The 72,089-nt window shown below is 39.1% G+C and overlaps 2 protein-coding genes across 8 annotated transcripts; one reads left to right on the top strand and one right to left on the bottom strand.

The window, feature by feature from the left end:
• Positions 1-4,820: 4,820 nt before the first annotated feature.
• Positions 4,821-18,170, top strand: elapor2a (endosome-lysosome associated apoptosis and autophagy regulator family member 2a). 2 transcript variants are annotated; one of them, XM_007545673.2, is made up of 22 exons: positions 4,822-5,101; positions 7,016-7,136; positions 8,779-8,968; positions 9,056-9,203; positions 9,341-9,430; positions 9,952-10,057; positions 10,192-10,344; positions 11,510-11,598; positions 11,690-11,870; positions 11,966-12,094; positions 13,352-13,442; positions 13,522-13,624; positions 13,726-13,863; positions 14,172-14,435; positions 14,536-14,709; positions 14,810-14,996; positions 15,506-15,602; positions 15,708-15,809; positions 15,939-16,065; positions 16,225-16,403; positions 17,211-17,379; positions 17,476-18,170. In XM_007545673.2, exons 1-22 carry the CDS (start codon positions 5,006-5,008, stop codon positions 17,542-17,544), a joined length of 3,003 nt encoding a protein of 1,000 aa, XP_007545735.1. In that variant the 5' UTR covers positions 4,822-5,005; the 3' UTR covers positions 17,545-18,170. The 2 variants fall into 2 exon arrangements, with proteins under 2 accessions (XP_016523654.1, XP_007545735.1); XM_016668168.1 differs by having other exon boundaries at positions 4,821-5,101; positions 8,779-9,203.
• A 6,560-nt stretch (positions 18,171-24,730) lies between these two features.
• grm3 (glutamate receptor, metabotropic 3) lies at positions 24,731-67,346 on the bottom strand. 6 transcript variants are annotated; one of them, XM_016668166.1, is made up of 15 exons: positions 67,151-67,346; positions 64,273-64,358; positions 62,857-62,917; positions 52,203-52,315; positions 48,161-48,723; positions 46,296-46,439; positions 42,142-42,411; positions 41,149-41,749; positions 32,984-33,226; positions 32,690-32,879; positions 31,582-31,891; positions 31,271-31,464; positions 31,026-31,158; positions 27,906-28,083; positions 24,731-26,028 (listed from the first exon to the last, which is right to left on the bottom strand). In XM_016668166.1, the coding sequence occupies exons 5-15, from the start codon at positions 48,470-48,472 to the stop codon at positions 25,952-25,954; spliced, it is 2,652 nt and encodes an 883-aa protein (XP_016523652.1). In that variant the 5' UTR covers positions 48,473-48,723; positions 52,203-52,315; positions 62,857-62,917; positions 64,273-64,358; positions 67,151-67,346; the 3' UTR covers positions 24,731-25,951. The 6 variants fall into 6 exon arrangements, with proteins under 6 accessions (XP_016523652.1, XP_007545733.1, XP_016523651.1 ...); XM_007545671.2 differs by having other exon boundaries at positions 52,203-52,259; XM_016668165.1 differs by lacking the exon at positions 64,273-64,358.
• Between the last annotated feature and the right edge of the window lie 4,743 nt (positions 67,347-72,089).

Raw genomic sequence — 72,089 nt, 5'->3', positions numbered from 1 at the left:
CACAGGAGACTGGGGCAGAGGTTAATATATCTGTAGAACAAATAATATCGCATATATTGATACCTAGGTGTTAAAATTAAAAATCAGTGATTCTTGAGAATAGGGACAAAATGGGTTTTAATTTTCCCATAATTTTTTGTTGTTGTTATTTCTCAACCTTATGTATGCAAATATGACAAATAATGTTTAGGAAATGTAAAGATGCTAAGGTGCAGGCTCCCAGTTGCAACATTTTTTAAAAAAATTATATTTTTAATCGACCTGACCTAGTACGTTGTCATCACAATCTGACAAAAATAAATTAAAAATAATTTTTAATGACCCTATTAGTGATATTTTTACTCATTTTACAGACAATGCTTCTCAAGAAACAAAAGAAATATTATTTAAAACCAAAAACAACAAAAAGGCCATCTGACGGAGTTGACAGTGAATGACGGAATTGACACAGAACTGAAGGTGGTGACAAACTAGTGAATAAAATGAAAAACTTGGTACATGTGAAGTAATGCAATTCATGTAAAATACATTAAAATGAATTAATTGCACATTTAAGTGAGATTTGACAACAATTTCACTGAAAGAGTCAGAAAAACTCTGATGGAGTTGAAATCTGACGGAGTTGAAAAAAAAAGCCAAACTACTTCAATTTATATGATGTTATTCTGAAGGAGGTCATATTGTAGCTCGTCAGGTCCATGAAATCTTTACAGTTTACCAAAATTAAGCTTTTATTTCACAAAATTTCATCAAAGTTTTGTAAATTATCAGTTATGGAGTTGACACATCATGGTTGTGACAAGCAATTTAGGAATAACACAGAAGAAAAAACTAAAGAATAACATAAGCTAACCAGAGCTAACTAGCCCCCTTAGCAAAGGAAGAGAAAGGACGACGTCATGGGGTCCTCAGAAGTTCTGGTGCCCCCCAATAATGCCTGATTTTTTTTTTTTTTACATTCTTTTCATTTCTGACGGTGTTGACAAAAACTAGGGACAAATTTCAGTGGAGTTGGAAAATATATAAAAATGATTTTTAATTCAATTTATTGATACCTCTATAATTATTTATATGACTACTTATACTTAATTGTCATAATATATAATTTTAGTATTTCTTTAATTGTGTTAAACTATTATAATGTATTGAGTTCTGCTCCTGGACAAGGGCTTTTACAGGCATCATCCACCAACTACAATGTTTAAAATATAAAAATATTCAGCAAATACCAAGAAAATATACATTGTTGTGCTCACATGACCCAGGTAAGTTGAGTCAGATATTTGAAAAAAATATATTTTGTGTATATTTTATTCAAATTTTGTGCTTTATCCATAGGACCTGTTTTGTCCATATTCTCAAGAATCACTGAAATACATAATCTGGATCTAAATATGATGGTTTTTGTGCTTTAAGGTTCTTATGAATTCATATTATGTAAATGTTTGTTTAGAAGTTTTGCCATTTTTTTTATTCTAAATTTGCTTTTCATACTTATTTTCCATGGAATGTGAGATAATGACAACATAGTAATAGCAGCCGCAAACAAACACATGCATACAAAAAACAGATGTTAGGAGAGATTATGGTACTCAGATCATGTTGAATATGGACTCAGAACATATTTCAGTGAGATCTTGTCTACAGCCACTGAACTCTCTAACCACAGAATGGAAACTCTAAGTTTCACAGTTTCACTCTTGTGAAAAAATGGCTGACTTTGATTCTGTCAGTTAGACTTCCACAGAAAGCATGAAGTCTCCAACTTTATATAGAGTTTAAATGCCATCTTGTGGTTACATGTGGTGTTGCAGTAAGCAAAAGCTACACACAGAATATGAAACACAAATATAATCATAAAAAGTACGATTTATTTAACTGGGGCTCGATTTTTACATAATGTTTAGGAACTTAACTTGTTATTTTTTGCTAAGGCAACTAAAAGTTTATGACTTTCTTACCTGTGGCCATCTGATAATTATGGAGGGTCTTGGGATATGAGAGTATCTGTGCTCCAGTTCTGGACTTCGCTCCAACACCAGCTCATCTTCTGAGCTCTCAGAGAGGTTAGTGCCCACTGGAGGAGACTCAAAATATGAATCTTCACCTTTATCCTGCAAGTAGCAGCCAGAGTTTGACTTGGTTGCATTGAGGTTCCTGCTTCTTCTAGAGTTAGAGGACATACAAGTGAAAGTCCTCTGAAGCTGTTTATGCTGCTCTTCCTGTGTGCTGCTGAGTGTGGTTTCTGCTGGTTGAGATGTGACCGGGTTGGCTGCTGAAAGTCCATTATTGTTTCTGTTGTTCACGGAGCCATTTGACTCAGCAGACAGTGCTGAATCAGTGTTAACATCAGAAGAGTTACCAAAACAGTGGCCTAAAGATGAGCAGGGAAGTCCGTGCATGCTTGCAGAATGAGAAATGACCACGAGAGACAAAAAGGTAAGTCTTACTTTCACTGACATGAGGTGGATACAAGAGACATTGGATGTTGAGGCACAGTTAGTTATCCAGGAATAGCTTCTGTCAAATAAGGAAAACCTGAAACCTTCATGTGAGGATTAAAAAATACATAGTAAGTTTGTAGAGTCCATCAAATATCTATTTCAATAAAGACTCACTTGTAGCCTTAATATCCTCAGAAACATATGGTTACCCTGGTGTCCAGACACATCCATAGTCCAGTCTTATCCTTGTGTTAAGAAATCGTCTCACCTCTTGTACCCTCCTCTTTTCCGTCCTGCCTTGACTACCTGAATACATTTGAATTTCTTTAGGCTTTTATGTGTTAGCTGCTGGGTGTCTCATTACCCTGATGGGTAGTTCCTGGGCTGCTGTGAGCTTGAAAGCTGGGGTGGGCCCACATGGTTCCAGGCTTAGACTCTGGTTACCATCTGATTCAGGGTCAGTTACTAATACAGTTGCCCTACACTCCACCAGCCTTAATTAATGAGCTCATCTGATCACAGAGCTGTGGCCTGGGCTGTAGAGGCTATGGGAGAGTTACAGATGGTTGAATATGAGAGCTCAGGTTACAGCCAAATGCTGTAAGTGATAGCCCTGAGATGATAAAGAGAAAGGAGGAATGAGGCAGAACGACAGGGGCAGATAGGCAGACTGGCATCACTCCTCACAGAAAAGAGTGAGAGAGGGTGAACTCGTCTGCCATTGGGTGACTGCTACTTAAATATTCATACAAATGCTCTGCATCGATTGTTTATCAAGCCTGGTTTACTGGTATATATCTATTTTTTATAAGATATATGACTAAGTATAATAATGGCTCAATACAAAACATTTCACTTTTACTTTAGATACAGTGACTTGCAAACCAATTTTTTCATATTTATAACATTACAAGGATTTTAAAAAAAAAGTCAAGAAATGTGGCATGCATTTTATATTATGCCCCTCTTTAGTCTAATACCCCTAAATAAAATTAAGTGTAACCAACTACCTTCTGAGGTCAGTTAATTAGTAAATAGAGTTCACTGGGGCAGCTGTTGCTCAGACATTTACTAGAGAACAGTGGTAAACAGTAAAGTAAAGAAGAAACAACAGGCAGGTCAGCAGTAAAGATTTGGAGACGCATACAACAGGGCTAGTTTACAAACCAATATTCAAAGCTTCGAACATCACATGAAGCCTTCATTTGAACATGAGAAGGGTATGACTCAACAACAAAACCTACCAAAAAATGGTTGTTCACATGACCTGACAGGTTGGGCAAAGAGAACACTATTCAGAGAAGCAGCCAAAAGACAGATGGAGAGACACAGCTCATGTGGCAGAGAGTGTAAACAAGGCAACATACACGTCACTAATCTGTTCTGGCAAAAACAAAGTTAACACCAAAAAAAGACTGTTTGCCACAATTCCTCCAGGGAACACGTGGAAGAATGCGCTCTGGAATGGGCAGAACGGGCATCCATTGCAGAGTTGCAAGATTGAGAAAATGAACACCAAACAGATAGTTATACATAATGGTGCTTATGTGATGGCCTGGGATGTTCTGATGCTTTAGGAATTTGTTGGCATTCTGTAATTGTTAGAACTATGGATGAGCTCACTTAGGTTTTGAAGCAAGGCAATGATCCAAAGCCCATAATCAAGTCTGCATCTGAATGGATAAAAATAATAATAATAATAACTCAACAGATACACAATCACTCTTTCTGAAAAGATGGCATTTTCAAGAAGTATTGTAATATCACAAACGAGCCTCATCTGAACACATTCTAATTTCTTGAGCTGTGCGGTGAGCTGTGTGAGCTCTACTACTTACTGAACGGCTGGCGTGAAGTCTAATCGCCCTCTGGTGCCCATTTTTATGAACTACATCACATAAGAATTTGATACTAGAAGTCCGACGCTCCTACGAGCGTTCTATTTAGATTCCAAAATCGTACAGTTTTTTTTCAGTATTAGAGATGGCCAAGTTAAATGTGTTACGTTTTTGAGCGTTTATCTTTCCACTGCAGAGTCACAGACCAACTATCCAAAACAACCCAAAGCGCTCACAATGTGAAAATGCAGATTCATTAAGTCAACACAAACGCGCCTCGTACAACATCTTCCTTTCAAAATACATTATCACAATTTTGGTTCTTCAGGAAAATTGTGGAGTCAACATCAACATCAATGTTTGTAAGGTTAGTGATACTTCAAATTGGCAGGTCAGTATGGTATTAGTTTGCAAAATAAGAGTAATCCTTGTTGTGCGCACTTATCCGGCTTTTATTTTGACATACGAGCGGAAGTGGTGTTCTGCAGAGCCCTGCTCGGATCAGATGAGAGCCAGCCCCTGGAGCGCACACAATCTGAGGATAATCGCAGGTGGAGAGGCCGGGCTGACAATCTGCCATCTAGACAGGCGACAGAAGCAGGTGTCGAGGGGTGGCTGAGCAAGCATTTACCCCTCTGATTTCTTTTATAAGCAGTCCTACTGGATCGAGATCGTTGTTTTCATTTCAAAAATTAAATTTGATGCTTCTCTCCATGATCCACAATGCGGTCCTCGGCTCGGTTCGTCGCCCGATGCGCTCTCATCCTCTACACACTCTTCTTCATTGACGGATCCAAAGGACAGCGGCAGTGTACTGAGGTGAGGAAAACAGCGGTTGTCTTCTGGGCATTTATAGTGATGCCAAACCTGGCATTTAAAAATGAAGACGCGCTGACTGGTGGCTAAACAAATCAAGTGATGAGCGAAAACGATTAATACGATGATGACATATTTCCGGGTTGGTTTATGGTGATGTGTTTAAGATAAGACCCTTGCTGTCGATTTACACCAGATGGCCGGGGAACCGTGCCACTTTGATTGCAGTGGTTTTGTTCAACATAGCATGCATCTACTTTGAGGTCTGGGGTGTGTTGAACTTCACCAATAAGAGCTGTTCAGGCTGTTATCAGTTTCCTGCATGGACTGGCCTTTCCTTCCCTGTGCCTCTGGTTTCCCTCAACACCTCCTCAGAGGAGGCTGGCAGCACGGACACACATAAGCGCACCAGATAGGGGCAACATTCTTCTAAATTATTGGCTCAAATGTTGCTCCTCCAACAGAGGAGATGAACCTTTGCTCTATGGCCTTTAATTCTCTAAAGTGACCTTGATTTTTGAAGGATGATGTAGATTATATCACTATCCAAATGTCTTTTTGAAAAGAAAACACTTTGAACTTCCATGAATTTCCCATAATTCTTTTTTTTAAATTTATTTTTATTTTTATTTTTTTTACAAAATACAAGGCTAAAGGCTAAAATCAGAAGAACAAAAACTAGCATGGGAGCTTGTTTCTGGGAGGATAGATTTTCTCTTAATGAAATCATCATTTATAATAAAATAGAATAAAAAGAAACACTGACTATGATGTATTGTTTCATATGGGACAAACTTAATCTGAAGTAAGCTTGATTAATTTATACAAAATTCTAGCTAGTTGTTAGGGGTGCACTGATTTATCAGCCAGCCGATTTATTTGTGTCGATTTTCTTGATTTAGAGAGATCAGTGATTGGCCAATTTATACATGTGAAGCCAGTCTTATCCACCGATCTTATCTACATTGGTAAAGGTCTAAAATAAACCTCTGCTCTCTTGTGAGAACTGTTTGACTGATAGATCGGCCTACCAGGTCATGTCTGCATCTTTACAGTTAGCAATATTTACCCCTCCATTGCCAGTTCAGCGGCTTTCTGGCTATATTGATCAACATTTCAGACAAAAAAAATTGGTATTGGATAAAATTGGAATCGGCAGGTTAGGCTTCTTAAAAGATTGGTAATCGGCGATTGACCAGAAAACTGCAATTGATGCACCCCGAGTTGTTTTTGTTGTTGTTTTTTTTAAAGAGAAAAACTTCTAAATCTGTGATTATTTACAACTACTGACAGTAAAAAGAGAAGATTAGGGTTCACAGTAGCACAAGTCATTAGAATGCAACTATGATCCTGATTTACTTTTTTTTTTTTTATCTTTCTTGGTATCTTGCCTCAGATATGTGCTACATTTCCTTTATTGTCAATGTAATTTGACTTTAGTGCTGTTCACGGCACCAAAGCTATTCCCAGCTTTATCTGCTGTGGTGAATTATAATAGTAGGCCTCCCTTCTTTGTTCTTGCAAAGACAGAACAGTTCCTGGTAAAATGCCGTTGTCCCCACTGCCGTCTGCATGGAGATAGTATGTTATGTGTCCCAGCCTGAGGAGGGGTCAGAGCTGGACAGATAGCAGCCAGAGCAGGCACTCATGTCTTGTTAGGGTTCTTCTAAGCCAAGTGGACATGGAAAGTGATATCAGTGTTTGTTGCGACTGCAGCAGCACTCTCTTGCCGGATATTTACAGTGAGGTGACTCAGCGCTCTCCTTTGGGTGTGAATACCTCCCCCCCGACCACCACCACCACCTCACAGTGATGACCTGCCTTGGCCCCCGATTGGTTCTTTGTTTGATGTTGTGTTGTGTGATCTCTTATGCAGATGCTTTCTGGTTTTTTTTTTTGGTTTTTTTTTCTTTACAGACTGACTATTATTATGAGTACACAGAGTGTGACAGCACAGGATCTCGGTGGAGAGTGGCCATCCCGCAGAATCCCGGGTTCTGCACCGGACTACCACAACCCGTGAGGGGCACAGAGTGCAGTAAGTTGGGATCACGTGGCGTGTATGCTAACACTTGTTTTTGACTATATTTTAGTATGAGGTTGATTAGGGAGTCCACAGTTTTATCAATTTATCATCCCTCATCTTTACTGCATAAAGTGTAACACAGTAGCTCTGTTGCATTTGCCAGAAAAATAACTATATTATTTGTGCTTTGTATGTTACTATGTGGCCAGATTGTGTCTTTATAGAAGAACGCCTGGCCTCCAGCAAGTTAGTATTGTTACTATTTAGTATCTATTTATGGCGCCATCTCAGGTTTTGATGATAAGCTAATCAAACTAAGATCATGTTACCTTTGTGTGAGAGTAATTATATGTAATGCAAGTTATCAGTGCTAATGTTTTAGCAGCATCTGTTTATCCGTCCATTGTCTATACCAGCTTATTGTTGTTGTAGGTTGATGGGGAGCTGGTGCCTTTCTCCAGTGGTTATTGGCAGGTTAAGGTCAAGGTTATGTCATAATGTTGCAATTTAACGCAAGACATGTTACAATTAACTCGGGCAACTGGCTACGGAGTAACATATTACTCTGTGTTTGACGCTAAAGCATATGTTTGTATTTGTGTAGCAGAGATAAAAGCTGGGTTGTTTCATAACAGAAACATTACATTTAATTTTTTCAACGAAATGGTTAAAGATAGCTCCATGTTACAGACAGAAGTGTAAGAAATGTTACAACTTTTCTCAATCTGCCCTGACATTTAAGAAAGTCTGAAATCCTTTTTGTTGGGACGTTGCCCTCGTGACAAGCGTTTGACAGTGGAACCAGGAAGCCTGGATTTAGCTATGCAATGAATGTGGATGTTGAGCAGGGTAGTAATGCAGGCATTGTCTTAGATACATCTACAACCTGTTTATCCTGTGTTGTTGCATAACTTAACTACTGTCTTGATAATTATCTCAAACATAATCTTGTGTAACGTTGCACTGACAAATGCCAGATAAGGAGAGATGAACCTTGTTAGTTCTTTTTCTTCATGCTGCACAAAATGGAAGCTAACAAAATTTTCTAAGAGATGCCTTTATGGTGTCAGATGTTTCTGCAGTGCAGGAAGGCTCTTACTTTTAGTTTTGTTTTGTTTTTGTTTCCTTCTCCCTTCTCCAGCTGTCTATTAATTTTACTTAGAGATAAACCGTCTCTTGTGTTCACAGCAGTTCATAGGATCCACATGAGCTGGCATAATTCTCACCCGGTAATGTCATCAGATTGATTAAGTGGAAACATGCCGCCTATAAGCCTTTTCACTCACTCTTGCTAGTCGGAGGCATATCTTTCTCACACTTCCCCGAAAACGCTGTTGGCTTCCATTGTTTTGTCAGTAAGCCAGATCAGGTATGAGGAAAAGCTGACACTGTCAAACAAACCCAGGCACCACGACTTGATGGCTCTGGGGAAAATAGCACAGAGACAGACACGGTGTGTAACAGGATGTAAGGATTAAGTTCCTCCATCGCTGCAGTGCAGCAGTGATTTGCACCACTGTTTGTCTGTCAGCTTTAGTCTGTCTCAGGGTATCTGAATGTAACATAGTTTAGGGGAAAAAGGCTGAGAAATGGTTTATTTATTGAACATTTCTTCCTCGTCGTCTCATTTCGTGTCCCTTTTTGTGTTCCCCAGCCTTCTCATGCAGAGCTGGGGAGTTCCTGGAGATGTCTGCTCAGGAGTGCACCCAGTGCGCGGCAGGAAGCTACTCCCTCGGCAGCGGTATCCGCTTTGACCAATGGGATACCATGCCTGCTGGATTCAGGAGCGTGGCAACTTCTCTGGGGAACGATCCCAAAAGAGATGCCCAACCTACCTGCAACAGGTTACTAAGTAAAACAAAAAAACAAAACAAAAAAACTGCATCGCAACCTACACCGCACTTTTACTCACATTGTTCTTTTACTTACAGTTCTTCCTGGGTGCCTCAAGGAAACTATCTTGAATCCAACAGGGACGAGTGTACAGTTTCTCTTATTTATGCTGTTCACTTGAAAAAGCAGGGCTATGTCAGCTTTGAGTATCAGTATCCTGATAAAAGTCTGCTGTTTGAATTCTTTGTGAGTAACCCACAAGCTCTTTCTTTTAGTACAAGCGTGTCTCAATCTTATTGGTATTAATTATGCAAGACGTTTTGCTAATAACAGAACCAGAGTATTATCTACTGATTTTTCTTTTTTTGTGTGTGTGTGTGCAGATTCAGAATGACCAGTGTCAGGAGATGGATCAATCAAGTAATACAAAGTGGCTCCAGCTCACCAATCATGGAGAATGGGGAACCCACACGGTAGGTGTTTTTGGCCGCTTGCCCGGCTCTTCTAAAATAAATGCTCTGAGTAGCAAACCGTGGGTGGATACAAGCAGGAAGCCTCCTGGTACACAGGAGGATACTAAAGTTACAAAAGGCTGTTTGCAGTATTTTTCCACACAGATTATAAAACCAGATAATTCATTTGGGTTGATCATAGTGCTTAGTTCAAATTGTGGAGTGTGAGCAAAAGCATTTTAAACCTGTTTCAAATGTATCTGTTGAACTAGTGGTTTTTTTTTTTTGGTTTTTTTTTTTGGAATGTGGTGTTAGGCATTCATTACGAGAAGATTGTGTGGCAGCATAGCATGTCATTTACAGTGCTTCTACTAATTTGTCAACACTTTCGAACCATTTGAATTGATACCACAAGTATTGCATGAAAAAGTCAATCTATTTCAGCAATTTAACCATCCTTGTTAAGAAAACCTAAAGTGTTTGCTCTAAACACAGACTTTGTTTATGGCAAGCTGATGATGCATACATAACATGTATTCTAGGTGAACTTGAAATCTGGCACCAACATCTTGTACTGGAGGACAGGAGGTGTTGTTATGAGGTCCAGTGTTGTGAAGCCTGTCCTGCTGAAAAACATTCAAATTGAAGGTCAGAGAAGAGTGATAATGTCCGTGTCGGTTGCACTTTGGTTGTGTAGAAAAAGTCAATTAAATTAAATTATAGAAACAAATCCAATATTACCTTTTTTCCCCCCAACCTGTCGTTTTTTTTTTATCCAAAAGGTGTTGCATACACATCGGAGTGTTTTCCTTGTAAGCCAGGGAGCTTCAGTCGCATTCCGGGCTCCTCAACATGTGAATCCTGTCCTCGGGACACCTACTCTGGCCACGGAGCCAGTTCATGCACCCCATGCAACACTACCACTGAGTATGCAGGTATGGCATGCTAGGCACACACAAATCTTTCAGTATTTGACAATCACTGCACTGTTATGATGAACAGAAAACGACTGAAGATGCATTTTGACTGTGACACATTTTTTTTAGTTCTTATTTTCCCTGAATTTTTATCTTCACTGGCCATTTTTTTTCCACTGCAGACCAGGGCCATTAGATCATCAAATGCAGCTGTGTTGAGTTGACTTAGAGCATTTGCCAGTGCAAGTTACTGAAATCTCTAGATTGAAAGCCAGGATTTTAAACAATAAATCTACAACCATGATTCTGTCACAGCAATTACACTTTGTATCCACATTGTAAGGTTCTTGGAAACTGTAAGCATTGTGCTTCAGAATGTAAAGTGCTTAAAAACCTAAGATATAATTTTGACTGAGGGATTTGCTTCACAAAACGACTCAACATAATTGAGTTTTTATATTGTACAGTGCATCTGAAAAGTATTCACATTGCTTCACTTTTTCCATATTATGTCATTGCCTTAATCCATAACCAAGTTTTTTTTTCTTTCTTTTTTTTATTTTTATTAAATAGAAAACTAAGAAATCACCTTTATTAAGGTATTTACTGCCTTTGCCATGAAGTTCAGCATTTTTCAGCAGGACAATGAGCCGAATTGCGTCGCCGAGGTCTCAAAGGAGTGACTTGGTCCTGAACTGGCCACGTCAGAGTTTAGCCTCGAGTCCAATTGAACATTTCTGAAGCGATCTGAAAACTGCCGCACAGACGTCTCTCATCCAACCTCATGGAGCTTGAGCAGTATTGCACAGAAAAATGGGTGAAACTTCCTAAACATAGTTGTGCTGAGCTCGTGCCACCGTATGCCAAAAGTGGATCAACAGAGTATTAAGCAAAGGCAGCGAATACTTATGTAAATGTAATTTCTTGGTTTTCTATTCTTAACAAATGTGTAAAACATAGAAACATTATTCCACATTGTCATAATGGGCTTTTTATTGTAGAATTTTGAGGATAGAGATTAATCAGTTCATTATCAATCTAATTTTAAAAAATAAATCAAATTTTATTTGGCAGGAATTTATGTCAAACTATTCTGTACTTATAATATCCTTGTAGAAAATTTTTTCTCAGTTTTTCCCCATTCTAATGCTTCTGCTTTGGATAATCATATTTTACCTGACAGAGGAAGGATCGTCTGAGTGCAAGAACAGACCTCCATGTTCCAAAAAGGACTATTTCCAGATTCACACACCATGTGACCACGAAGGCAAGGTGAGGGACAAGATGACACCTGTCAAAACATGCTGAGTGGGCGTGTTACGTTATCTCACTTTGAGATCTTTGTCACTTTACGTAACGTTAGACACAGGTCATATATAAGTGGATTGAGCCCAAGATCTGTCTAGAGGGCATCTCTGGAGCAGAAGCGCTGCCCGAGAGTGGCGAACAGGAGGAATGCCCCCCCTGTAACCCTGGTTTCTATAACAACGACACGGCCACTTGCTCCCCCTGTCCAGCCGGGACGTACTCTGACGGACTGAAACGTAAAACCTTGTGTATTTTTTTTATTTATTTTTTTCCCACCGTCATCCTGTGCGTGTCATCTTAGCTGTACTTTTTAACATTGTTCGTTTTCCAGCGTGCAGTCGGTGTCCAGCTGGTACTGAGCCCATCCTGGGTTACGAGTATAAATGGTGGAATGTTCTTCCGTCTAACATGAAGACCTCCTGTTTCAACGTGGGCAACACTAAATGTGACCATATGAATGGTGGGTGGTCTAACACGCTGTCTTTAATCTAGTGTTTTGTGTTTAAAAAGACTCCGCCCCTTCTATGGTTTGAGCCTCTGAATTTATTTAGGTTAGTAGAATTTGGTAGTTTATTGTTTTGGTACAAGCTTATAAGTTTAATTGCTCTACAAATGGCTAAATATTCCTTTATTTCTTCAGATTTGCCTTCTATTGATCCAAATTTTCTAGAATTTCTCTTAAAATAGTCCTTTTTTTAAGATCTACTTGATCTTGAAATGGCAGCTTTTTTGTGATTTGGCTTGTATGTTTGTTTTTTGTTTTTTTGTTGCCACCTCAGACATCTCTGGTGTGAAGCAGAGCAGAATCAGCTGATTCAGCTGCTGGACAATGTGAAAGAAAAGCAACATTACCCGTCCCATGGTGTCCTGGTTTTGGATTTTCTTACAAACTAATTAAGTCTATCATCTCTGGGTTTTTACATGGCCGAACAATGCCAGTGAATAAAACCTGCAACTTTTAGGAATATTTAAAGAAAAAGAAAAAATCATAATAATTATATGTCCAATACAAATATCAAACTTGCTGTGGTCTTTTAAGGTTTCCCATTGTAGTCAACTTAGTTTTTTTTAAATTTATTTCATTTACCATTTTAACATTTGTGTTTTTTATTGGGATGCTGGTCATTTCAACCTTTGGACATTTCATACTTTTCCTGTTTTGGTGATTTCCTGTTGTGCTTTGCAGGTTATAGAAAAGGAGCTAACTCCGACACGTGTGCTTCATAACAATTAATGATTCTTTACAGATCATTGTGTTGAGGTCATTTGATAGATCTTGGGTCCTAGTATGTTTTATAAGAGCCAGCTGGACAAAGTAGGGAAGTCCAGCTAAACGGAAATGCTGTACTTTTAAAATCTTCAGAAAATAATGCACAATTTAACTACAGGTGAGATTTTAGCAACTTTTTGATACTTGATCTCAATAGTTAATCAACAATGCTTAACTGATAAGAGAAATAAGCTATGTCTTTTTTACTATTATTTCTTTGTCCACGTTTTTATTTGTGTTTTGTCACAAAAACACTCACAAAATGATTTCATGGTCAGGTACAGGGACAGGAACGAAACAATGTCACAACCTTTAAAAGAATCTCAAGACAGCCAAGTGACCATTTCAAGCCAAACCCTTTTGAAAAATGACAAGCGTCTACATTCTTGCAGCTGTTTATTTAAAACCAGATAAGATAAACTAATGTCTTGTTGATGACTATTTCAGGTTGGGAAGCAGCAAGAGATCATATTCACAGTGGAGCCGGCAGCTCTGATAATGATTATCTCATCCTTAACATCCATGTTCCCGGCTTCAAGTGAGTGCAGTCATATTGTGTTGTCCCAAAGCTCTCCGTTGTGACCGATTCCACCTGTTTCCGTTTCGTTGACCATCAGGCTCCCTACATCAGAGTCGAGCCAGTCAGTGACAGAATTTGGTCGCATCACATTTGAGTTTGAAACTTCGTGCATGTCAGACTGTGAGTTCTACTTCATGATGGTGAGAGCACCTCCCAACACAGCTTCACTGCTCTGTAAATGCATAAATTTATGCTTGCAGAGTAATTTTTTATTTATTTTTTTTTAATGTTCACTTTTAAGGATATCAACAGGGAGAGTACTACGGTTGTGCAGTCGTGGGAGAAAACACAAAAAAGACAAACCTACACACACACCATGTCAAAAAATGCAGCGGTTTCCTACACGTGGGCTTTCCAGAGGACAAACCAACCTTCAGATGTAAGTACGAATACACAGCTTTATACTCAGGTCACCGATATGGATAATATTACTGGTTTACAATTAAAGTCCTCTTTTTTTCATGATATATTCAAGACACCACATATGGAGGGAGATTAAGGAGGGAGATTGTCATCACATACTTTTATTTCTAAAGATATACCCTGGTTTCCACAAAAATCTATGAAGAAAGATATTACATTTATGGGTCTCAACAACAACAACAATAATAATAATAATTAATAATACAGGTTTGTCTCACAACTAAGGTTCAATGGAGGACCTCTGACACTGTTTTGCTCCCTCAGGTACGTCGGTATGTCAATGATGTGGCGCGCATCTTCTCCATCACTGTGACTAACGCGGTTGATGGCGTGTCCTCCAGCTGCAGGGCTTGTGCCCTCAGCACCCAGCCCTCCAGCTCAGCATGTGTGCCCTGCCCACCTGGACATTACATAGACACACTCACCAGCAAGTGCTTAGAGTGTCCTCGCAACAGTTACCTCGAGCCGCACGCAACGCCGGGTTCTGACGCCTGCAAAGCCTGTGGGCCAGCGAGCCGCAGCGATAAGGTTTGTAAGCGGTGCAGATTTATGGATCATGCTGTTTCCCTATTTTAGGACGCCAGAGGGGGAAAAAACTAACCATAAAAACCGTGTCTGTGCTTCCCAGGACCACAGGCTGTGTTACAGCGACTGCCACTTTACCCACACAGAGGGCAATGTCACGCTAAGCTTTGACTTCAGTCCCCTTGGCTCAGCAGGATCGCTCATGAATGGTCCAAAGTTTACCTCCAAGGGAACCAAGTATTTTCACATGTTCAACATTAGTCTGTGCGGAGGACAGGTGTGCACAGAAAAGCCCCCGCAAAGTGTAAATAAACGCAATCAGTTAAAGGTTTTTGTTCACAGATGGATTCCTTTTGCCCTTTCCTCTTGTTTTTAAGGATCGCATGGCGGTGTGCACAGACAACACCACTGACGTGTCGGCTTCCAGCTCCCAGAGTGAGAAAGCCGAGGGATCCAGCGCTGTGAAGACCTTCATCTGTCAGTCAACGATAATCCCAGCAAGCAGACAAGGATTCCACGCGGCGCTCTCTTCGCAGTCCATTAACCTGGCTGACACCTTTCTTGGTAAGTGAACATTGAATTACTTAGTGTGAAAACCAGCGGCAGTCAGAATAAATAGAATTGCTGTTTTTTCTTTGTTTTTTTTTTTCCTTCTGCCCTTTTTTCCCCCCCTTTAAAAGCCAACAGAAATGCATTTGCATATAGGCCCCTATACAAATGAAAGTGTAATGAAAACTCAATCTGCACATAATGTCAATCCACCTGTTGTCTGTACTTGTTTATCCATGTCATGGAGCCACTGGTGTGTATCGACAGCAGTCATTTGGTGAGAGGCGGCGTTCACCCTGGTCACCAGTCAGTCACAGGGCAACGCAGAAACGCAGGACAATCAACCATTCTCACACATCCACTAATATCTAAGACAAATGTAGCGTAACTAATTAACCTAATATACCTGGAGAGAACCCACACATTCACAGGAACATCATAGAAACTCCATGCAGAAAGACACCATGACCTGCTGCCTGCAGGGCTAAATGTATGTTGTAGTTGTTGTTGTTTTTTTTGCCCAGGTGCAACTGTAGATGATAATCTTGAAGGAATAAAAGCAAGACCAGACTTGTTTCCTCAGAAGTCTAAGAAAGTGCCTGATATTAACTTCTTCTTCAGGTATTTTTGTCATATCAGATGTTTTTTTTGTTTTGTTTTTTTTTTTTCTCCGAAAACTCAATATATATAAAGTATGCTTCTTCTGTATTATTTTTTTCTCCTAAGATCTTTTGAGGGAACTTCGTCTTGTGAATCAGGTCGGAGCACAGTGGTGACTCTTCGCTGTAATCCCGATATGAGCACTAAAGGAGTGCTGTCTGTTCCGAGGTATTGCTTTTCTCTGCTGCTGCAGTTTATTTCCAGCAATACCTCTGACCTTTATCATTGCTGTTAAGGTCACAGACTGAAGAGTAATGCTGCTGGAGAAGTAACATGGTCTTCTTTTGGCCATTTCAGCCGGTGCCCTGAAGGAACATGCGATGGCTGCACCTTTCATTTCTTTTGGGAGAGTTCAGGGGCTTGTCCTACATGCACAATGAGAGACTATCATCTGATAGAGGGAGTCTGCAAAGGAGGACAACAGGTGTGTGTGCATGTGTGTGTCTTTAGTCAGACAAATTCAACTTTAGATGCTAAAGAATGTACATCAGAAAAATGAAACAGAGTTTTAATCCAAGCCTGTGCATTTTAGGGTCCTGTCCTGGCTTTCCGTAATTCTTTAAATATATTTGTTCTTCCTCAGGACATGCTGTATGTGTGGACTGAGCCGAAGCTGTGTATAGGTGGCGTAACCTTGCCTGATAAGAAAACTGTGCCATGTCAGGGTATGGAGTTCTGGGTTCATCTTGGTGCGGGGACGGGGATTTTTACTGCCGTGTTGCTCGTCTGCCTCACTTGCTACTTTTGGAAGAAGAATAAACGGTACCTGTCAACGTTCCCTCAAGATTCTTTCGATCTTTATTTTCCTGTATTTTCTTCCCTTTTGTTCATTATTCATCATCCTTGTTCGTTGCGGTTCCCTCATGTTCTTTTTTTTTTTCCTAAATTGACTTCACTCAACTGTTTTCTTTCCCTTAGATTGTCTTTAACTTAGATTGTCATATAACTTGAATGGACAGGAAGTCCAACAGAATGATTTGATCTTTTCTTTTTATCTTTTTATTACTTTCTTTTTATTTTTTTCTCACTGTTTAAACTTATGTAAAGCACTTTGAAATGCCTTGCTGCTGAAATGTGCTATACAAATAAAATTTGATTGATTGATTTCTTTCCCTTTTTTGCTTTTCTTTTATCAATTTCTGTTTTAATGTTTCATCTTTCTTATATCTTATATTTTTGCCTTTCGTCTTGCTATTTTTCCATTTTCCTCTTTTTGTTCTTTCTGCTTACCTTTCCTTCATAATCCATTTGTCCTTTGACATTTTCCTATTGTTTTTTTTTTCCATTTTCATTTCCTTTTTCTTTTAAAGATCTTCTAATTTCTGCTTACTCTTGTTTCCTACTTTCTTTTCGTCTCTCTTCCTTCGACTCATCTTCCTTCCCTTTGTTTCCTTGTCATTTAGTTTTCATGTTTATTTTTCATCGTGCTTTCATTAATCATTTCTGTGCTTTTTGCTCCTTCTTGTTTCTTTTTTTCCTTTTGTTCCTCATTTCCCTGTTGTCACATTAGCTGCTCATTTTGGACACACTTGCTTATCTGATATTTATTCTCTTGCTTGTCTCTGGAAGGTTGGAGTACAAGTACTCCCGGCTGGTTATGTCTGCCAACAAGGAGTGTGAAATGCCGGTCGCTGACAGCTGTGCTGTGATGGAGGGAGAGAATGAAGGAGACATGGAGGATGAAATTGTGTATACCAAACCTTCACTGTTCGGCAAACTCAAAGCGATAGCGTCCAAGGTGAGAGTCGCAGCACCGTCACACACAGAGAGCTGTCTCGCCGTGATAAAAGCTTTCAGACAGCTGCAGAATAAACACTTTTGCTTCTGCTTTCAGGGAAACGGAGAGCGTTATGAAAATGTGCAGCTGAACTCGTCCCACTCAAAGGCATTGGTCTGGAGTTAGAGCTGTGTGAGCAGAAGCTGTAATGAGGGAAAACACTTTTCACTGGGTGGTCTGCTTTAAAACTGTCCCTGTTATAAGCTTTGGTACCTGGAACACAACCTGTGTGTACAAATGCACAGATGGGAAAAAAAAAATACATTCTTCATGTAAAGCCAGGTTAAAAAAAAAGTCACACCATCATGGCGGCCTTATTGCTTGGTACAACAGAGCCATAGTACTGTGACACAGGTGTGTGAAGACACTTCTAGCATTTTCTGGCTCAAACTTTAGTTGGAAAATGTGTTTTGGAGAGCTCAGGGTAATACGAGGACCTATGAGAGTTCTTGTTCAGTTTTGTGTACATTTATTTAATTGTTTGTAATGTTTTTTTTGTTTTTTTATTGTGGAGATCCTGATGTCAAGACACACAATGACTGTTGGTGTCTTTCCATATCACATAGATGGACTCTCGCATCAGTTTGCTTTGGTCTAGAATAATGACTCTCACTTTTGTTTGTTTGGTTTATTGATTATTTTGCTTTGTTGAAGACGTTGTAGTAGAGAGATAAGACAAAGGACTGAAAATGAACATGCTATATAAAGCTGTTGAGATTGTGCTTCAAATAAAAGACATATTTATGTAGAAATTGACTCCGTGTCATTTAATTACCAAGTTTCAAAGTCGTTTTATGACCTCGGCTACAGAGAAGTCTGTCAGACAATGGTGTGTGTGTTTTAACTGAATAGTGAATCAGCTGTGAAGTTACATTGGTAAGCAATTTGTTCCAAATGAGGTGATCAATATTCCATTGATTTAAAATGTGGTAGGCCTTTCCTTTGAGTGGAAGGAACTGTGACGATGTAATCCACAGTGGGACTGCGGGGGAAAGAAAAGCTGAACTGGTTACTTCACAGAATGATAAATGTAAATGTTTTTTTGTTTGTTTTGGTTTTTTTTGGTGGAGGGGGTTAAGAAGATTTTAATCTGGTGGATTAGGAAAAGTACAGGGCATTCAAAATCTAAGAATCAGTTATACAGAACTGACTGCAGGACTAATATTGTTAGCTAAAATTGCCCAGAAGAACTAAGTGGCAAAATAATGAGAGAACAAAACCTTCAGCACTTTCTTTAAATTCAAAACCTTACATTTCCTTTATATTTGGTAACACTTTATGAATTGTCTTTGCGTGCAGGGATAAAGCATGACCCGTACATTGAGGCCTTAGTTCTTGATGCAACTGTCACAGGTTCAAGTCCTAGCCTGATGACCATAGTTGTTGTCTTCCTCCTCTCTCATTACCCACTTCTCTCTCTAAGCATTCTCAAATAAAGGCCACTAGAGCCAATAAAATCTTTAGAAAGATAGCTGGTATCCTTCCTCAAGCTTCTCACAAAAATTGGTTGGAGTTTTGCCCATTTCTTCTGAAAAATTTGGTGTATCTGAGTCAGTCTTTTCCTTATTTAATTAAGAGGTAACAAAGGTCAGTATGGCCAAGCATTTATATTTTTGCTTCATAAAACCACAGATTTCACAAAAAATCATGTGTTGTGTCTTTGTGCACACTAATCTGAATTAGTATTTATTTATTTATTTTAAATCATGCAACACTTTTTGTTGTTCTATCACATAAGATCCCAGTAAAAATTCATAAAATGCAGAAAGGTTTTCCAGTGGCTTGAGAAACATCTTTGTTTTGCACTGCCTCCCTTTTTTTTTTGTTATGCAGCTGGGACCAGTGAAGGCACAAGAATGGTGTAGTGATCCAAGCCAACCAGCAGAGGGAGCTCACTACAAAGCTAAATGGACAGACTCCTCACCCTCGTCTGCTTATGTGAACTTTAACAATTATGATGCAACCCTAAAGGATTATTGAGGAAAGGACTATAATTAAACCAATATAAAAATACACAAATAAAAACACTCTACTTTTTCCCTAAAATTACTTGTTTTAATATAAAAATCAGATTTTGCAAAAACTGGACAGAAAAAAAAAACATCTTCAGCTTCATCTTGTATTCCACTTCTTCTTCTTCCTCTTCTTTTTTTTTAAACTACTGTCATCCTTTCTAACAAACTGATATTCAATACTGGCCTGCATTTTCCAAAACTGGGGAGCTCTCCAGTAGATGGTTTAATTGGAGTGCCATTACTTGTGGGAACAGATGAAGCTGAGTGTTAGAGACGTTTTTAAACATTTGCCAGCAAACTCTGTGAATAGAGCCTATGTGTGTTTGTGTGTGTAGGTGATGGTGTTGCTGATGAGACAAATCTACCTACACATTTCTCAGCATTCAGAAAGGTGGCTGACCACAACACTGCAGAGAGAGGGATGAAGAGGCAACAGCAGATGTTTGCTTCATGGTATTTATTATAATGTCATCACAGCCTCTTTATTGCACATTTCATAAACGCAGGATCTATTGCTTTGTGACCAGCCAGTTTCAGAGTTCAGATCGGCATCCGCTTCATTTTGTCTCCTGAGATCCCTTCTTGTTTCAAAGCCCAGAGGCCAGGGACACATTCTGTTATATAGAGGGGGGCTACAGCATGGAGACCTTTGTAAAACACATGACAGTTGGCAAGGTCTGAATAGAGGAACAGTGTCCTTAATAGATGGCTGCTTGAAAAGGATATTCATGAGGAAAACCAATTAAAGAAGTCTCCAGATTAATTTATCGGGGAGATGAAATGATCATTTCCGCAAGGTAATGAGTACTGAAGCAATGCTATTTCTTTGCATCTGAGTTTTCAATTTTAACTTCCCAACATTCATTTCCCAGATCCTTTTGTCCGTCATCCCCTGTATCGCTTTTCTAACCTCGCCGAAGCAGCCTCCACGACATGTGCTTCAGAAGAGCGCTCCAGTTCAAGTGTGAGCCACCAGTCTGTCGCTCTGGCTCTGGTGGTCCTGGCTGAGACCGAATCAGTCACAAGTTTCACACACGGAGCGGCGACTTGGCTGCACAAAAGGTGGTGAGGGAAAGGTTGAAGGGTGAGGCGGACTGTGAGCGAGAGGGTCAGAGAAGAGTGTGAGACTGTTGTCTTGGACTGGTCTCTGGACTAAATGAGTGGAGAATCAGGGTTAAGTGCTCTGTTTGTGTGCCCATTAAAAAGCCGTGAGTACAGGGCCTTACTTAGCCCGATCTCATTGGGCTCTGCCAACTTGGATCAGAACCGCCGAGCCATTTTTTTTTTTTTTTAGATATCTCTCTTCCTTCTGTTCCTCTTTACTCAGCCACTCATCACCCTTTCTCCCAGCCCTGCTGACAACTAAGACATTCCAGCATTGAATGTGTTGGTTGTGGTTGCCCATAACAACCTGTCATGTGGTGTGTATCTTGTGAGAGCAGGACCACAGAGTGAATGGCTAAACCTTCTTCTAACAAACACTGTGAATCTCCGAGATGCTTTGAGCTTCCATAGAGGCGCTGCTGACTTCTGGGCTGTGGGAGTGCTTTACATAATCCAGCAGCGGCAGCAGCATCCCTCTCCTCTGCCACATCGCTCTCTCCCGCTGCACTCTGCACCTAACAAACACACCCCAATGTAGGTCGCCTCCTCCTGACACATCCTTTGAAATTTCTTTCCATTTATCATTCAGTGTAGTAGTCGCAGGAGGCAGTGCAAACATGCTGACCAGTCAAAAGATGGAATCTCTAAAAGTTCTCCCCACATCTACGTCGTATGTTGTTGTTTTTTTCTTTTCTTTTCGTCGACGTTAATCTTGACAAAACAGCTTTTAAAAAGTGATTCTGATCACATTCTGTTGAAAACATCAAATGTAACAGTCACACTTTATTTTAGACAGCATATTATATGTAAACATTTAAGATCAGTTAATAAATTACTACTATCCCTAAATCCAACAAATATTTTCAGGAAAATCAAACGACTGAAATAAAATTTGTAATAAATTACTCCACTATCTTCAGCTATTTAAGTTTCCTCCTAAGGACCTAATACATATTTTTGATTGAATTTATTCAACAATCTTATTAATAGCAACAGAGAGGCCACAGTCTTTCTTGCCACATTTGCATCTGCATGAATGACCTCATCTTTTTTTTTATGCTATGTTATGGATATCTGTTCTACTCTTAACATCTTTTGTTAGCAGCGATCAGCCAGCAGCTGACAGAATGTGCTCTGTTTCCTCTCCTGAGCCTCAGTGGGACTGCCACAGCCAGCTGCTCCACTGTGCTTCCCAACGTAAACACATTTTAACACAAGCTTGTAAACCGTACACTTCAACAAGTCAAATACTCACTGAATTCCTCCTAATGATGTACCCTATCTGTCTACCCCTCACCTCGCTTTCCTTACCTGAAACTACTGTGTTAAAAGTGTTAAAAGCGGAGGGGGGGGGGTAGGGGGGGTGGAATGGGAGTGAATATACATTTTTGAAATATTCCTGTTTTTCTTTATGTCAGACTGGAGAAAGCCAGTTTAAGTTTGTGTTTTGTCGGAGTTACTGGTCCATTACATTAGGCAAACAATCAATGGCACTGGGCTTCACAGAAAACAAAGTTGTTGCCTGAGAGGCATGGTCTTCATACCGAGGCCACTTTTTTTTTTCTCTTTTCTTTTTTTTTTTTTTTTTACATTTACCAAACAAAGACTTGGAGCTAGTAGTGTAAAACTGATCTCTAACAACATCAATCTATCAAACACACATTAAGGCACATAGCCATATTCAAAATATCACCACAGATGGTATCTATGGGGTATGAATCTTAAGCTACTATTCCCCTATAGGTGGAAAAATTCAATGTGTGTTCAGCAAAATGCACCCTTTTACTTTGTTGATTTTTTTTTTTTTTTTTTTTTACAAATTAAGAACGCGATGTTCATACAGTGGTTTGCAAAAGTATTCTTGTGACTTTACAAACGTAATATATACCTTATTGGGTTTTTATGTAATAGAGCAACATAAAAATATATGTTATTATGAAATGGAAGAATAAAGATATGAGGTTTTAAAAAGGTTTTAGAGTGGACATACTTTTCTTTGTTTAACAAGTTAAGATAGACCAGGGGTCCCCAAACTTTTTCCTGTGAGGGCCACATAACTTTTCCGTTCTCTGGTGGGGGGCCGGAGTCAGTTTGTAACAGAAAAAGTGTGACGATTGCAGGAGTGCCTAAATGTAAAAATTTATTGTTTTCCAGAAAGCACAATCAAGTAACCCTCTCTTCTTCACAGAAAAAATCTAGGAAGGATTATAGTCCATATTTTCCGAACTATGAGCCGCACCGAATTATAAGCCGCAACCCCAAAGTTTTTTTTAAAAAAGAAGAGTAAACATACACATATAAGCCGCAGATACCTCTGCTGCTCCCGGTTTTCCACAGCGATGCGGGGGCGGGGGGCGGACACCCAAAATTTGAGTAACAACAGGTCAATTGAATATCACATTTATTACGGTTGTAAAAGAAAAAGTTGCCAAGATTAGATTTAACTGAATTGATTACGGTAGTTTCCGAATAGTAACTAACAGTAAAAGTGCTGATCCTTTGTGTCTGCTACTAGCATGTGCTGAATGAAAATGGGCGCCTTCTTCTTCTTCTTCTTCTTCTTTTTCTTCAGATTTCAACAGCAGCTTGCGTCCATTATTGTTGGACTACTGCCATCTATTGGATCCTAATATCTATACCTCAAATTCTCACAATGATCCCAGTATTTTTTTTTAAAAGAAAAATCTTCTTTTTCCCCTCAATGCTATTTAACTGATCAACATTCTCAAATTTCAATTCCCCATTAAAACATAATTCCGTTTTAATGGGCGCTTTCTTCTTTTATTTCCAATTTTGACTTTCAATGATTCACTTCCTGCTAAAGAGCCCCTGGTGATTGAAGAAAAATCCACATATAAGTGGCTTATAGTCCGGAAAATACGGTATATGAAAAAAAAATCTGAATGCTCTCTGGTATTGTTCATGGGGCCGGACCAAATGTGGAGGCGGGCCGGATCCGGCCCGCAGGCCGTAGTTTGGGGACCACTGGGATAGACCAACGAGCTGTACGAAACGCGTTCCTTGCACAAAATCATTCGCAGATAATGACAGTTTATCTTCTCAGTTCTGTCTATTTTGATCTCTGTTCACAGCTGTTTTAGGGTCTTCTCTCACTTTAAATACAAATAAGGTGCTGCTGGCTGCACTCCTTAGTACGTTTACACTCACACTTTGTACACACAAAAATGGCTGAAAGCAGATGCGCAATCGTACATCTATGACCCCCCCCAATCAGAATTCGAAGCGGAGACTCCAGCATAACCATCAAGGATGAACCATTTCTAGAGGGTATGTCAACAACAAAACACCTGTCTTGTCCAGCAGCCATTGTGCAACACACACAGCGGTAAAACCAGCTGACCAAACATGCTGGAGCTCCATTTAGTTTGCTTTGTAACGGCGCAGTGCTCACTTATTGTTACTCAATAATCGGGAGTTTTTTGAAACAGCACATTTTCCAGACATCAAGAAACATTAACTTAAAGTTAATTGAAAACAGCTGGGTGTTGTTGTTTTTTTTAAGAATTTTGACTCAGATATAAGCACAAAAACATGTGAATTTTGCATAATAGGTCCCCTTTGAAAATAAAAATCTGAAAAGTGTGGCATACACATACAGCCAGTCATTTTAAAATTACAGTGAAAATTCAGTGTTATGATTAGTAACTTTAGCCCTGTTCAAAGAAGCTATTAGTGACAGTGGAAGAGCTCCAGATATGTGTTGTTCGGGTCCGAGGATCTTTAGAGGAGAGGGGAGATAACAGTTACTTATCCAGCTGTTACTTATCGTAAGTAAAAGTAAGCACTGTTGGGGAAAGCGAGTCAATTTAATGGGAAGATGAATGCAGGTGATTTAACTGGAATCTTGAATAAAAACTTGTTAGAGACTTCAAAACACTTTAGACTTAGTTTGAGCTTCATCCTCAAGCAGACAGCAACACTAAACATATAGCTAGAGCTACAATGACAGTCAGAAGACTTGACAATTGCAGTTTACTGATGACACCCATTCAGTCTGACTCAATTTGAGCTGCATTGCAAAGAGTAATGAGCAACAATTTTAGTTTCCAAATGAGCAAGGCTGGTAAAGATATACCCCAAAGAATTTGATTGATGGAGCCGTGAATACAACTAAACGTAGATCTACAAGTACTCAGCAGAAAATGCATGCAACACCTCTTAAAGGATTTTTACTTGTAAAGTGCCAAAACCTAGCATAATTTCCTTTCACTGCACAACTTTCTGTTGCTCTATCCCATAAAGTCCCACTAAAATACACTGAAGTCTGTGGTTGTAACAGGACAAAATGTGAAAAGGTTCATGGGATCTGAATTCTTTTGCAAGGCACTTCAATTACTGGGTGAAAAACTGATTTATTTTTGTTCTTTGGGGCTTACATAAAGCATTAGCAGTACTGTCTTTTCAGTGCAGCTATTCATTATTATTAGTAATACATCACAGCAATCTTTAAAAGACGCAGCAGTTTAGGAGTGGGAGTGAAAAAGCGATGCTTTGCTGAACACACGTCTGGAATTATGGCCATTTAGATAAAGGGATTCCATAATTAGAAAATAGGAACATTTGTATCAAAAGCAAAACGTGTTTTTCTGCCAAAACAGCCACAGAAGGATTTTTTTTTTTTTTTACAAAGATCCAGAATACAACAAACATCTATCAAGATGCAAAATGATATATTCTCTAACAGAAATATATCACTAAATTTAATGAATCTCTCTTTTTTCTCTCTCTCCTTTCTTTCCCTTTCAATTTCCTTTCTGGCTGTTCTAGTTTGTCCAGTTTTAACTTTTTTTTTGTTTTTCCACATTCATTCTAGTGTCACAAGACCTTTAACATTGTGCTGTTTGAACCGTCAGTAGTATAATATACAAATGTACAGATCCACATTAGAAATGCATACACAGGTAGTTATTACAATGATGTACTACAAAAAAGCATGAGAATCAAAAGTCTGTGGGTATTGCAGTGAGGCAAGCAGAGCCACAAATGTGCATCCAGATGGAAGGACTCAGTCCCCCTACCATGTTTAAGCTCATGTCTATTTACATTGAAACAAAGCTATCAAAAACAAAGGTTCCAAAAAATTCCTCCTAAAAACAGGTTTTTTTTTGTTCTTTTGTTTCTCTACGTACAACAATGTTGATTCCATGTATATACATCCCTAGAAAATAATTTAATTATAGTTACACACTTTCTACATTTGTGAAACAATACAGTTCTAGTCCACAAGGAAGGCGTTTGCTTGTATTCAGTATGTGTGGTTGTGTTTGTTTGTTTGTGCGTGTGTAAAAGAGTGTTTGTGTGAAAAAGGGGGGGTAAAACAGAGCCGGGGTGAAAAATGTTCGTTATTTGGCTAACAGTCGCAGGGGCGGGTTTAGAGAGCAGACTGGATGCTGTCACAGAGAGGAAGTGGTCGAGTCAACTATTTCTCTCCCATTGCACACTGTTGGGACGAAGTGGGCGCTGACAGAAGCTACGAACAAGAAGGAACAAGTTGATTAAAACACAAAGATTGATAATTAATAAGTAAAGAAAACATTTCACTGGATAGGAAAATGTTGTTTTTCGATTCATACTCCTATTTTGATCTGTTGGATTCATGTCCTTGTCTTCTTATAATAATAAAAGAATAATTTAAAGAATTATTATTTTATATTTGAGTGATTAAAGAAAACAGAACCAGTACTGTACATCAAAGTTTAGTGCTTGCTTCCAGCATACTTATTCCACGATGCACCTTATATGGATCAGTAGACCAATTTTGTTGTGCTACTACACTGTAGGTGGGTAAATGGCAATAAAGAGTTATCTTATCTTGTACTACTTCTCATTCATTGCCCTCCTACCTGGACAAATCACTATATAGATTTTGGCCTTATAAATTAACATACAACTGCTCTAAAAAATGTAATGTTTCCCTTGGGTTTTGACTCCACTCTTGGCTGCCTTGTACTTGGTTTCTTATTTTTACTTTTCTTTTTCAATCAACTTTTGACACAAAAATGAAAACAGCTCCTTGGGCTTCAAACTTGAACAACATTCAAAATGTAAAATTTCTACAAACACGCTGAATTTCTCATGAAAGCTTCTGATCGTATTCATGTCTCATAATCACTCTGCAGTTTTGAGGAAGAAAATGCATCTACCTCAAGCGCCTTTTTAATAAACTACTCAGGTTTGTTGGCACCATCCTCACTATAGGCCTTGTTGTTTTATTCCTGCCTGTTTGATCAGCTGTACTTCGTTCTGTGAGTTCTGTCTGCAGTGCGTGTCAAACTGATTGACAAAGAAACTAGGACAAACACCCATCGGAAAAAAAAAAAAGTGAACTGCTTCTGAGACCAGAACCAATCAATTTAAGCGCCACTTCCATCCTGAGGTACATCAAGTGCGCAAAAGGCGCAATCTCTCCTCTCTTTTCTAATGTCCTACACATCAGCACTGTTTGTTCCCTGTGGCCACATGAGAAAACGCTGCCACTTTAATCTTTTTACTTCTCGTGTGAACAAAAGAAAATAGTAAAAATGTTTGTGAAAACCATTTATTCCCTTCTGTGTTTTAAATCACGTTGGCAAAACTTGATATTTCCCAATTTAACAGAAATTGGTGATCAATATTTCTGTTTTAACAGAAGGCTTTGATCAAATTAAGACAGTTGTAAACCCACACCCACATGATGTATTTTTGTTCTGAAAGGAACAGTCAAAAAATTTAAATGCACCTGTCATTGGTGTGAATGTGAAATTTATTTTGGCCTTGATCAATTTAATAGAAAGTCAAAGAGTTGGTTTCTTTACCTCTTAAGCAGTTGAGAGATGTTCAAAAAGTTGATGAGGGCTACTCCAGAAGCTCAGTTTTAACCTGCTTTATGTTTTCCAGAACTATTTTAGATACATGTTTGGGATCACTGTCAGTGAAGGAGACACTCAGCATAATGCCACCTTCACTTTGACCGACAGCTGCTCTTCGGTTTAATAGCCTTCCAGTGACTCCTCCAAACACTCTTGTTGTCATTGTGGCCAAACAATGACAACTTTGTCACTGTTTGGCAAGACGATCCCCTAGAACATACGGTCAATAAAATGTAAAATTTTGCTATTGTAATATTTCGTTGTTGTACAATTTTCAGTGAAACAGAGGAATACTATAATGAAAAATCTGTGTTTACATTTAACTTTGGGGTTTCGTTTCTTTTTTTTGAAAAAGAACATTGGTTAGAAAACCAATAACTTTAAGTAAACATACCGTGCCAGTAATTCAGGATTCAGTGCATGGAATCCTTTTGAACAGTGGATGCCAAACAAGCCCATCTGTCACAGAAAACCTGCCATCTCAATAAAAACAACCTACCATGGGATGCGTACGTAGTGGCAGCCCCGCTGACACTGAAGCGGTTGAGGTTAAGATGGTGGCTGGTCACATTCTTCTGGGGCTGAAACATGATGATGTTGACCTTGGGCGCAAACATACAACCCAGGACTACAAAGCCACTTAGACTGACAGAGATACACATGGTCGTAGTTTGAACCTGGAAAAAAAAGATAAAAGTATCATTTGAATTGTTGTTAATAAAGTTTATGTTTGTTAAGTTAAATAACTTAAGTAGCTGTTGACTGCACAGTGTAAAAACTATCGACACTTTGAAAGTTGAGTGTGGTATATTATGATTTCACCAACACAAAATAGTGCATAATTGTGAAGCAAATAAAAATCTGAAAAGTGAGCCATGCATTTGTATTCAGTCCTTGTACCAAAATAAAATCCAGTGCAAACAGTTCCCCTCAAAAGGACCCTAGTAAATCTACTGAGGAGAACAAAACTGAAGTCTTTGGCTTACATGCAAAACAAAATGTACTTCTGAGAACTCCTGCTCTACATCACTCTAAACACACCATATCCAGGGTTAACCATGGTGGCAGGAAGATCATGGGGGAAACAATCCACCATGTTCCTTCCATTTCACAATAATGCTGGTCTGTTGCAGTAAATACAATGAAGCTTCTGGCACTTTGAACTATTGTAGATAAACCCAATCCATCAGTATGGTTTACTGATCTCTAAAATGAAACATTAAAATGCTGCTAAACAGATACAAGTGCATCCGACTCCTAATCATGAATAGAGCCAGTAGGACACTAGAGTTCTACTCTTGTCTTCAGATCTCTTTACCTTACACCAGTTCTGAGAATAACAATTACTGAATAGATCAATAAAGACTTAATCAACACAGAACACAAAAGCCAAACTTAATAGACTCTCGCTGCTCACTTTAAGTTTGTCCTACGCGGTTCATTGTGTAAATCGATGCTAAGTACTGTCCCAGTCTCTTGATCACATGTCTGCAGAGGTGTCTGTTGCAAGCTCTGCTCAGGCTCCCCTAATCACTAAGTGTTACAGCAAGTAAAATCACAGCACAGCTGAGCACATTCGTCAGTAATCAACAATTCAACATCTCCTCTGTTTATGTAAATATTTATGAGTGTGGGAGGACATTGTGTCTGCGCTAGACTAATCTTTAAGAAAGATTTCTTAGAAATATTTCTTTTTTCAATCTGAGAAAGACAAATTTAAAAGGACAGACACGGCCAAAACAAAATAATAAAAAATTACTTTTATTCAGGGATCAAATGGGCAGCTCAGACAGCACCACTTCTCTCATGCCCCTTGGAACAGACTGTGTTTGTGAACACGTCTACTTAAGGTGTGTAGGTGTACACTCAGGATTTTTGCTGTTCAGACGAACACTCATTCGCCTTTGATGGTAAGTCTGGACATGTGTCAGCAGTTTAGCGGAGCCTGTTTGTCACCTCAGAACAGCAGAATTGGGACATCTGCGGATGGGATTAGCTACAAATTAAAGTTGCCACTGCACCTGTTTGTGCCCTGTGCTTCCTGGCTGTTTCTGTCAATCAAGCTGAGTGAAAAGGAGCTGCAATAAGGCATAGCTAGAAAGTAGTGATTTTTTAAAATATTTATTTCTAGCTTTAAAACTATCTTTATTTACAGATTCTTCCTTCCGTTATGTAACACGCTTGTCCTTGTAGGGTCATGAGGGGGGCGGTGTGTATCTCCTGCAGTCAACAGTCAGGAGGCGGGGTAAATCCTGGACAGGTCGTCAGTCCATTGCAATATTTACAGAATTTTAAAGTTAGATCCCCTCAGTATTATTTTGAGGTTACACTACAAAAGATTTCAACATGAAGAATTTTAACTTATTTTTTCCTCCTCCTCCTTTCTTGGTGGAAAATGAACTCGGGAAATAAACCCTCCTGGAAAAACGAAGGGCAAGCCAAATTCCCAAAATTTTTGCAACCGGTTTGCCGCAAACGGTAACCTTTTTTTTCTGTGGATTGAGGAAACTGGTAGTAATAAAGACAGAGAGGATCAATCTATCGCACCTATTTTTGAAACAGGTTACAGTTACCCTCTTATTATGCATAAAGACAGAAGGTGCAGAAGTGATCATAGATGAAATTTACTTCTGTTTTTATTAAAAAATGATACAAAGAACTCCAAACTGTGACTTGATGAGGCGCTTCTCAAAACCCTAACATGTGACTAAAGAAATCATGTCAGAATGATGTTTCTACATCAAACGTGATTTTGCAGATGGGTTTAAAAAGTGGTTATAAGCGCATCACTTTAATTTATTTGGTTCTCAAAAATGTATGATTCTAAAATTGCTGCATGTCAAAGTAAGTATACTGCACTAACTTGTAGGAAAGTGGGAACAAAAAGAATCATCTGTGATTTATTTGATTAACAATTTATTTGATTACAAAAAATGGGCAAAAATATTGGGTATACTTCCAAGGATGGATAATAAATTCTAACTTTTGTGACGTTCCTAATCATGCTTTTTGAAAATCCAGCAGCGCAGCAGGTCAGTTTTTCTCTTTCTCCCCTTTCGTACAAAAATTACCTCCAGCTTTCAGCAGATGTTCACCAGTTATGGTCTTGGAAAATATCAGGCAATTTGCTCTAGCTGTTATGCACATAGATATAAATAAATAGACATGGGTAGGCTTTCCTCTAGATACATTCATAATACCTCACTTAAAAGTGAAAAAACTGCATCGGTGCAGAGAAACACTGTTTGCTTGTTGAAGGTATTTTATTTAGGATTAGTCTTGCCCTTGTACAATGCACAAAGTCAGGTTTGCCAACATTTAACTGTAATAATTACCTGTGTGAATACGCCCTAAAATCTTTTATATTTTTGAATAAATCTTTAAGAGTTCAATGCCAAATATTGGTCTGGGAAGACATTATTTTGTTAAATGTAAAAATATGAATAATTGAAAATGATTTTGCCAAAAAGTGTGATAAATTATTCTTTTTTGGATTGAAAACCTTTTCCTTTTGTTTCAAAAACTGCAGGTGAGTAACTCTGGATTTAGACATTAGCCGTTTTGTTTTGAATCTAAATTTTCAGCACATTAGCATGCCTCTCCGTGTGTCAGAAAATACCCTGTAGTCACTGGATGTGACATAGAAGATGGGAAGAAAGGCCAGCCAAATTATACATGTCGTATACATGGTGAATCCAATAAACTTGGCCTCATTGAAGTTCTCAGGGCACTTCCTGGTCTTGAAGGCATACCTAGAAAAAAAACAAAAACACAAACCCAATATCTCATGTCTGAAACAAAGAATGAAAGGATTGGCAATCAATTTAGCAGCTGGTCACTTTCTGAGACTCCAACACAACTTACACAGTACACAAGATGACCAGGAGCACATCGTATCCCAGCGACAGCAGCATGCTGGAGTCTCGCACATTACACTTGAGGATGACAGTCTGTCGTCGTTCCGGTAACGTAAAGCGCCGAGTCCCAGGAACCTCCAGCAGCAGCCACACTGAGACCATGACAAGCTGGACAGAAATCATACTCAGGCAGATAAATACCTGACAAAGAAAGGGAAGAAAGGAGAATTAAGGTCACCGAGTTTCTCTGTGTCTCAGTTACTCTCTCCATCCTTCTGGCTGATGCAGATTGATGGACAGGATGCAGCATTCACTCACTTGAGAGGATGGGCTAATGAAGCGCGGCCTCACTGTGCCCGCGCCGTCTTTCACGCCATTGAAAATTCTGGCGATTCTGTTGGTTTTGGTCAGCAGGGCAGCATAGCACACAGCAAATGACGTGCCCAGGCCGAGGCGCCGCAGGGCACATATGGCCGGAGAAGGTTTGGCCAAAAAGAGGAAAGTCATGGCGTAGCACATAAAGACTCCGGAGAGGAGAATGTAGCAGAGCTCTCTGCCTGATGCTTTCACCAATGGCGTGTTGTTATGTCTGACGAACACCCAAACCACCAAGCCAGTGCACACAAAGCTGCAGAGGGGAGGCATGAATCAGACAATCAATGGTGTGAACATACAGCAGAGCTTATGTTGCGTATGTGTTGCTTGACTAGAAATGTTAGAAATAATAAAGACAAAAATATTCTGTCGGCAGCATTTAGAGGAGGAATGCTTGTTGTCTACTGGCTTAATGAAAGAAAAAAGTATGTGTATTTCCTTAAAAAGTATTACTTGTCCTACTGTGTTATGTTAAAACTTTGATATCTTTTATTTAAATTTAATGTGACAGAGCAAAACAAAGCTGTGCGTAATTATGAAGTGGACAAAAAGGTGACACACGGTTGCAAAAATATGTTTTTCTTTTCTATCCATCTTCTTATCAACAGCATGACTCATGTTGTTGATCATGACGCATAACTTGTGGCAGAACTTCTTTTATCATTGTTTTCTTCTGCCACTCTGTGAAGTAGTGAGCATGTGTCATGATATATACTGTACTTTATGTCTTTACATAGAACTTAAATATCAAATGAAATATTGAGTTCAAGTTATAAAAAAAGGGAAAAAAACTCATCTATATGTTAATTAAACATTAAAATCCAGCTACTATTACTATGTTTAAGTTTCAAAAAGATATGATCATACTTTTATAAAAAGAAACACCCTCCAAACTTGAGAAATATTTCAGAAACTGATTTGCAATTATTTTTGTTTAACTTCTGTTTAAATCTGCATGTATCTATATGTTGGCAGATTTGCATATATTTCTAAAAAAAAATAAAAAAATCTTTTCCTTGATTAAAAAGAAAAAAATGTGTTTTTCACTGACCCAACACATGCAATGGTAATAGGACCAATGGCCCAAGCATCTTCCCACATAATGTAGTCCTCAGGAAGATCGTAACAGGATGTGAGGTCATCAGTTGGCCACTGGCCAGGAGCGCAAGGTGAGCAGGTGAACTCATCAGCCAGGTATTCGTGAGGCTCACACGCCGTACAGATCCAGCAGCAGTACTCACCTGGGGAACAATAATATGAGAAATGTGCGTGTAGGAACATACCTAGAAAATCAATGAAGCTTCATTTTGACAAAAAAAAAAGAAGTTAGAATTCCCTCTCCTACCTGCCTGCATTTTCTTCATTTCGTTTCGCTCACAGGGGTCGCTGCACTGTGACGTTGGGAGCACCTCTTTGGGCCAACGAATCAGATCGTTGTTCAGACTCAGACTCTCTGCCCACTCACCTACTGGCACGTAACCGTAACGTTCGCCAGAACGCTGGTAGCTGAAGATGTTGTATCTGCCCATGCCGTCCCCCTGGGAATCAAACTTCACTACCGTCTCACTTCCTGGAGGGGAGAAAGGGGCTGTGGTGGGGAAGAGGAGATAAAAGATAAGGAATTGCAAACAAACAAACAAACAAACAAACGCATTAATGCTTGCTGTAGCTAATCTTTTTAAAAGCAGCTGTGGACACCAGATAATAAACAATAGCTACCTTGGCCTATGAGTTCGGAAATAAACAAAGGCCATTTAAATTATGTTTTTATTGTTGGGAACCAGACAGTTTCAGATATTAGCAAAGAGGCTGCAAGAGCCAGTGATGCTTGATGATACGCATGTCACTGGCTTCATATCCCTCTCCAAGGTACCATAGGGATAAATTCGCTGGCCTAATATCTTATCTGATCATGTGTATCACCAAAGGCATCGTTAAGCCTCTGTCTATAAAACCATATAGTCATAAAGGCACAGGAATAAAGACCCTGGGCAATGTAATAAGTACCCACTCATTGATGGAATTAGCCTGTGTGTCTCCTCTGCGAGGGAGGCACACTGCTGAAACTGCCAAATTGGTTTGTATACATGTTGTTATGAAAGGATTACCATCTACCCCGAGGATGTGGGAAGAAAGGAGATTGTAAAATTGGCATGATGCTGAAGCCATAAAAAGAAGGAGAAAATGACTTTGGACTGGGAAAACAGTAACCTGACGCATTGTTGGCAGTATCCGACCTGATAGTGCTGACACTTCGTCCTTTTGACTCAGACAAAGTGTGTCTCTCCCACAATGCCACATCTGTCCCTATAGCGGAGCAATCAAATCTATGTTGCTGACACATAGAGATATGTGTTATACAGTGCAGCCTGTCAAATGATGATGCGACTGGGGATAGTGCAAGATATGCCAGGTTTTTGATTCCTCAACATATAACAAGACTCTCAGCCCCTCTGTAGATAGAGGCACTGATAACATGGCAACGCCTTCCTAGTGTCATTCTGTGCTTGGGCTGACAGAAGAATTTGCAGGTCAAATTCAATTTTTATACATACAGAACGAGATCAGTAGGATAAATCAGAACAGATTGCAAATAAGCCTTCAGATTTTCTGTGAGGATGTGCACACAAATGCATGTGGGAACCCCATTAGCTTGTACTTCCAGTGTGATAGCTAAGGTATTGCTCTGAGCTCAGTGGGAGGCTGTGCTGACAGAACCAAAGCCTTGACCCTGCTGTTAGCTTGCGCGTGCATGCGTGTACACAAGCACGTACAAATGGGTGGCACTGACAGCAGCAAAAGCCATCCAATTGTTGTGCAAGCTCGGTGTGTTCAGAGAAGAATGGCATGTCAGATGGCAGCAGAGGGGGTTAGCGTTTATGAAATCCATAAATCACAGAGACAGCAAAACCCTTCATCTTCCTCCTGCCTCCCCTCTGTCACAGGAAATTCAAAGCGTCAAGTCTTATTTGAATTTTGGGGCTAAATGGTTAGTTGACAGCTAAATTATTGCAATAAGAATGTGGCGATAATATCAAAAGATGAAGAAGAGATATCAATCATTATCCCAGCAGCTGCCATATAATAAAGTCTTCAAAATAACACAGAGTAATAGGTAAACCAGGCTATTTGCCAGTGAGACACACAAACACACTTTCAGTAAGACTTTCCCACCAGCCAATTATCAAAAATATGTGTTGCCAGGACCTTGGATGTGTGCTGAAGCCAAATGAGCTGTGTGTCGGTAATTACATGTAAAGCAGCCTAAAAGATTACAGATGCCTCTGATGGTCCCTTTCAGCGTTGTCCTTGAATTACCCAAAAATCAAGTTCGGCGAGTAAATAGATTGTTAGGACTCCCGACTTCTTATTGACTGCATGGAGGTGGATATGCTGAGTTCACAGAATGTCTTATCAAGAAAGTGTCTGCGAGTGCAAGTTTGAGCCAGTGAAATTCTCTACGACTCCTCAGAGTGGAAAGACATGTACTGGAGACTGATGGTAGATGTTTTCTCTTTGAATCTCCACCCACATGCCACAGTGAAGAGAAACCTACATTGCAGGTCAGAAGTTTGCATACGTACATTAAATGCACTTTTATTATATGTTCCACGTTTTCTATAATCAAAAATTTAAAGGGGGGTTATTACATAAAATCAACTTTTTTAAGCTATGCTTCATGTTATAATGTTATTCTCTTATCTAAAACAGCAGTTAACAAATACCTGGTGCTGAGCTTATCATGAGTCTAAGACTGCTCATAACCATTGTAAATGGCATAATGAGAAACATGGCTGTGATGACATGTTGAAGGCAGTGTCAGAAAGAGCATGAGCTTCTTAAAGAGACAGAAGGCCAAAGTGTCACATCACAAAGTCAAACTTCTATTAAATTATGTTTAATATATAGTGCATTTTTATAACAACTGAAGGTAATGTAGATACTTGATTAAGCTACAAAATGGCAATATGCCTGGAAAATACACAATACCATTCCTTTAAACATATACAGGTTGTCTAAAATACACACATACACATCCACTAACAACTTCAGCCTGTAAGACTAGGCTGAAGTTCTCCTAATAGAGAAAGACTGACCGGAAGTCAGACTGTTGTCCTGCCTCAGATGCCGAGCGTGCGTATGTGAAGTTTGTTAAGTATGTTGTAAAGTTTCCAATCAGAATGAAGTGGGACAGCTCTGTGTTACGTTGCATGTCTGAAAATGGATAGGGCAGGTGCCAAAAGGAGAAAATGAAAGCGGTTGACTGATAAGATTGTTAAAATATTCATTTGTTACTTTTGAAGTAGTTTGCTTTTTGTAGTTTTTATTTTTTGGATTTTAGCTTTTTCAGTTGCCACACACAATTAAGCCAAAATGACTCATACCCCTACTAGAGCTTGAAATTTTATAATTATTTTACCAAGACACTATTTTCTGACTGAAAATGTGACAAACGTCTCTGAAAATATCAGAAGACAATGTAAAAAGTGTACCAATTATGAAAAATGTACACCATTATCTGTTTTTAGCATTTAAATAAAGATGACATTTTGAAAATGTGTTATCTTACGTATTTGTTAAAATACACTATGTTCTGACAGTATGAGGCCAATAACCCGTGAAAGAAATCAAATGAAACATTATAGATACTTAAAAAAGCAAAAGTAAATTCAACTATTTTGTAACAGTTTTGCTGGAGTATGGATATATGTAAAACATGGAGGACACCAGTCTTTGGGGACTGGAGTTGGACACATCTGGCTTAGACTATTCATCTACACAGTTCCCTGAACACACAGTGTAAAACAAGCTCAGAAGAGCATCAGGTCAACTCAAACATATATTCCTGCCAAATACATATAAGGCAGGAAATCACAAACTGAGGATCAAGGCGTGTTGATTACTTATGACCACGTACTGCAGGGTACCACAACAACGAAAACACTCAACAAAACTTAAAAAGTGAGACTAACACATAAAAAAGCAAACAAAATCTAGATCAACTCCACACAACAAGAATGAATAAACAAAACATTAAAGTCACTGCTTTGACAAGAAAAATGTGAGAATTTTGCAAGAATATCTAAAAATCTGGACTGCACACCGGAGCAGTTGGTTGTACCATTGCCTTGCAGGATCTGGGTTCAAATCCCATACTCGGATTTTTAAGCGTGGAGCTTTCCAGAGAAAATTCCAGCTTCCTACCACAGTCCAGGGTGTACGCCACCTATCACCCGCTGATTGCTGGAGATAGGCACCCCTGCTAGGATAACTGAGCTAAGCTAATGGAAGGATATTCAAAAAAAATCCATAAAGACCAAAAATTGAACAAAACAAAATGGGCAATTTAAAAAAAAAAGTAGCAAATGCAGTTAGTTTGGAAATCCTCTGCATGAAAACATCTCTAAAGTGAGACACTTTAGCAATTCTACTAACTTGAGAAACACCTTATTATTCTGGCTTAATTAGAAGCATGGTGAAGACAGACTTTTCATTCAGAAGGTGAGAAATTAATTATGTCCTCAGCCATGAAGGACTAACGCAAGGCCCAAGGGGGTATGTTGGTGTTAAAGGCAGGGAGACAGAGAAGGCAAGTGGTCTTTGGAGGAATAAGTAAGAATAAGTCTTTTTAAAAGGGCGAAGAGAGAATTACAGAGACTCGTCGAGAAATGATTTCCTCTTTTATTTCACAGTGCGTGTCTGACACAGAAGCATCCCTCAGCACTCGTGCATAAATACACAAAGATGCACTCGTATGTCACAAGTGAAAGCAAAAGCGAGATCCCATTAGCTTTTTGTTCTCCCAGCAGATTCAATCCCAGAGGATGGAGATGTTGCCTGGGTCACACTGCAGAAGGCCACAAGGGAATGCCAGAGGACAGATAGGAAGGAGAAAAGAAAGTCTGGATTGAGGAAGGGACGAAGGAAAGCAGAGGAAACCTAAGGCCTGAGTGAAACAAAGATGGGTGAGATAGACGGGACAAAAGAAAGAAACCTTCAGCCAAAAACAGGAGGTTCTGGGATGGAGGATGGGCTGAGAGACAAGATAAGTGCAAGAAAAGAAGTAAAGTGACAAGGAAGGAGAGACAGGTGAATACAAGTGTAAAAGAGAGGAAATACACCAGTGGAAGTACCAAAAACCACTGTCATGCTAGTAGAGATACAGGTGGAAGGAGGAAATTCTTCAGAGGTAAGAATCAATAAAGAATGGGTGAAGGAAGGATGGAAGGACAAGTAAAAGGAAAGGGTGGCGGAACATACCGGTGTGGAGAGACAGCTGAAAGAAGGAGAGCAACCTTGTGAAGTCTGTGTGGGTTGAGCTGTTTCTGAATGTAGAAAAAGTGGGATGTTTTCTAGGTGAGAAACAGGAAAGGAGATGGAGAGATAGAGGGAAAAGAAGGACTAAAAAGCCAAAGAAATAGCGACAAAAGGATGGAGGTTAAGAGACGGAGTCAAGTGAAAACAAGGCAGAGAATGAGTGAAGGTTGTTCACTTGCATCTGAACGTTGCAGTAAGCTCTGTGCTCAATATGGCCCTGAAGGCACACCGCCTCTGCTAACACAGACATATCACACACACACACACACACACACACACACACACACGCACGCACACGCACACACACACACGCGCTCATGCATGTACACACACACACACAGTGCAGAAAAGGGGGAATATCACATCTATCACCACTATTTGAACAGAGACTGCATGCATGTGTGTATATACTGATCTGTTTGCTGCAGATCGGGGAGGTGGGTGGGAGTTGAATGATGGCTCTGAGAAGTGTGTGGGTTGGGGGTGTCTGCAATTCCATGCTGGCAGAAAAAAAAGCAAGCATTTCAAGTTGCCTCTGTAAAAAAAAAAAAAAAAGCTGACTGTTTCGCAGATTCCTGTCTATGTGTCTTTTTGGCACATGTTTATCCGTGTTTTTGTGGTTGACTCATGTAACAAGGACTCATAAAAAATGCACAAAAAGCACAAATCTGCCCCACTGTCTGCTGCTAGTTCTTTCGGAGCGGTTCTCGTGATCTACCAGATCACCTCAACAATTGGCAATGGAGTCGGCTTTATTACCATAGCAACTAGCTCGACGAGACTAGATGAAGAGAGCTGCGACTGAAAACACTCTCCTAACCAAACAACATGCTGCATCAGTGCGTCACATAAAGTGTCAGGGAAACACAACAAAACAACCTCATTACAGTAAAAGACACTGTCCACTGTGCTGTGAAAGGAAAGCCACTAAAAGAGGATACCACTTTAGCACATGTGGAATAAAACTTTGATGCAATATAAAATCTGTGTGTGTGCATTAGATCTATGGTGCGCTGAGGAGGTTTGGTTCTCCAGTTCTGACTGAGAGCACTGCGGATAGTGATGCTGCAGCTAAAACTTCAACACTCCTCACCTTCTTTTCCACTCACTGTATCTGCTATACAGCGCAGTGAGAATGAGTCATTCAGGGCCAAACCAACAATTGAAAATAAGTGCTGTCATGTTGAACTCACTTAAACTGAATAACAATCAAGCTCTTATAGCTATAGAACCCCTGAATGAATACATCCATCTCATAGACGTTTTGATAGGTAACGGGAGAAAGAGACGGCAACACAGAAAAGAGAGAAAAGTGAGGAAAATCACATGATCTTCTTGATTTTCTTCCAGATCTACGCCATAAACATCCTTCATATGAATAAAGTATACGACATATTATTTTGCTGTTCAACGGTGAGACAAAGTGAAACATTGTTTTGATGTTTTTTGTGAACAAGATTACACATTAAAAGTTATTTTGTCATTTCTTATAAACCCGTAGTTATTCTTGGATGTGTATTTAGTTGTTTTTTTTTTTTAGGATGACTTCATTGGCTGCTGGTTCTTTTCTGGTGTGAAATAAACCAGAAAAGAACCAATAAACTAAATAAATATAGATGAATCTTTGACAACTCTTTAAACAATTGTCTGATATAAATTTTGCAACTTGTAAAAAAGAAAAATTAAGGACGACAGCGTAGCAAAAACAAACAGTTCAATATACTTTGCATAAAGAGTACCCTGCACTGCTGCTGGACGGAGTAGGGACCTGCCTATCGGTGCCAAACTACAAGGTCGCAGTTAAAATTTTAAAAGAGTTGGACCGGTCAAACATGAGCTGAATTGTTTTAAACTGAAAAGGGAGTACTGTATTTTAAAACAATAAAAAAAATTATTTATGAAGCATTCATTTTGTTTGTAAAGTCATAAAGGAAGGAATTTCATAGATTTTTGTATTTGCATGAGGACCACCAGATGAAATGAGAGACTGTAAAAAAATAAAATAAAAAGAACTGTTTTCTCACCTTTTTGAAAAACTTAAACAAAAATGAGATTGATTTATTTGTGCACTGTTATTTTTTTCCAACTACTTTGCCACATTATACTACTTTATGCTACCTTTATAGCATAAATGTATGATGGCTAATAAAAATCGCCCTTAATCTGGTATTTCATATTTTACTTGTGCTTTACTGGAGGTAATGTGAGGCATTTCAATCAATATTATACACAACTATCTAAAATGGAGAGTACTGTTCACTTTGATGTGATTTGGTCAACTTTATTTATTTTTTTACTTACCCACATTTTCATGATGGGAACATTTCAAATAAAACCGTGTTCTTCAGCTGACGCATTATTTCCCACTCGGGATCCGCTGCAGCTCTTGTTTGTTCACTCCTCGCTTCTCTCCTCACTACTTCTTCTCTCACTTCTTTTCACCTTACCCCAAACTCTCTCTTCTCATTTTAGTCTGCCTGTCAGTCTTATCTGTAAGCCCCTCTCTCTCCCCAAACCTTCATGGATGATGCCATTCCCTCGTCCTCTTTCCATCCCTCCTGCTCACTCTCCCCAATGTCCCATGGCAAAGCCGCTGTTAATGTTGTTTGCCAGGGTGTTTTGAAGTCTGCTTCTGGTCACGGTTGGTGGGGGAATAAGCACCTCTAAACCTGTGTCAGTCCCTGAGATGCAGCAGTTTATTTATAACACTTCCTTTGTGCGTGATCTGTCAGTCAAGCCAATCCTCTGTCTCCTCTCTCTCGACTCTTCAGAGACTGACAGACAGACAAGCTGCATGCTATAGGAGCTATTATAACACACACACAATCTCATTAGTGTAAGAGAGAAGAATATGGCTCATGGATTAACTGCAGCTCTCATTCCTCAAAGCAACTTTGTAGTGTCGTATCAATTACGCATGGGTAAAAGGTGTCAATGGCAAGCTGGCTCTGACAATACATAGCAATTAAGAGGATCTGTTTCAGTACTTTTCATGTTCTGTGGCGTAGAAGATGGACAACAGCCATGCGTTCATTAGACGACCGTTAAGCAGACACTACACTCGCATTCCTGTCTACTTCTTCTTATCTTGTATCCTTCCTCTCCAACATTTGCTTCTCTCTTCGCTTCATCCACTCTCACCACCTTATCTGGAACTCGACACTCTCTTCACCCATGCTCTTGCTCACTTACCTGTGAAGCTGACATTAAGAATGTAATCCCTGTAGAGTCTGCGCCCATCCAGGGCCTTCATGCTGTCGCACAGCTTGGTGGTGTTCAAGCACAGGCTCCGCTGCATGTTGTGGAGGGCATGGGCCATGGCGTACACTGCATTCACCACAAACATGATCTTGGACTCTGGCTCGAAATACCTCTGGTCCACCGATAAGTTTTTGTCGCACGGCGGAAGAGGTGTTCCCCCGAGGCCTAAGCCTCCAGCTCCCAAGGAGCACTGGAACCGCTGCTCCCAGAAGTCCCTGAACCAGGGATTCCGGTGGTTTTTGACAGGGTCCAGACTCAGGAAGTAGCGGTTGAAATCTGGTATAGGGTTTGCCGCCAGTTCAAGTGTGATAGCTCCTTCAGCAGTTATTTCATTTCCCTTGACAATGCTCTCCTGTGCGCCCCAGCCATCACTAGCCACCCAAATGAAAGAGGTGTTAAGCCTGGCGGCAGCTGCAATCAGCTCTCTGGCATCATCACTGCGCAGGAAAAGGACGGCCACGTGGGCGTTTGGCTTCTGGAAGAGTTGACGGATTACGGCCTCGTAAGACTTCTTAGCATTCGAACGTCCCACCTGGAGAAAAACGGGGGATTATGGAGTGAAAAAAAGCCCCCAAAATGCTTCTTCCATTCTAATGCTATTTGCAATCCGTGATCATCATCATTTAATGGAGAAAAACAAGCAAGAAAATGTGTTTAACAGTCTCACGCTATTATTCACTTCTGTCGTAAATGACATAAGAAAATGGGACTGGGAAAGCACTCATAAAGAATTCTTAGAGATAAGCTTTTATTTTCTGCCTCAGCACTGATAACACAGTAATTTTAACCCCAATTCAGAAGAACGGGAGATAAGCCATAAAGGAAAAATACGAGAAACTTATAAATCTAGCACCTCAGTGAGTCTTTTTGGTGCAGTGATGATTTAAGATTTAGACTCTAAGCTATTTTTGTTTCTTTCATTACCTTCTCTGAAGTGGCAATGCAGATGTTCCTCATTCGTGCTTCCTGTTCGAAGGCCTCTATACCAGTTTCACCGTAATCTCCCTCTGACGCCACAGTGGACACGTATGTCCAGTTAAAGAAGCGGAGGATCTCTGCCATGGCTTTGGCCTGGTAGAAGTCAGGCGGCACAGTGCGGGCAAAGTAATCATAGCGGGTCTTGTCGCTGAGCTTGGCACTCGTTGAAGCATAGCTTATCTGAGGGATCTGAAAGAGCCTGAGAAGATTGGCAACCTGCAAGGATAGACAGTAGAATAAGGCATAAATCACAGGAAACCTTTTATAACGTACTACACAAATTTACCAAATGAATCACACATTTTGTCATTCTCTATCCATGATTTTTTTTTTTTTCCAACAAATGATAATGCAAACCCATGAGGGAAACAGTTTTTTTTTTTAAATAAAATTCATTTACAACAAAGATGTCTTGGTGAGGTGTCAACAATGGAGCCAGTTTCTTTTGAGTCAGCTTTGTTCTGTTAACCTAAAGAAACAGTTCACTCAATGCATTTTACGTTTTTATGCACCGTTGTAAAGCCGTGAAGTGTTTTCCACTGAGGGCCAATATATTACACTAGAATCAAATTTAAAAAAGGTATGATGTATTTTAAAATGGGAGATAAAGTATGAACACTTAGGTTATTCACAAAGTTCATGGGGCATTTGCATAAATCCACTGTGATGTATTCACAAAAAACTGAGCTGAGGAGTATTGAATTCGCACAGCCACCTTTGACGCACATTCGGCATATGTACCATCACTTTAGCATTCAGACAACTTCTGCTTGAATACGGCAGCAATGGCCTAGTAATAACATTACTTATATTAATCTCACACTACATAATGAAGATTCTCTCTCTGCTGATGAAGATTTACTCACCACGTCATGCAGAACATTTGAAACAGAACATAAAAGTGATGGCTTGACCTACTTTCAGAATAATTCATCTAATATTTTTGGGACATGCATGAAGTACTGAAATTTTGTTCTTAGATGGCCTAAAATATCATATAACATATTGATCTAGTAAGAACAAAGAAAATCTATGTGATTTTTTTTTATCCAGATCTGTAGTAGATTAAATAAAATACAAAATGAAAAACAATTATTTGATAAAATAATGAATATCCTTCTTGATGGATAAGTCTTTTTCCCCTTCTAGTCCCATCCACCAAGTTCTGTTGCCCTGAGTCATGAGCCTCTTCGCCCGTATGATAACGCGCCAATGACAGGAGAATTTCAAAAGAGAAATACACACTTCAAAGAGGTAACAGGACTTGCTGTTCTATAAAATCCCCTTCATTTCCTCATGTTTATACATGCTAATACAGTTTTTAAATATGCCAGCATACATGGCAAGATAGGTAATAGTGTGACAGCAGCATTAAGCATAAACAAGCATTGCGGTAAATATTGTAATAATGAAATTTGCTGATTTAGTGAACTTCTAAACAGCACAAGTTTTGCTCAGAGCAAAGAAAATAATCAATTGCTGTGAAATATTCAAAGCATGGTTTTGGTAGAGGAGCAGAATCCTAATTGAAGAGGCGTTTCCAGCTTCAAAACACTTCTTGTGTGCATTACTCAAAATGTTTTTGATTTCTACGTGTGGAGTCAAAACTGTGGAAATCCAGACCTTCCCGGAGAAGGTCTGGATTTCCTTTAGGAAGAGGACGATGTTAGATATTCAGTAAATGTCACTCGGTTGTTACTTCTGTGTTATTCAAATTTTGGAATTAATCAAAATGAATCTTTAATCAATAGTATAACTGATGTCCTCTGGCCAAGAGGTGAGAATAAGAGCACATTTAATCCTAATTCTCTCCTGACCTGTTAATTAAATAGTTGAAAATATATTTTTGTGCAGTTTGCTTTGTGTTTTTGCTTTATTCTATCTTTTATTTTCTCTTTTTTTATGTTGTTACTTGGGTTACCCACTGAATACTGTTTCCAATTTCAAAATTAAATTAAATTTTATTCCGTTCACAAAACTCCCGTCTTATGCAGAAACTTAAACAAAACTGTAGAGCGGGGATGCCCAACTCTAGTCCCTGAGAGCTTCCATCCTGCAACTTTTAGATGGGTCCCTTCTCCAACACACCTGAATCAAATTAATAGTTCATTACCAGTCCTCTGCAGAGCTGAATGGCATGCTGATGAGGGAATTAATTCATTTGACTAAGGTATGTTGGAAAAGAGATGCATCTAAAAGTTGCAGGATACTGGCACCGGTGCTGTACAGCATCCATAAAACAGACACAGAGATCATTAAAAGGTTTATGGTGTCCATAACATATTCCTTTCATGACGATTGGAATCTAGTCATGCTCTCTCCATAAATCCCAGCACATGATCAAACGCAAACAATGCAAACACAGCTGCTACGCACGCTCATCCTGACAGACTCATTAATATACATCATAAACCTGCACGCACAAATCAACAAACTACACAGAAACGTTGCGCTTTCTTCAGTCTAATCCTTCCAGAGTGCATTGCTCTAGGTTTTTCTGTATCTCATTCATGGTGCAGTTGATGAGCTGTTTTGACAACATGTCAAAATCCTATTAGACTAATAACACAGCTCAGTAGACGGCACACAGGTTGAAATCCACGCAAACACTCTTAGACACACTGCCACAGTCACACTGATGCCTGCTTTTAGCCATCTAGGAAGGTTTTATGAGTTTAACAGCAACGAACGGTGTTGACTTAATTGTCACTAAAGGTCACACTTAGAAGTGCAACTGGATTGCTCTGTCAGGTGCCACCAGACAGCGACAACATCTACCAACACGGTTTATCTGAGGGGACACGGCGAGTTCACTTCGCTTTATTCTTGGGAGCAAGCAGGGAGGGAAGATAGTAATAATGTGGAAACAGGTTGACTGTGAGAAAATGGAAAGAGGAAAAACAGAGCAGTGGAGTGACAAAGCATCAAAACACATAGGCACACTTATGATTTCAGAAGATGTCGCATTGAGCGATTCTTGTCAATCCTTGTTCTAAACTTGAACTTAAAATAATTATGTCTTCATGCTAAAAATGGGGTAACTTTAGGCTAAGTAGACATAATTATTTCTGCCAGTAAAAATATGCATGATGTGACTGTGTATAAATATATTTAGGGAAACATAAAATGAGTAATACCTGGATGTGGCTCAGACTCCAGCACGGGCACACAAACATCAGCACACACAAACTAAGATGCATCCACACACATAAATGAAGGGGAATAACGATGACTGCTCGGTAAATACCTTCCAGGCATTGAACTGCATGGTTCAACATAAAATAATTCCATACGACTTCATTAAAAAGCAAGAGACACGCTGGCCAAGCAGAGAGGCGTAGCTAGCTAATCTTTAAAGGACGGAGATCAGAAAGTAGGGCAGCGTTAAGGTCCTGTGAATCACACTCACACCTAAAAGCAGACGTTAAAAATGGCAAAAGCAAAAAGAAGGGGGAACAAGAATAAGGTGAAAGGAGACAAGGTATAATAATGGGTAAGGAAGGACAAGAGGCAGAGCGAAAATGTTGACAATGACTGCCCCAGGACGGAGGAGGAGAAGGGGGCTGAGGTCAGCATACACTGATCTCTTCCCTAATAGCCAAGGGGAATGCCTGTGGATGCACATAAAGACAACCCACAATGAAACAGAACAAAGCAAAGATTTGAAGTACATGAAAAGACCAATGCATAAAACAGGAGAGAGAGAGAGAGAGAGAGAGAGAGAGAGAGAGAAAAAGAAATGGGTGAGACTGAAAGACAGTTGCTCAGATTAGGGATTTCAGAACTGATAGGAGGAGGCTTTTGTGCAGTCACAGAGGAGAAAGAGAGAAAAAGGTTTTATGCTAAACTATGCAAATCACCCAGCTCTGTGACAAGAGCAACAGGAGTTAGGGAAACACCGACGAACATGCTGACTGAACTTGATTCAAAGAAATATGCATGTGCACGCTAACTAACACACAATCAGACCACGGTAGCCGGACCCTTCCAAACCCTTAAGTTCATATGCAAAAGAAAAAAATAAAATCAGGAAGGTGCTCACAAAGATGTAATGTGGGGCCAAGTGTTGAATATGTTGTTAATATTAGTAAATGTTATACCTGTATGGAAACACTGCTATAGGATCCTCCAATGACTCCTGCGATGGCAAGAGGGTTTTCGTCCTGCAGCGCGTAAGACCCATCAGGACAGATGAACTCTGTGTCGTCCACCTTGGTCAGGGAGGCTCTCACAAATTCCAGAGCCTGGAAATCGTTTAAAAATGGGTTTCCATCTCTTTGAACAAACGATTATCAATATATGTTCAGGGCTTTCAATGTTTTCCTCAGTACAGAGGTCCGTGATTCAAATTAGATCCCTCTGGAATAACAGTAACAGAACAAGTGCCTGGCAGAAGAACCCCTTGAACTTTTTCATATTTTATCATATTACAACCACAGACTTCAATATATTTTATTGGGATTTTGTGGTCCAGCACAATGTAATGTATCCTTGTTAAGAGAAAGGAAAATGTAGAGTAGTAGAGTTGCAAAAATGTATTTTTGAATTAAAAATGCAAAGGACAGCTGGGACACAAGCTCATATCCAGAAAACTAACAGAACAGATGAGATGTCTATACTCTAATAAAAGACATGACTGATGAAAAAGTGGTCAACTCGCAATCAATACATCTCTTACATTCATGTTATTTGTTTATAGGGTTGAAAAATTAGCAAACAGGACAATTACTAGTTGTCCACAATCCAGCCATTACAGAAGAGTGACAAGAAGAAGCCAATTACTGAAAGATAGTCCTAAAAAGTCCTATTTAATGTTTCTCAAAAGCCATGAAAAGGATGAGGCAAAAATGTGAAATAAGTTGTTCTGAACAGTTGAGACTAAAATGGAAAAAAAAACAAAAAACAAAAAAAAACAACAATGATGAAAAAAGCAACACTGTAAATCATCCTGAACATAACACCCCCATTGTGAAACATAGTGACAGCAACAATGTGCTTTGGGGATGCTTCCCTGCAGTAGGAACAGGGAGGCCGATGAGTTGAAAAGTAGATGGACTGAGCTAAGCATATAAACTCTGGAAGAAATCTGTTAGAGACTGTAAAATACTTGAGATTACAGCCTTCGCTACAAGGGAATAGCTTACGATCAAAGCAAACATGTGCTAGAATGTCATGACTCAGTAAAAAACATCTGAATATTGATTATACTTAAAATTCCCATGTGGCTTTAACATAACACATTTTGAAAAAGTTAAAGAGGTGTGAAAATAGTAGGAACAGGTAGTGTGGTGAAATATATTTGTTTAGCTATGAATGTGCCACCAAATCCGAGCAACTAAATGTCAAGAATCCACGTTTTTCATGAATGAGTCTGAAGCTTGTTTAATACATGCATGAGGATGTGCCAAGATAATATACAGTCTTTTTATTAAAAGATAACAGTTCCTGGAGGCAAAGTGCAGTAATCTTTCTTGTATTTTGGTTCATTTTCCTAACGGAAAATAGCTTCAAGTCTGCCTCTTTCAAGCATTAACGTTTATCTTCAGAGACAAGATCTTTGGCCCATTTCTGATGAAATTTCAAATAAGCGAGTTATAGAACACTTGAATATGTAGTTCTAATTATCCCTGTTTTTCTCAGTTCAAATTGGATTTGTTGCACTGTTTTTCAGATCTCTCTTTTTTTGTGTGTGTTTATTTTCAGCTGTAGATGTCAACTGATGCAACTGAAAACGCCAGAGTCTACACACAGGATGCATGCTGACTATGATCTCTCTTTTTTTGTGTGTGTTTATTTTCAGCTGTCAACTGATGCAACTGAAAACGCCAGAATCTACACACAGGATGCATGCTGACTATTTATCAGCATAGAGGCAGAACCTGTGTTCAAACCATGCCCAGAAACATCCACTTATGCACTTATGCTGATTTTTATTTTTTTTTTTAAAGTAATTGAGCTCACCCACCTGCTCTAACGCATACGTATCTCTTGAGCAGGTGTCAAGAATGTGCACCCCAAGGGAGACGCCCGGCAGCACGGTGCTGTCCATGTTGATTCTGTCTATGGCGAACAGCATGGCCTCCAGCCTCTGGATCCCTCTGTCTTCATTCACGCGCCCACACTCTTCCATCCCAGCCCCTTTCTCGTGCACTGGAAACAGGCCGCCGAGCACCAGGTCGCCCTCGATGCGGATCTCACGGCGGGACAGAGGTGGTTCTGCCAGCAGGGCGCCTTGACACATCATGACAAAAACTAAAGAGGGAAGGTGGGACACCATGTTGGGCTCAGGGAGGACTTGGATTGTCAAAATGCGAGGTGAGAGCAGAAGCAGAGGTCGAAGCGGGGGAGAGCAAGAGGGCAGAGATTGATGTTGGGGGTGAGGGGCAAAAAAGGAGGAGCAGAAAACGCAGAGGGTTTGAGTCAAGCTGTGGCCGTGGATGTTGGCGTCGTCTCGTGGCCCATGGAATGGTCAGGAAGTGTTGAACTGGACCACACATGAAGGGGCAAACCATCTGGCCATCAGGTCTCCTTGACGGTAAAAGGGAGAGCAGGAAAAGGAGGTAAAAAAAAATCCCAATTATTACACAGATTTCACAATAAATTGCTATTAGTACAATGAAGCATCAGACCTGTGGTGGGGTTTGAGGACATTGTTAACAACGGCTCAAAGACATTCGTGCCTCACAGCAAAAACTCAGCCGTGTAGGGATATCAAATTGCTTAGAGGTTCTCCCGAGCTCCTGCCCTATTGCATCACTCACAAAAACTTTTGTACGGCGTGTGTATGTGATTGCATATTTTAGTTGTGTGTGTGCGCCTCTGGTTGTGACAGGATACGCCAGCTTAGATGGCTGGTTGATACATGAGCCCAGTATTCTCATGCCACAGATCAGAGAAGCTCCGCTAATCTGATCTCCCTCTGAAAATTTCTCTCCTTGCCCATGAAGTTTTATGTTTTACAGTTCATGTGTGCATGTATCTGTGTGTGTGTGTGTGTGTGTGTAATATTTATTACTCCCACTCTCCCCTGCATAATTAGAGTGTGAGGACTGAATGGATTTTACCATGAAAGATGCTATCTGACAACAATACGGCCAACAAAATCTGATGCTGCTGAGCACAGCTTATGACTCAATTAAGGCTGAGTTTCAACAGCTTTGCTGCCCATCATTTCCCACCTCTTGTTTAATCTGTTAATCTAAGAGATATATATATAAACAAATCTGATATATGTAAGCCCAGCTGTAAAGATCCAATTACACAAAAGTATTTTAACTTTACCATGCCATTGACAGTATTTGTCAAATTCATTATATGACTAGAATATATTACCCCTGTAAATGGTTCACCGTTTCTTTTTACATAGTCATGTAAATCCTTGATTCAAAGTGAGGAGCGGAAATCTGCACACGGTGCCACAAATGGGAACGGAGGATCACTACAATTCAAACACAGGGTGGGTTTCTGCTTCCAATCAACCCCCTTGTAGCCAGTTGTAATTATTCCCCTGAGTCCCTCAATACTTTAGATGTTTTCCTGTAAAATTCAGTTCAAAGGATGATATACCTGACTTCCTACAGTCCTGCATTTAGGTCATTTACCCGGCACTAATGATTTTGACAAAACATTTGAAAATGTATCACTATGAAGAAGTCTGTAGTACAACATAGTGCAGCAGACTGAAGAATTTATGAAGAGACATTTTGTCTGTGCATAGCAAAGTTAATCTGAAAGATAAAAAGGATAAAGAAACTTCTAAACAAGATGCTGGAATGACCAAATTTTGGATATGAGTCAGATCTTGTGGCTTCCACTATTACATTTCACTATGAGGAAGAAATGTCTAACTTAAATACCAGCAAAAAAAAAAAAAGATGCAAATATCACAGTGTCTGAAGATGGCAGCTTTTACAGTTTTGACATGACCTTCAGAGTTTCTTTTTAATCTAAATATGAGTGATCTGTCTACATTAAGATACAGAACAGGAAGCATTTTACAGGATGATTACTGGGATTTCATTAAACAAGAACAAAGACTCTCTCACCTTCTTTCGAGAAAAGTATAATGTTTCTAATAGACAATTTGGGATCGTTTTGAAAGTGATAATTATTTTAATAATTATATTGATTGGATGACTTTCAAAACTCAAAGAACCATCATTCTGTTAATTAATTAACATTAGCTAACTCTGCTAACACACTCAAGAGTAGCAGTCATGCTTTCTCTTGGAAAAAAAAGAAAGAAAGAAAAAAAAAAACTAATAAGAAATGGCTTTTGGCTGTAATGGCCTTTTTAATTTTTTTTCACATTAGGTACAATTAAACACGAGAGGCCAAAAGTATTATGAGAGAAGAACAAGTCAAAACGAGCAGTCAAGGGATTGAGAAAATATTTACTTATAAAAAAAATGATGTTCTCCATGGAAGGTGGATCTGTATTAAGTGTTTCCTCTAATGCCTTACCGACCGTATGATTATTATTCCAAATTGCATCTTCTACAAGTAATGTCCTAAAAAGATTGCCAAACAATATGTAACATTATTTTTATCATTGCCCCTAAGGTTTTCAAGGAAATTGAATGTTTGCTTCATTATTACCTTATTGAAGGTGCAAAAGCAAGTGGGTTGAGAGAAACAACACTGTATGAAATCAAATCAACAGAAATCCATTTCAAAGACCAACAATTTTTTTTCACTACTCTCTACTGTACTGCTGAATATAAATCACAGCAGCTTTGGTGTGCGTGAGCCTCTTTATTCAATTGCAAATACTTCTTTGTCTTTATTAAGCCAGGAAATCTATAAAAATGACTGATCTCATTTTCCAATTAAACTTTCTCCTTCCTAAGCTACTCTGAATGGAGCACCATTTCTAAATCATTTTTTGTTTGATAAGTAATTTTATTTTATGGATTGCAGTGTAGAATTAAGTTCACGCACCAAAGGCCATCTGAAACTATCGTAAGGTTTAAATATAATTTGTAGCCTTCTCTCCAGGTCACTAAAAATCACTAAAATATATTATTAACAAATATATTAAAAATCATGAAACTATGTACTCTTTACATTCCATTCGCTTTACAAAAAGTCAATTCAATTCAACAAAAATAAATTCCAGTTAATCCTTTTTATCAAGAAGTTCAGTGAAGTTCCGTTTATTATTTTAAAACGTTTTCCCAGCGGATTGCAACGAGTCATTAACTTGCAGCCATCTCTCCTCCTGAACGAGCAAGTAGCAACAGTGGACGATCGCTTGCAGAAGGAATTTTCAGCAAATCCTTCATAGCAAGCATGTGCTCGTATGTAGCAAGCATGTATTACTGTGATACTATGAATTTTTACAAAATGTTTCTATATTGGATGTAGAAACATTGCCTAGCACATGCCTAGTTGTCTTGGTACCATCGTAGTTTATCTAAATTACAAATCGCAGGGAATAAAATTTAGAGTAAATTTTAAAGGTCTTATACTTTTTTTTCCCTTTCCTACAAGTTTTAATTAGGGATACAAAGATCACTCCACCAGAGTTTAGAATGGGACAGTTTTTCCATAAACAACTCTGACTTGTGAGAGGCAGGTCAAATACGGAATAATCTCTTTTTTTTCTCTATTCATTACATGCATTAAAACTGAGGACACCCACCATTCTAGTTCAACAGACACATCAATAAACAAAGTGTACTTTGATACACTCCTTGAGTTTAATCAAAGGTAATGTAAAAGTTCAGGACATGCTCTGATGCATAAATTGGGAAAGTTCCTTAATTGATTCAAAACTACTTCCTCTGTCAGGCAGTCTGAAGCAAGCTTGTTTCTTTTTTGAGTTACAGTCTTGAGGAAAAAAAAAAAAAGCAAGATCAGATGTCAATGTAAGCTGGAAATTGGTATCGATTGGTAAATGCCTCAGCTCGTTTTTTAATCGAGCTTTTTTAGTATTTTACAGGAGGGCTTTGTTTTGGGACAATGTGCACAGACTTCTGTTTCCAGTGAGTGATTAGTTACCTTACCAGATTTGAGAAGATTAGAAGAAGATCGCAGCTGGCACATGGCATCACCTCAGACCCCTTAAAGAGATATGTGGGACACACATGGTGGGTTAGCAACAGATCTGCAAGGATGACTGAAAATAAAATAAAAAACAAGGAAAGTGCAGGATGTACTACTGACCCTTTTGCCAGGGAGTTATTATGCAGAGTAACATCTGACAGAAAACCCCATTTCCCTTCTGACCTCCCTAAGTCAGTGAGTCAGCTTCGTACAGGGCACGGCACTCATCTTCGGATTCTCACATTTGTTTCCTCCCTGAATCCCCTTTTTGCTTTTTCTTCTGTCCTTTCTTCTTCTTCTTTTTTTACTCATTCTATTTATTTCCACCTCCCTTGCAGCCTCCACAGCTCTCACTCTCCCCTAACAGGCACGGCTGCTGTGGATGACATGTATCCAGCTGAGAGCAGCTATACAGGGTCGATGGACCGCGGTACTGAGAGGAGAGACAGTCCCGCATCTCATGTGTGTTTGTGTATTTGGTCTGTTTCCACCGTGTACGCGCGTGTGTATGCTTGTTTATTGGCCTACTGTGAATACAACAGAACTCACAGATGCAACAGCAACGTAAACCTGACAGGAAGGGAAGATACAGTATGTGCAACTGTCCGTTAAAGGACTGAATATAAAAGGAAATGTTTTCGTAAAGTGAAACACTTTTTAGATCTTTACATATTTAATTTTGTCACTTTGTATGGTTAAATGCAAGGAAAGGAAAATGAGCACATTATTACCTCTTGATAAATGTCTGAAAAGAGGACTACCTTTGCTTAGCCCTCACTAAACAATTACATGGTGTCCTAGACTTCACTCAGTTTAAAGGGTGCAATGGGCTGTGACCATTAATTATTCACAAAGTACACTTTAAGGGGGAAAAGCCTGATGATCCATAAATAGGACAGAAGGATACAACAAACTACAAAAAAAATAAGTGGGCAGCAAGACACAATGCACACCCTTTCTTCCCTTTTTGTAACAGCACACACCAGTAAGAAAAAAAAAGAGCAACTTGCTTTGGCAAGTAGCTTTGTGTGTGTGTTTCAGCAATTTGTAAGGCCCATTTTGCAAATAAATACTACGTTGTGAGGAGCCACTGCTCCTCATGAGGCCCAAAACCCAGCCCCCATTAGAAGAAGAAATTCTGTTAGGATACTGAAATGAATGGAAGTTAATGCAAAATCCTAGTGAAGATAGAAAGATGTATTATGTGTGTGCGCGTGTATGTGTGTGAGGGGGTCTCTGTGTGTGTGTGTGCCCTGGATGTTTTAGTACTTGGCTTACTTGGGTTGGAGCCCTTTTCATTTACCAATCAAAGTCAATAATCAGGTTCTCCGAGCTCAGCCTTTCCTCTATTGATTAATCAGTCTACTCCGTGAGCAGAATTACGTCCAAAGGTTAAAAGCCATGCCATGTTAGAAACATAAAAATCGACTCGCTTTGGTTTCGCACACTACTGAAATTCATAATATTAAATTGCATTCATTTTTGCTTTGCATGGTCATAATTTCGCACCGCAGAGTGTGCAATCCACATGCTGGGACAGATAAAGAAGGGCTTTTAAAATGGAATTATAATCAACCCCCGCAAGAAGTGTTGTGCTTCAGGGCCACAGAGGCTAAACTGTGCTCTCATGTGCAGTTTGTGCTCCAGAATTTAGACTGCACGGGAGCATCCAGAGTGAATTATTCGCGTCACTTTTGACCCCAAAAAAACTCATTCAAAATGCTTTGGAACACAAGAAATGATTAACTTCAAAATGCCCACAACCTTTACGTTCTCACTAATGTTCAATTAGCCGTTTTGACTGAAAACACTTCCAATGTAATTTTACAACTCCGAAATCAGCATATGACGTGGAGAAGCATGAGGCAGCATTTGGGTTAAGCCTTTTCTCCTCACAAAAGGTGAGAAGAAGAGCTGGCATGTCCAGACATGCATCGATAAACAGGTATGGGGTTATGTTATGCTAGAAGTACATACTCTGCACAAGTTTGATTTCCATTTGAGATGGGATTTATGTCTCTTTGAAGGGAGACAGATTTTGTGCATCTATTTCTTTCTAAGACCTTATTTTTATATCTTAATTACTATTTTTAAGAAGCAAGCGTGGAGTAACTCATCTTATGCTGCATTCATGGCCCTGTGAAAAAATTAACTTTTTGATGAGCTAACATGTCTGCAGTATTTGGAAAATATATAAATATATGTCTTTTATTAGTGATTCTCCAATACACTGTTGTAGGATACACTCAAAAGAAGAAATGAACAAATCAACTGGGTAATTTTCTGATCATGATTAAAATACAGCTTCTCAGCTAACGACCCAGCAGCAGTTTGGAGAAGCTTGAATGACATTGCTGGCTCCAGATGCCCATAAACCCACACTGCGATGGTTTAAAAAAAAAAAAAAAAACCCAGCAACTCACACCTCCAACCAATTATCCTACAGCCCATTCCCACACAGTCCACATGTCTATCTTAAACATTTTTGTCCTGCGTTGCCATGGAAATGGCCTTTAAACAGGTATAGAAAAAAACGGGTTCCAGAGTGAACATTTTGCCCTCATGTGTTTGTGACGTTTTGACATCGAACCTGACCTCTTACCCCAAATGTGTCCTACGCGTTATACACAGCAACAACAATGGTGGATTGCATATTCGTGGTTGTGCTGCAGCTGCTGCAAGACTACTGCAAAAAGTTCTTCAATGCCCCACTTTGTTATTTGCCAGTCTTGTTTTCTTGTCATGCTCATCGTGTACCTCGTGCGACTGCTTTATGCGCATTTCCCATTTTCCGTCTTTGGTGCCACTTAAATGTCTTGGGAAGTGAAAACAGTGTTGTGGGCCGTTCTCTGTGTTTCTGTGTGAATGAAAAAAAAAAAAAAGTCTGAAAATGGTTCCCTGTGGGTACGCGGGTGTTTTTGAAACCAATAACCCTGTTTTAGAAAGAAAAATTATCTGCAACCCTTACAACTCCCAAACACCCTCCACTCTGACGCCCTGCCTACACTAAAAATCACTGAGGAAGATATAAATAAGCTCTTTCAACGACAGAGGACCAAGAAAGCTCCAGGACCTGATAGTATGTCCCTCTTCTGCTCAACACCCTCTTCTTCACTCAGATCCTCCACAAGTCTCTGGAGCTGTTGGGAGGTTCCCTCCTGCTTCAAGCATGCCACCATTTTCCCAGTCCCCAAAAAGCCCACCATCACAGGATTAAATGATTACAGGATTGACTTCTGTGGTCATGAAATCCTTTGAGCAACTGGTGTTGAAATGTGTGAAGGCAGGCCCCCTGGTGGACCCACAGCAATTTGACTAGTGGGCAAACAGGTCAGCAAATGATGCAGTCAACTTGGGACAACACTGCATTCTCTGCCGCCTTGACGATTCAGTGATGTAGAGAGAGACTCTGTTTTTTTTCCCCCGAACTGTCATATTTGTTTGAGCTGTTCAGGGGTGAACCTATGGCCCTGGATCAAAAGTGTGTTTGAGCTTAAGGTCATGAAATGATGGCTGGACATTCTTCTTCAGGATTTTCTGTTAGAGATCAGATTTCACAGTTATACGATTGCAGAAAGTGGCTCAACTTCTGAAGCAGCAACGCAGCACCAGACCATAACATTACCACAACCATGTTTTACACTCTTTACGATGCTTTTTTCTGAAATTTGTTTTATGGCAGATTTAATAGGAGGCATATTCACCTTTTTTTATTTTCTTGTGAGTCAACAGAATGCTTTCTAAAATTGTTGTTTCTTTTACAAGCTTCCGCAAGAGTTGCAATTTTGGTAAGATCAGAATTTTCTGCTAAGGGTATTTTCAAATAAAAATAGGAGTTATCTTCTGTTTCTCTGCAATAGGTCATGTCTGTTATTTGCTCTAAAAAAAGAATACCCTCAACCAATCAGGGCATTCTGTACATCCTTGAACAATTTGATAGCTACATACTTGGCAGAGTTAGTTTGAAATGCAGTGCATCACAGCAAAGCCACAAAATGTGAAGAACAAGTATTGTGACAAATACTGTGGAAAATAGGAGAAGAAAAGCTTAGGAATAAACAGCATGGCCTGTACTTATTATACAGGTATTTTTTATATATTGTATACAACTTTGAACTCTGCATTCATTTTCTTGCTATTTCCATAATTCATTAAAAGGGCGTAAAATTTCTGCACCACAAATTGGTGCAGAATTTGTGGTGCAGAAAAATTCTGCACCAATTGATCCGAGAGCCTGTCTATGTTTGCTACGACAGGAATAACCACAGTACAGCCACAGTGGCATAACGAGGCATTGTCTTGACGATTTTATGAGTGAGAACAGCTTCCGTCTTCATTTTCCTCACACTGTGTATTCCCCAAGTTTTGATGATCCACAACTCATTTGACATGACTTGGATAGGAATGTCTGTTCAGCCTAAAAACAGACCAGTGGTGGTGAAATGTGTGGAAGCATTCATCAGGACCACATTTCATCATCGTAAAAGACGGCAAGCCTGTCAGATGGAGAATTACCCCTCTGTGGATGGAATCTATCAACTTAACTGTCATGTAATGACCCTGGGAGTTATCGCGACACATCAGTCAACCTTGCCATGCTACAGGTCTCACCGCATACTACTTAAATTATGTTCACACACACACACGCTGGTCTGTCATCTCTCAGGTTGATATACGGGGGTGAGCACTTACAAAGGAGGGGAAAATGGAGAACAGCAACCACAGTCATCTGAGGAAGTTACACATATGCATATAATCGGCTTGTGCGGACACAAAAGCGTCTTAGAAATAATGCTGGTTGTTTTGGGTTGATTCAAGTTAGGTAGTGATGTGTAAAAACCAATTACTGCAGTCATTGCTCTGTAATTATTAGAATTTAAATAATGTATTTTCAGTTTTGCACTCCACTTTATTCCTGGATTTCACTTTTTCATATTCTTATTTGGTTGTAACACTCATATTTAAGCCACAACACAATGGCTTGTAGTTTTAATTTGAACCTAAGCCTTTTCATTTGTCAGGAAGTGGAATTAATAGTTCTTCATTTATATAAACAATTATTATTTATGATGAAAAGAGCTCAGATTTTGTAATATGTGTTACGGCATTTAATCATTTTATAAATCTATTCGTTTTATTAATGTGGTAAATTTTGTATTTACGCAAGTCACTTTACACAATAATGAAGACAAAACTGTACATTATTTACTGTTAACTCTTAATGTTGAAGCGCAAGTCATTTTTTAATACCCTTCTCTAGATAAATGATTTTTGTTTGATCAATATGTCTGCCAATTTAGCTGAACAAATATTTGTGAACAAAATACATTTTCTTTGTTTTGGGACAGCATGTTTTTTAATAATTTTCATAAAAGTTAAATTCAGTCAAGGGAAAACTGACTTTCCTTAATTACAGAGTAAGCAGCAAACACCACATCTACAACTTAAGATTCATATGACAGCAGCTTTAAAGGAGAAATAAAAGTGAGCTATTTCTCTCCAAATGCTTTGTGTTTTACAAGCAAATTCTTTGAATGATTTTAGCAATCTTTTTTCATTAGGGTTGTAATTGAAAAGAAAATGTGCCATTGGGAGAACATGGTGATTCAAGACGGAATAAAGTGAAGAGCCAGGAATTAATCTAGACGAAACAAGGAGCCAACACAGTATCATTTTCAGTCCCGACAGTAAGGTCGTGACCAACTGCCTTCAACCTGACAAAGTGCAACTGCTGGTACCAGCTCTTATTGGGAAACCTTGTCAATGTACTTTTACTTCAAGGTAAATCCTGAGAAACAACCAGCTGTAAGTCTTCTTTTGCAACAGAGAATTTTATACTGCTAAAAAATCTTGGATGGTTATAACTAAAGAAGAAAGCCTTTTATTGGTTCCAAGCCAAACAAGAGAACTGGTTTTAAAAATGTCATCCCAAAGTCAGGACTACTTATTTATTCCTTCTAACAAAAATATTTTTCTGGTTAAGATGTCAGAGGTTGTATGCTGAAAATTCAATGCAGAAATCCCAAGAAGTAATCAAGCAGCAAAGAAATAAAGAAATATTTTTTGTAAAAAAAAAATTTAAAAGAAAATGCTTTTACATAGATTTTTTTTTTTAACCACATTCACATTTGAAAACCTTTCTGACATTTTAAAATGGTTTGAATTTTGTTCTAAATATCCAATAATAACAAAAGGGCAAGGAAAGGCTGTATCAAACTTTTAAAAAATGCCTTTGAAATAAATGCTGAATACAACAGTTAAACGATTACTTAATTCCTTAAGAGAAGTAAGTTATCTAAAGTAATCATGCAACAGTGTCTTAACTGGACAAAAAAAGCCTAGTCAAAAGACTTTGACTAGGCTGTTCCTTAATAAGGAATTCAGATTGGAAATGTGTGTCTGTTTGTATTAATTATGCTGCTGCACAACCTATAGCACTTAAGATTAGTTGACAGCTGCAGGATTTTCTGGTGGAGAGTAGTTATTTTAGTTAAAACCAGGCCTGGAGTACTTCAGATTTTGATGTTTGTTTATGGTGGCCTGCAGGATGAGTCATCGTTGAACTTTTGCAGTTATTTTTGGTAGGCTTGCTAGTCCTAGGAAGCTTTTCCATTGTTCCATGTTTTCTCCATTTGTTAACTGATGTTCCAGAAAGTTAGAAATTGATTGTTGATTGTTTAACCCAACTGAGAGATGTCAGTAACTTTGTTTCTGTGGTTACTGTTCGGGGGACGATGTCTCATTTTTTGAGATCTTAGTCTACTTCACATTGTACATTGGTTCTGTTGAAGTGATTGCCTGACTGTAAAGGCCAGACAGTATTTTAATCTGAGTGAGGCTCACCCCAATTTTCAAAGAAGTGTGATTATTCACAGCTCCTTTATGATTTAACAAGAGTGGGAAGCAGTATGATATTAGAAAATCTTGCAACAGTGATAGTATTGGTAAATATTTTGATTATGATTTTAGTTACGTGATGTGATGTGCCTATTTCTTCTTCCAACAACCTTTGGCATCCCTGGACATTAAAACCCACAATCATTGTATTTATTTCAACCAGCATAACAGTGTCTTGTAGCATGTTAGAAACACAACTTCATATTGAAAATAAAACTGTGTAAACTGTCCAGCCCCAATAAAAAGTTCTAATTACAGTTTAAGCATTTCTCTAAATACTGTAAACTACATTGATTGCTTCCCAGTGACATTCACAGCTCACATGCAGTTCCTGAGTGTGCAGCAGATGCCCACACAGCAGTGAGCAAGGAAAAGCTGAGCGGTCTGATGGAGAGGGTTCGACCTGTTCATTAGCAGGGAATATGCAGGGTACTTACTGTACCAGATGCAACAGGGAAGGAGGACTAAAAGGGCAATTGTTGCTTTTAATCTATCAATCACATGGGAAAAAGGGTGTTTGTGTTTAGAGGGGAAAAAAAACTGTTAGAAAATTTTAATGGACAGAAAAGGTCTTAGAACTTTAGTGGAAAATTCAGCAGCCATTATCTTCTACTTGTTGATCAGGCACTTACTTTGTGTGCTGCAGCGGTTTGAATTTCTGTCAAATCTAAAGTGGGGAGAGAGTTGGAGTTGATGGAGTGCAATGTAATCACTCATGTTAAAGGTAATTTCATCAGTTATGACATAAATAAACCAACTCAGTCAATGAATAAAACAATCAAACATGTAATGTGCAACTGCGTAACCTCTGACATTGCTGAGAAAGATGTGGACACCCACACTGTTGGTGTTGTGCTTACTAAAACAATATGAGCTCTTCTCTGCTGCAAACTGTCAAACTATGAAGGAAAGAAAAAAAAAATAAATCAATAAATAAATAAATTCTAATTCCACAAAGTGAAATTTTAGGTGCTGGTTGTATTTCGAATTTCCAAATATTAGACAACTGTAGGATCTTTGTCTCATCAGTGTCCCACGAGACATTATTAAGAACTGGGATTAAAATTGCTAAAAGATGCACCCGTTGACTTTTAGTGGAAGCTTTTGTCTTGAGAATAAACAAATCATGACCACAAAAGCACCTTTCACTATCCATCTCACCATCGCACACACTCTTACACACACTCACACATTTTTCCTCCTCCAGATCATCATTTATTAAAGAGTCTGATCTGTCGTAGACACACACCATCACAGCTGTACATCCCACTGCCCTTTCACTGCCTCATCCCCTGAGCGGACGTATGAACGTGTGAGTGTCTGTACTTGTAGGAAACAGGAGTGTGTCACTGAACAGACATTGTGATGCATATGCTGTGCGTGTGTGCGTGTGTGTGCACGCAAACCAGGATGTGTGAATGTTTTGTGTGGGTTTGCGTGTGCAGCTCAGTGCATGTTGTGACTGTAGTGGATGATGAGAGGCGAGCTGTGGGAAACAGCAGTCATTTCCAGACACCTCCTTGTTTCCTCACTGGAGCAGAACAGTGTAAGGAACATGTAGAGCGCAGCAACAGTGTTTTAATAAAAACTTGGCAAACCAAGAACTTCAACTTGGCCTTCAAAGGAAAAGCCTTCAAAGACACTTTTTTTTTTTTCAGAATAAAATATCCTTTCCCTTCAACTAAAGAATAAGTATTCATCTCTATCTTATCGTGCTTTGCAAAGATATTCACGCTTTCTCAATATCACAATTACAACAGTCAATGTATTTATTGGGATTTTATGTGTAGTAGATGGAAAAGCTCAGATGTTTTTCAAATATTTTGAAATAAAATGTAAAAATGTATGGCGTGTGTTTTGTCTCTTTGATGTCAATACCTTTACTGCAGATGGAAAAATGTTGGAAAAGATTAAACAAAAAGAAAATCTTCCGTTGAGTGTTTTAAAATATATACAAAATATATATATATATTTTTTTTTTTTTTTTTTTTTTTTGCTGTTTTTTGACTCCAGTAACCAGTGTCTTGTTTTTATTTATTTATTTTCTAAGTTTCTGGAATGAGTAAAAAGAAGTTCCAAGCACTTTTTAGAGCCAGCATTCAGTGATGTTGAACTCCTAATTGTCTGAAATATGTCCACCTCAAGACTGAAATTTTGTCCCTTTCCAATTCATAAAATATCACATTCTTCAAGTCCTGATACAGTTTTAAACTTTGAACCTTAGCCCAATCCCCCTAACAAACAGACATGCTCTGATTAAACCATTATATTATAGATGTGGCTGTGTTTTTAGAGTAATATTGTCCTATTGAAAGATTAACCTCTGCCACAGTCTCGAGACCTTTGCAGCCTTTACCAGGTTTTCATTTAGGGTTTCCATGTAGCCTCCTCCGTTCATCTTTTCACCAGCACTGACCAGCTTCCCTGTTTCAGCCCAACAACAGCATCCCCACAGGATGATGCTGCCACCACTGTGTTTCAAGGAGGGGCTAGTGTGTTTAAGGTCATCTGCACAGTTTAAGTTTTGCACACATTGCATTTTGAGTGTAGGCCAATAAGGTCAATTTAATGTCTGATCTGGTCAGAGCACTTTTTTTCTTTCACTTTATTTTCACATGTATGTCCTATGAAACTACAGTCACAATTTATGCCTTTTAAGAAAATGATTTCTTTTTCTTTTCTTTTGTTTTTGCTGCCTTAAAAAGCAAATCAGATTTGTGACATCACAACTAAAGTGCAATTGGGTTTTTGACTAAAACGTAAATGTCTCTTCAACAAATTCGTCACTCTCAACTGTGCATTTTATATCTCCTCCAGAGTTACCAGGGGCTTCTTAGCTTCTTCTCTGACTAATGTCTGCATAAAGCATTCTCTGAGGCCTCCTACGACACAGGCCTCTACAATCTCATAATAGTGAGCTAATATCTATCATTATGAGATAGCTATCTCATAATTATGATATAGCTTGAATTGGCTCCCTGGCGATACAAGGATATGGATGAGTCAAAATTGGCTTGATTAAAAAAATAAATAAAGGGAACACTCAAATAACACATCCTAGATCTGAATGAATGAAATATTCTCATTGAATACTTTGTTCTGTACAAAGTTGAATGTGCTGACAACAAAATCACACAAAAATCATCAATGGAAATCAAATTTATTAACCAATGGAGGCCTGGATTTGGAGCCACACACAAAATTAAAGTGAAATGTTCCCTTTATTTTTTTGATATGTTGCAAATATCATTGAGCAATAATTCAGAAGTAGTTTTGTGAATCTCATAATCTTGCAAGTTTTGGAAGAATCCCATAATGTCAAGGGAAAAAAAAAACTACGAAAAGGGCTTTGGCAAGGAAAAAAATAAGACATGCAATGAGACCTGGAGTACAACTGCCTTTTAGGCATGAACTTAAATTAAGGCTACAGAACAATTAACATTAAATTTTAAATGTTAATCTTTCTCTCTGGTAAGTAAAAATGAAGATTACACTTTTACGGCTTAGCATTCTCAAAAGTAAGTGCAGCTATATCTATTCGAAGCAGTCAGTCAACATCAGAACTACAATCAAAACAGCAATCCTTTTTGAAACATCCACTTAAATTGTTTCCCCTAAAAGTGTTGAAGAAGTTTGTTTTGAATGATAAAAGGAACAGGAAATCCTCCAAGAATTGGTTCAGTTCATGTTTTTAGAAAAGGTGAAACAGTCACCTACCTGTTTTCTTAGTGTGTTTGAGTCCTTTTGGCTAAGCTGGTGTGTGACCCCATGTTTTCATCTTTGGGAAAAAAAAAAAAAAAAACAAGAAATAAAAAAAGACATACAAGTTTCCATAAACATTTCTAGACAATTCATGTCTTTACGTATACTTCAAAAAAATCTGCTTTTATAAAGTTAGTAAAATGGACAGTGGCATAAAATGCTTCTAAATCAGTCCTTTGATACACCTGTAGAGCTTCAGCTGTTGTTCTCAGTGGCACTTAACCTTTAAATTGGATTGTTACTGAATGATACATACAATGGCACAGCTGCTGATTGATTGTATATGTGCTTTCAGATTTGTTATCCTTTCTCTGTCACAGTTGTCATGGCAGGTTTAACAAAAGGCTTTAGAAATCACACAGAATCAATTATCCTCTGCTGAAATAATAATAAAAAAAAAACACTTTTCATTACATATGTTATTAAATAAAATGTGAAAAAACTTGGTCTGGTTTTCAACTATATGCAGCCTAATATAAAGAAACAGATGACAGTTTGTGACTTTTGAGTCTGCAGTGGACGACACAACTCTGGCGACAGAAATACAAGGAAAACTACCTCCGTTTCTTATTTCAACTTATTATTTGACCAAATAAAGAATGTGATTCACATATCATAATTTAAAAACAAATATGTGTTGTTTTTCTTTTTCTTAAATTAAAAACACTTTAGTTTTTGGACCAACATATGATTTCAGGCAGCTCAAATAAGTACATGAAAAAATAATTCACGAAGTCATGCCCCTGCAAGACGTCAGTTTTTCCACACAATTTTGTTAGGATTTAAGCCCCCTTTAAGACATGTACAGGGGTAAAAGGGAGACCTTGACATTTTACCAGAATATTTTAAACTTGGATGACACAATGAAATGTCAGAACACATATTTAATTATACTTAATAGAATCGAGACATTACTAATATGTTTCAATTCTAGCTGTAATGGAAGAAAGCCTTTCAGGTAAAGCTACCTCACTTATCCTGCATATCCTACAAAATAATGTCTAAACCCTCTTTATACAAAGTAGCTTATAAAATAAAAGTGACAGTGTTACAAAACGTGTACTACTCCATGCATGGTGTTAATACTGTAAAATGCTGGGTACTGTGCTGTACGCAGTCCAGTGAAAGAAGCCGTGTCAAACCTACAAGGCCGTTTCTGCTCATGTAATCACAGACATACATACATACACACACACACACACACACAGTGATGAATAATCTCAAAAGCAAGTACGTATAGCTACCAATAAAAAACAGATTGTTTTTTTTCAGCTCACACACCGACATATATGCGAGTATGTGCACACACGCAAACACAAACACCACATGTATCACTGAACACGCTAAGACGTCAAGTTTTGACAAGGCCACCTGGTTTCCAGCCATGGCTCCAACTCTCTGACTGCTACACTATGTTTGACCACACAGTGCAGATAAACGCCCACCACACCACAGCCCTTACAAAAACACAAAAAAACACATATTTTTTTTAAGCTCAGAAAAAAATAATGGATTATTCAACAAGTTACACAACCAGGTAAGGACATTCATTTAACATCTGCCTGCACATACCAAAATGTATTTCAGTGTGACTCAAAGCACGAAATCAGAGGTACAACAATAAACTAATATTTAAATGCATAAAATGAAACTAGAAATACGAGTATTTTAAAATTGTTTTAAGGAAAGTTTTAATTTAATATAAGCAAGGTGTACATGTCTATGTAACACATACATAGACATGTAACACATACATAGACATGTATCCCTAAAATACAAACAGAAAATATAAAGATTTCATTCATAGTGCTACAAAACACACTAACACATGTTTTTCTTATTGAAATGAGCTTCAGAAATTAAGTTTAATTAAATGTCTTTATTTCACACTTTGCTAAAGATAAACAAACACAAAAAAGAAAAAAAAATCTGTTTCTACTACAAACCTTTTTTGCTATAATTAAAAAAGGTCAATCCCCACCTTTTTCTCCAACAATTTGCACCACTCCTGTGATCAAGTCTTACTGCAAAACTGTTTAAGCAAAACAAAAATGGTGTGATTTCAGCCAAGGGCTGGCAGCTTCACTCAGGAAAAGCTGAAGCTGATCAAAATATTAGCATCTAAATGGGTGGAACAAGGTGGAACATATCTAAAGACAGTTGTGTATTGCAAACAAATAGGTTCAACCAGAACAGTCACATACTTTCAGGTAAATTTGAGCATATAAAAGTGGATTAACCCCACTCAAGGGCGTAGATCCCATCTCATTATTGGGGGCGAGGGGCAGACCATAAACAGGGACATTTTTTGAGAGCAATTTTTTTTGGGGGGGGGTTGGCAAAGTTGCAGTAAAATGTGGTTTACATTTTTCTGTTCAAACTAAGATTCAAATGTTGCTTAGATATGAGTTTGGTTCAGAGTCACAGAACTCATCTCTGCTACACCTTTACAAAAACTTAAGGCTCTAAATAAAAGTAAGTTTTAATAAGTAACTCCACTGAATAAAATTCCTTATACATATTGATTTATTGCAGTGGTTCTCAGTACAAGTCATACGTTATTTAAATTATAACTTGAGTTGCTTTAAGCTTTTATTTTTATTTCGGGGTTGGGGGGGGTCATGTTAAGACCTATAAATATGTGGGAACTGAATATTTGGGAAGTATCATAACTTAAACTTAAAGGTCAGCACCAGCGTTTTCTAGAAAAATATTCAGAATTTATTTTGTGGTTTTAAAGGCTCTACGTTGAAGATGTTAAGAAATAAAGGCATACTTTTTTCTTTTTCTTTTTTTTACCGTCAGCTGCAGTAAGTAAGCAAGCTGCAGTAGCCCCTCTGCTCTCGGCTCCCATACGGAGCTGTTGACTAGTGCTAACGTTCAGCCGCTCCCTCCAGTTTCAAACTCTTCTTATTAAAGTAAGAGTTAGAGAGTTAAATATAATTTAAATATTGGCTACCTTAGACAGAAAAGGAGCCAAGTCTATGAAAGCAATGTAGCAGTTTAGCTAGCTTTGATTTCCAAGGCATAAGGTGGCAGTCTATCATGATTCAGGTAAAGTAATGAAATAACGAACTGTTTATTGTCAATGTGTTTCTTCCTATTGAGCAGTGAAAGTAAATAAAAAGTGTTACATGTCTTTTGCTTTAATTATTTACTTACTGGAGGGCTTTTTGTTAGTGCTACACAGCCACAGCAACAGCTAGCTCCTCACTTCAGCGGCTCTAACGGAGCCTGTACCATTCAGCAGCGCAGCTGTTGCTCTTCCTTCACTTTGGACTGAACCATTGTTCCAACATTAGTAGGGGGGGACCTAAAAATTAATTATTTTTTTTCTTAGATGAATGGCAGATTTACTTCAGTCTTTGTTTCTATTGCCTTTTTTTATATATCGAGGGGGAGGGGGAGACAATTCTAGACTTTTCCAAGATTGGGGAGGGGTGGTGGGGGTGGGGGGGGGCTGACCCTCCCCGACCCCCGGGATTTACGCCTATGCCCCCACTGCAGGTAAATTATAAGGTTTGTTTGGGAGTAATCACTGTGGACCACATGTGTTTTCAAGTTCACGTATTTGCTACATTAATACATTTGCATATGGAAACCACGAATTTGCTCGGGCATTAAGGAGTCCTTGTCTAAAGTCAGCAAAATCACATCAGGACAGCCACATTTTGAAGCCCTGGTCCATGCGCCTGTCCTCTGGCGCAAGGTGCGGGGCGGCTGTTGGGAGAGTAATGCTGCTGACAAACAGTTAGCTGATCCGCTTCTCTGATCCACCTGTACGCCTTTAGAAGCGCACTCCCCCTCCCCTGTCTCCCTATGGGACGCCTAAAGCTGAGGGACATGCCTTAGAGCTGTTTCTCTGAACCCAAAAAAACTTCAAGGTGTAACTAAAATACGCAACTGCAGATACTCTTTGTTCAGCCCCCCTTTTATCTTTATCCTCCATCTCCTGCAGATATTAGCTTCGAGGGTTTTTTTCCCCCCACCTCTCTATCACAACCCCTAGATCGCTATCTGTATCTGATTAAACGAAAAGCATAAGAAGTACGTGCGTGCAGAACAACTGGGTGTTCAAATCCTGCGCAAAGTTCAAAGCAATTGCTCCCCACCAAACGGATGGCTGACGCGCACTTGAACGCTCTCGGACTGTCAATTTTTCCTCTGCACTCTGTCGCCCCTAACCTGTAATCTTATACTGCTTCACAACAGCCCGCCAGTGAGCAATGTGTAAAATTGTTGGACCTACCTTGAGGACTTCAATCCTTTTCGAGGGTTGCGCACAAATCTTAAGCCTCTGGAAGTTTGACTTAGTCTACTCCTGATCCCTCGGAGGAGTCGCACTGAGGGAGAGGATGGGCGCCACTGCTCAGCGCGCCAGCTCCGTGGACGTGCGCGTGTATGTGCAAGCGCACGTGTAAGAGGACGCGCGTGCACGAGGTCTATAGAGAAAGTGAGTGAGAGATAGAGAGAGAGAGAAAAAAAAATGAGAGAGAAAGAGAGACGGGAGGGAAACAACAGACGTGGAGAGATGTAGCCCCTTGCCAAAGGATGCTTCAGTCTCCTAGCAACAACAATCGATCCAGCGAGAAGACATTTTTATTGGATAAAAAGATAACTTAGCCATTCACGTCCCATAGCACATGTTTACTTCTCAGAACAACAACTCAAGCCTTAGTGAGTAAGGTCCAAGACTGATGTAGTGCGAAAAGAGGTAAGGGAAGAGGGGTGTGGGGTTGTCAGACAGATGCTCCCGCAGGTGAATATCTTACATGCGTGTGTGAGGTGCTGAATCCAACAGCATCTCTGCGTCCTTGCATCCTACTCAAAGCACATCTAGCAGACCAGAAATTCGTATTCTTTTTTTTTTTTTTTTTTTGCTTGAAGCAAAAGCTCCATTAATGTTTTAACACATTATTACACTCTTTGAGGTCAGTAGAAAAATAAGTGGGAAAACTGCACTAAGCATGCTGTCCATGCTCCAACTAAGTCGAGCACATTTCAAGACCACAGCTGCGCTCCTCAGATGAGAGGAATATCCAGCTTTAGAGCTGATCACATTCAGAGATCTCCAATACAAAGTAGAATACATTTTAAAGCGGAAGGACATGCATGGCTTTTAATTATTTTTTGCTTATCAAAGAAAGCAGTTGTGTCCTTTTGTATTCATTCCCCACGAGTCAAGGATTTGTCAAACCACCTTTATAATAAATGGAAGCTTTTGCACTTCCAGAGACCAAAATGTCTTCCCATCTTTCTTAGAAAAATAGATGAAACTCAGTCAGACTAGATGGAGAGGCTCTGTGAACCCCAGTAACCAGATCTAGCCTCCGACTCTCAACTGTATTAAGGCCAAAGTAGTCAATCCATTCTGTGCCATTCTGAACATAAAATCTGACATGGTTTTTCATAAACCATTCTGTCAGCTATGGCTCAATTATTATTGTGTATAAAGGGAAACCTCTTCCCTTGTCTCAAGTCCTTTTGCATCCTCTAAAAGGTTTTCTTACGGAGCTGGAATGTATTTTGTTCCATGTAACTTTATGAACAACATGTTTTTTACATATTTGTCAAAACTGTTATATCCCTACAGTCCTACTGCCATCTGCAGAAATACACTTCTCCCTGTCAGACACAGCCAATCAAAGCCATGAGAAGGGTCTTAGCCCTGTCAATCAACCTTGTGTACACGCTGATCACAACTTCTCCCTCTTGCTCTCTACTAGAGCTAGCTCCCCATACAGGAGCTTGCTGTGAATGATCAGGCTAGTTAGCAAGACCGCCGATGAACAAATTAATAAACAATTTTCCTGGAACAGGTCAGTTGTTTCTCTGCCATTAGCGCATTGAGCAGCTTACACTACTGTGATTAACAGTGCTAAGATCTTCCTCTTGGCTGATTGGTTGTTTCTGACTGGAAGCGGTAGATTTCTTCAGATAGCAGTAGGATCACAGGAAGGACAGAGAGGAGCTTGTTTTTTTTCACAGATTAACTGTTTCATGTTATGCTGTCATAACATGGTAACAGTTTTAGGAAATACTATATGATCATGTAAAAGACATGCTGTCTAAGTTACATACTGGAATTGTAAGGTCCAGCCAGAATTCCTGATAAAGAAAAGTACCTCCAAAGCATGACGCTATAACTATTGTGTTTTATTTGCATGGTGCAGGTTCCAGTTGATGTACGGTGTTAGCTTTCAACTGTACATAGTGGTATGGAAGAAGTCAAAAGAGTTTGGTCTCGTGTGCCCAGGGTCTCATGTGGCCACTTCCCTGTTTGGAGTGTGGCACCCTGCAAACAACTTCTTCTTTCAACAATGATTTTCTTCTTGCCACTCTTCCATATATGAGCACAAATTGTAAAATTGTTTTGTCAATTTTTCCATCTGACCTCTTGATCTCTGCAGCTCTTCTACAACTACCATAGGCCCAGTCAAGTGGCCTCTAAACACTATGTGGCATTTTAAGTGTATCAAAGTATGCCAGACTTTTTTAATGTTAAAAACCTCGTAGCAGTTTCCCTCCACTCCACAGTTATGGCACGATCAGAAGTGCAAAAAGAATAAAATTTAATTAACATAAAGAGAAGTCTGTGTTTGTAACATATCAAAATGTGAAAAGGCTTAAGTGGTTTGACAAATTTTGCAAAGCAATGTTAAGGGCTCCCTTCTCTCCATCCACATTTTGGCTAACATCAGAACCAAAACAAGAAGCTCAAGTGATCTTTGTGGGTGTTATATGCAACAGCACATAAATGTGTGTACATGCGCAAACACACATCTGCACATCTATGCTCAGTTTGTATGATTATGCTCAAAGATTCATTAGGATGCAAGTATGCAAGTTTGAAGCTGCTATTGAACAGAAAATCCTCTTCACGCATGACTGAGTCAAAGAGCATCCTCTCTCTCTCTCTCTCTCTCTCTACTCAACACAAATGCACATCACAATTTCAAACACACACACATGCACACACGCAGACACGCGCACACACACGCACACACCTACATACAGACCAACACTCAGACTAGAGGCCTGATTTATGTATTGTAAAAGTTACTCAAGTGCTTAGACATACACCATGTGAGGACTTGCTTAGGGTCCCCTTTTGATTACATTCAAAGACCCTGGCGTGTTGTTTTGTCTGCTATGTATGCAGATGTCTTGTGGCAGGAAGTTTTGACTGCGATGTTTTCAATGTATGTCCTGCAGGACACCATATGGTATGGAGAAACACTGCGGGGAAAGATATTGATTACTTCACTGAAGGAGTAGACGGGTAAGAGCTTCCACTTCACACCTCTGTGACACACTCTCACACACACATATGAGAAAGTGGATGTGGGAATCGGACACACAGACATGCACACTTCTCACTGTTCCCACTGTCAATCACAGCTTTCTAGGAGCTCATCCCTGGTCCCTGCCGTTCCAGCTCGGATATGCTGGCCACTCTAATAAAGGCCTCATTGTCTGCATGGCATGCATATATGCAAAAAGCCCAGAAAACCAGCTTTGTCCCATAAGGGTCGCTCAGCGAGAGAGCTTTGTGCCTTTCCCCATAGAAATACTGAGAGAGAGAAAAGAAAAGAAAAAAAGAAAAAAGGAAAGAAAGGATGAAAGAAAGAAGGAAAGGAAGAAATGAAGGAAAAATCAAAGAAAGAAAGAAGGAAGAAATCAGCATGATAAATACGGACATCCTGATAACATGAAACTATTTCCACTGGTGAGTTGTTATGCGTGTATATTTTTGGGCTTGCGGAGGAATTTAACAGTCTGCTTCATAACGGTGAACTGCTCCAGCCCAAACAACAGGAAGAAGGTCCTCTGGGATTTAGCTTCCTCAGTCTTTGATTCCCCACAGATTGTTTGTGTCCTCGCATTAATAGAATTAACCACGCTTCATTTCCCATGGTCCTCTGTCCTGTCCTGGCCTTACGACGGATGAAGACTTGCAACAGAGGAGTGAGAATGCTCAGAAGTGTGCCGAGTATCTGTCAGACAATAGGCTTAGTAACAAGCATTTAACTTGGCTGGTGACGTTACATGTTGTTTAGATAGAAACACAAATAAGGAGCTAATAAGCATCGTTTGTATTTTGGGAGTTCTCTTGTGGGCATTTGATGTGAGATTTGAGAAATTGTGCCGCAGTTTGGCCGAAATATGAACAAAATCCAAGTACCTACTTCTGAATTACACAAATAATTTTATCTAATAGGGTTAAGGGATAAATAAATAGTCCTTTAATATTTTATGAGAAAATTAAGGTGTATGCATTCATTTGGTTTTCAATCCAGGAGAACTGAAATTTTCAAAGGAGCAGATTAGCACAGTTGTAAACAGATAATTTACGTCTTTTAATGGTTTTAATTGTGCTAGAAATATGTACTATATGTGGAAGGCTCCTGAAGGATCTGGCCATCAACAACCCAGCTGAAGCTTGGTTCAGTTAATCAATAAATGAACTGTAGTTTTTAAACTTCTACCAACTCCACAACCTACTTGCCGTACAAGATTTAGGAAAAATCCTGCATGACACACAATTATCTCTCTCAAAGTTTTGTAAAGAGACAACTTACACAACTTCACAAACAAATATGATCTAATTGGCGGATAATCTTACAAAAAGAAAAACAGTCATTCCAAAGGCATGCGTGAAATTTTGAACTGGAGTTTAAAACCTATTGTCTGTATTGTCAGTACGGCTCAAGCAATGTAATCAGTTGTTGTTGGTTTTCTCTCTTCCTTTCGGTCTTGACATAATGTCCTGTTGTTTAGGCAAACAGCTGAAACAGAGAAAATCCCAAAACAGAAAAAAAGCACCCAGTTACAGCAGAGACAAACACATATTGTGATAATTTAAATAAAAATACTTTTCCTAAGCCTTTTTTCAAGCCCTTTTTCAAAGGCCTTAATCTAATACTATAGTTAATAGTATTTGATGAGGAAGAATGTGGTTGAAAATGAGAAATAATAGAAAACCCAAAGTGTGAAATATAGCAAAGGAATGGGTTTCATAATGTTACTCCTGCATGATTCTTCTTTATAAACAAATACCTCCCTGTTTTGTGAAAAGCCTAATTAAAAGTGCACTCTGAGGCTGTAGCTTCCATCAAAGCCAATATCCTCTCTCAGAGTTTTTAAGAAGGTTATCTGGACTAGCTCCAAAGTTAAATAGCTTCCTC

The sequence above is a fragment of the Poecilia formosa genome, unplaced genomic scaffold, assembly GCF_000485575.1.
Source record: "Poecilia formosa unplaced genomic scaffold, Poecilia_formosa-5.1.2 Scaffold13, whole genome shotgun sequence".
Lineage (NCBI taxonomy): Eukaryota > Metazoa > Chordata > Actinopteri > Cyprinodontiformes > Poeciliidae > Poecilia > Poecilia formosa.
The sequence above is the reverse complement of the archived record's forward strand: the minus strand, read 5'-3'. Positions and strand labels throughout refer to the sequence as shown.

Excerpts from the sequence above, each read along its gene's own strand:
- grm3 (XM_016668166.1), bottom strand. The coding sequence starts at position 48,472 with ATGGTGTCCCACCTTCCCTCTTTAGTTTTTGTCATGATGTGTCAAGGC. Across the intron at positions 32,880-32,983 it reads AATGAAGAAAATGCAGGCAG|GTGAGTACTGCTGCTGGATC; the intron begins GTAGGAGAGGGA and ends ATTGTTCCCCAG. Across the intron at positions 28,084-31,025 it reads TCACATCCAGTGACTACAGG|GTTCAAACTACGACCATGTG; the intron begins GTATTTTCTGAC and ends TTTTTTTTCCAG.
- elapor2a (XM_016668168.1), top strand. The coding sequence starts at position 5,006 with ATGCGGTCCTCGGCTCGGTTCGTCGCCCGATGCGCTCTCATCCTCTAC. Across the intron at positions 10,345-11,509 it reads CACTACCACTGAGTATGCAG|AGGAAGGATCGTCTGAGTGC; the intron begins GTATGGCATGCT and ends TTTACCTGACAG. Across the intron at positions 13,864-14,171 it reads GGACAAACCAACCTTCAGAT|GTACGTCGGTATGTCAATGA; the intron begins GTAAGTACGAAT and ends TTGCTCCCTCAG.